The following is a 72,089-nucleotide window of genomic DNA, read 5'->3' on the forward strand; positions in this document are numbered from 1 at the left end:
GGACTTTAGATAACACAATATCAAGGCCAATGGATCAAAGTATAAGGAGATTCGAAGCAAAAAAATAGTTGATCAAAACCTTTGGATTATGAAGATTTGAGTCCCTTTCCTTGGTTCCTTTGGCAAAACAGAACTTCAATAGATCAAATGATGAAGATCTAGGAACTTTAGATCTGAAAATTCAACCAAATGCAATTGAATTTCAGATCTGAATTTTTGAAGAAAAATGAACTTTGTTCCTTTGGTATGGTTAGGGATTCACTCTTGCAGCATTTCAGGCGCCTTCAGGTTGGAGAATTATGAAGCATAGCACATGTATTTATAGCTGGAAAGGGCTGAGTGCATGAGTTAACTCGTGTGCATGGCAAATGGATTTTTCATTGCATGGGCTTGTGTGATCATGTGGAAGGCCCAATGAAGACTGAAATGACCTGCTGGGTTCATGTGAAATGCAAATGGACGTGTATATTAAGTGTAATCAGCTCATGCATGGCAATTGAATTGAATTTCACAAAATACACTTAATTCTTCATGCCTTCAAAAATGGTGCTTCCAAACTCCAAATGCAACCTTGTGAGAAATGGTTAGAAAGCTTGTTGCATAAGGAATAAATGATATGTTGATAAAAATTCCAATTGGGCCTTGGAAATTAGTGAAATTTGAGCTTAAAGTGTAGGGTGCAAAACATGCATAAGTGAAGTTTCCAAATTTGGCCAATGTTCAAGCCCTTCTGTCTCAATGATGCAAGCTCTAAATGATAAAACCTTCAACATCAAAGTTGTATATCTTTTCCAGATAATCAATTTGGACTTAAATTTTGAATCATTTGGATTTTTAATGAAGAAGTTATGGGCACTTGAAGTTGGACTTTTTTCCATTTCAATGCATTTGGCCCAAAGTGACCTATAATGTTTTGCATTATCACATGTATTTATTTTGAGATTTTTAAATTTTTCTCAACATAAAATTTGAAGTAGACACAATAAGATTTCCAATTCATTTGGTTCCACCTTAAAATCATAAACAATGAATGAGTTATGTTCTTGGGAAGTTGACCCAAAATTAGGGTTTTAGTCAAAATGACCTATAATGTCTTGGAATGGATAATGATCTTCCAAGCTTCAAATAAATTTTTGATGAACATGAAAGTTGTTCATATTTTCCTTAAGAACATTGTTTCTTTTGGGATCATCTTCATTTGACCAACACATAAAACGTTAGGTCTCAGTGCATTTCAAAATAGATAGATGAATTGACTGATCAACTTCTCAAGTCCACCACTCATATATTGATGAATTGATGATTGAGGGCACTCAAATAAGTTCAAATATGCATGGAATGATGAATTAAAGAACTTCCCTTGATGGTATTTGACCATGGGCTGAGGTTGCTTCATGAGCAAGGCATAGTTGATGAACAGATGAATTAGGGTTTCCTTGGGAGACAAACCTCAAACCCCTTGACTTGCTTTGATCAAAAAGGATGAATTGAAATGCTAGGGAGGCATATTTGATGGATGAGAGCTTTGGGAATCATTTCCATGCTTTCTTTCATCTTCTCTTGACCTTTTCATTGCACAAAGGATCTCCTAGAAGCCTTTAGACCTTGTGATTGCTCAAGCTACAAACAAGAAATGTTAATGACATATTTTTGTGCTTTTGGTTAGTAAATAAAATGAGAAAAGCAATGATATAAAATTCAAGCATGCTTAGTAATCTCAAACCACTCACAAGAAGTCCCCACCCAAAGGCAAAGGGAACCAAGATGCTCATGATCCTTGAGGCTTTGTAAATGCAATGTTATGATGCCATGAGGGATCTTAGGGTCAAAATTGGGGTCTTACAGGTGGCCAATATTGTGCATGTTCCTAAGAAAGATGGAAAAGTATGCATGTGTGTTGATTATAGAGATTTGAATAAAGCTAGTCTAAAAGATGATTTTCCTTTGCCGCACATTGATATGTTGGTAGACAATACAGCTAAATTCAAAGTCTTTTCATTTATGGACGGATTTTCCAGTTATAATCAAATCAAAATGGCACCTGAAGATATATAGAAGACCACATTCATTACACCCTGGGGAACATTCTATTATAGAGTGTGTCGCGGCGCAATTTTTCACGAGATTAAGTATTGATTGAACTTAACCCGTTTGAAAAATATTTTAAATGCAAGAGTCGCCACCGTCTTTTATTTTATCCAAAAAGAGGAAGGGAAAAATAACGATAAATCCCTTTAGAGTTACGGGTTCGGGGGTTGGTTATGCAAAGGGAAGGTATTAGCACCCTCTACATCTGTGGTACTCCACAGGAACCTTTTTGCTTATGTTTATGTGAATGCTTTGCTTTTTTCGCTTTGATCGTTTGATTGGGGAGATGAGAAAAGAACTTGATTTTATTGTTTTTGGACTCGATAAAGTCGTAGACTTCATGCCTACGTATCTCCAAGGCGCAATGGAGAAATCAGAATCCACGTAGTTCTCCCAAAAGAAAAGGGGAAAGTCTGTTTTGTTGATTTTAGATTGGCGTGTCTTGCCATCTCTTGCTCGACCTAGGCGGGAGGCTTCGAGACTGACACGTCCTTTTGAAAATGTTTTTAAACGGAAAAGCCAAAGCTGGCAAAAGATTTGAATGAGCCTAAACCCTGAAACAATACATAAATGGGCTCATTATAAGGAAGCCCAAGAGTAAGCTTGTGAGTGTGTGAAAAGGGTTTCTTAAACGGCGACCGTCGGAATCGCATCGGGTTTCTCTTTTTTAGATTTTCTGATTTTTTAACATAAAACGTGAACAATACGATTAAACACATAATACAAAACATAAAAAATGCGAGAAAGTAAATTATTACAACACAGTTAGTTATGAATAGTTAGTATTACGAATAGTTAGTGGAGTTAATCGAGCTGAAACTGAAACGAAACGGTTAGTAACAACATAAACAAATATAAAAAAAACAATATAAACATTTACTTTAGACAAAATAAACATTTGATATAAATAAACATTTAATTAAAATAAACATTTAAACAAATAATTAATTTAACTAACATTTAAATAAAACATATATGCAAAATAATAATAAAAGATAAACAATATTTAGTAAACAAAAGTAATATATATATATATATATATATATATATATATATATATATATATATATATATATATATATATATATATATATATATATATATATATATATATATATATATATATATATATATATATATATATATATATATATATATTAGACAATAAATATATAGTAGACAAAAATAATATATATGTACATTTAAACAAATAATATATAATAGACAAAAATAAAATATATATATATATATATATATATATATATATATATATATATATATATATATATAGACAAATAATATATAATAGACAAAGATAATATATATATATATATATATATATATATATATATATATATATATATATATATATATATATATATATATAATAGACAAAAATAATATATATATATATATATATATATATATATATATATATATATATAGATAAATAATATATTAAAACACATGTCGGCAAGCCGGAACTTTGCCGATTTCAGAGATAAGTGAAGAATATTACCTTGTGTGAAGAGGATGAACTTCTGATCGTCCAAATGATCGACCGAAAGCTGGAAACCGTCACCGACGCAGTGCTGGCTACCTTCGTGAGTACCTGACTTCAACGTCGCTTTTGATCGGTGAAACGACGCCGGAATGAAATGAACCTTGGATATTTGTGACCTGGACTCAACGAACTTCAAAGATATGAAATCGGTTTTGTGTTTCGGTGAATAATCGGGACAATTTTGGGTTACCGAAAATGAAGAACAAGTGAAATACGGTAATGCTTTTGAAAAAATATTTCTTTTCAATTCTCTGTTTCTCTCACCACACGTTTTTTCCTTACTGATCCACCTCCTCTTTTTCTTTTTTCTTACGAACCACATCTATATATATATATATTTAGATTACTTAAACAATAAGAAACCTAAACATATCTAACATAAATTAATAATATATATTTAGATTACTTAAACAATAAGAAACCTAAAAAATATCTAACATAAATTAATAATATATATTTAGATTACTTAAACAATAAGAAACCTAAAAAATATCTAACATAAATTAATAATATATATTTAGATTACTTAAACAATAAGAAACCTAAAAAATATCTAACATAAATTAATAATATATATTTATATATTATATAATAATAATAATAATAATAAACTAATATAATATTAATACTAATTAAATAAACTAATTAACAACTAAACACAATTAATATTAAGCACAAATAATATTAAACGGCACACGATTAAAATACGATAAAATCGAGCGACACGAACGCGATAAAAACGATGACAATTTGCACAGCAAAACAGACAAATTGATAAAACCAATAAACCAGTAAACCGGTAAACCAGTAAAATCAACAACACGACTCAAACAGACTCGATTAAATCACACGGCACAACACGTAATTAAATAAACAACCCTAGGCAATAATAAAATCAACATGACATCACGAAAACGCTGACAAACACAATCACAAATAATCGGACAATACGAAAACTCTAATATATTCGAAATACAGTCAAAATACCGACAAACAAACAATTAAAAAAACGCACAAAACCTAATCGAAGCGATGCCACGCACAAAAGAGGTAAGCGAGATAAATACGAGGCAACGATATCGGCCAGGTTTTGCTAAAACAACGAAATACAACGCGGTAAGCAACGAAAACACACAAAACCTAATCAAACCAGTTGTCATGCGAAGTTTAAGAAATTGAGATGAATACGAGACAACGAGATTAATCAGGATATGGTCAACAAAGCCAAAGTCAAATTTTGGGGTGCGACAGATGCCCCTATTTAATTAACTTAGGCCAGATAGCCGGAGGCTATCGAATGGCGTAAGGTAATTAAATATGACAAACGCCATAAAATTTGACCGCAAATGCATGTATGCATGATGCAAAAGACAGACAGACACAGAGGCGCAGTAGTGCAAACTCTACTGGGGAAGGACATACACCGACTCAATGCATGAAGGTAAACACTGAGAATACTCAGCTGGGGAAGATTCACTACCTATTCATAGATGGAAAATAGGAGGAAAAGAGATATCGACTCAATGTTGACGATACATCACTATCTCATAGATAAAAGTGGGAAAAGATCAATATAACAAGAGTACTGATGTGACAGTACATTACCAACTCAAAGATGGAGGTAACAGAAAAGATGAATACCAACTCAAGGATGAAGGTATAACAAGGGCATAATAAGAATCGAACTGCGTTAACTCATGGTTGACAGCTCACTACCCACTCATTGATGAGGTAAACAGGACATGCCAACTCAAAGTTGAAGGCAAGCTTCAAAAGATTGATAATAACACTGCTAGGGAAATCAAATTCCAACTCATTGATGATGGTGTAGATGAAAAATCAGATCTAAGGATCATTGTGCAGACTAACAGTTGAATGCACACTACCAACTCATTGATGAGGTAGACAGAGAAATGCCGACTCAAAGTTGAAGGCAACCACTGATTCATTGACAAAGGTGTTTAAAAGAATTTAGAACATATTCTCCTGGAGATGTTTATCATTACCGACTCAAAGATGACGGTGGAAGGACAAAATGTACCTAACTCATAGATGAAGGTACTCCATCAACTCAAAGACAAAGATGGAATCAGAAGTTATCTGTGCAGACTCAAAGATGAAAGCACACTATCAGTTCAACAAGGATCAAACATACCCTACTCATAGATGAAGGTACTCCATCAACTCAAAGACGAAGATGGAATCACAGGAAAATGTGCGAACTCAAAGATGAATGCATACTACCAGCTCATAGATGAGGGCTCACTATGTACCTAAATCATAGATGAAGGTACTCCATCAACTCAAAGACGGAGATGGAAACATAAGAAAATTGTGCTGACTCAAAGACGAAAGCAGGTTACCAGCTCAAAGATGAAGGTAACAGGATAAAGTGTACCTAACTCATAGATGAAGGCATTCCATCAACTCAAAGACGAAGATGGAATCAAAAGAAACCTGTGCAAGCTCAAAGATGAATGCACACTACCAGCTCATAGATGACGGTACTTCACCAACTCAAAGACGAAGGTGGAATCAAAAGAAATCTTGCTAACTCAAAGATGAATGCATATTACCAGCTCAAAGTTGCAGGTACTTCACCAACTAAAAGACGAAGGTGGAATCAAAAGGAATCTGTGCTAAACTCAAAGACGAAAACACGCTACCAACTCAAAGTTGCAGGTAGAACCATGGAACTTTCTGTGAGGATGTTATCAACTCATAGATGGAGATAGTGATTAATTTATCCGAGGGATAACAAAGGTTACCACTCATGGATGTAGGTAACTCAAGTTTTTAACGGGTACCAACTCAAAGATGAAGGTATAAAGGACTTGGACACAATATCTGTCATGTCTGTTTTACTGAATGAGAGTCACAAAGACTATATTGTTGCATTCTTTTACTGGCAATTTCTGAGCTTTATCTGGAGACACGAGGTTCAAACTAGGATAGAACTAGAATGAAACGGTCAAACAAGACTTCAACTGAAAAGGAATGAACTCATCAGGATTTACAACTGAAACAACCATCTTCCACGAGGCATAGATCTCTGTGGGGAACATGACCAATAAAAGGTATTTTGCTGCTTATGAGGATACTCTATATGGAGAGATTGACTCAACCCACAATATAAACAAGGAAACAAGGTGCATATGAATGCAAGCATGATATGTCATAGATATGCATGAATATTTAGTAATGAATGCATGATGGACAGACAAAACTAGGAATAACTAAAAATGTTAACAGCTGCATAAGGACTTGCTGGAGATTTGCACTGAGACTCGCTAGGGAGTAGTACAAAGACTTGTTGGGGAATTGGTACAAGAGCACCATATCCAGGTTTCTTTAAAAGTCTGTCTCTGCTGAGGATTCCGTAGAAGAATGGAGATGCCTTCTACTTCAAAAATGCAGGAGATTCCCTGTGGTTCTTGAATTTGTGAGGTATATGAGGATTGGACCTTTCTGAGGACTCCGCTGGGGATACAAGGTGTTATCCTCTGGAAATAAGATGATATTGTAAGAGAAGTCCTGCAATTCTTGAATTTGCTGATAATGCAGAAGGGATTATTCTTCTGGAAGACTCTGCTGGGGATAAAGTCCGATGGGGATAGGTGGTATCTTTCCAGGGAATAAGAATATAGGGGAAATCTATCCTTGATTTTTTTGCTTTAATTATCATGGAGACTTTCTGTATCTGAAGACTCTGCAGGGGATTATGGTGTCTGATATCTGGTTACGAGATCTTTCCTCTAGGAGACTCTGCCGGGGAACAGTGATGTCTGACCTTTGAATATAAATGAGAATTCAGGAGAAATCCTGCAATTCTTGAATTTGCTTAAAATGCATAACACACTCTTCTTTTACTACAAAACATTACTGAGGCGGAGACATATCCTTCTATTGAATGGACAGAGAACAACAGGAGATTCCCTGTAGTTTCTGAATATCAACTTTCTTCACTCGCTGAGGGATGGAGACCTCTGTATTACTCCTGCTCAGGGAAATCAAATCTTCCTTCTCATCCTCTGCTGGGGACATTGCTGATCCCGCCTTAATAAATTACTGGGGAAATACCTGTAGTAATCCCATAGGCAAAATCTGTAACTTAAAACCTGGATCAAAGTCTTCATGATCAATTAACCGGGGAGTCTTCATGATCAATTAAACTGGGGAGTCTTCATGATCAATTAACTGGGGAGTCTTCATGCCCCAAGTGAAGGGAACAATCTTCTTGAAATATTTCTTGCATGATCTCTTGAGGAAAACTAGGAAGCAAAACTGGGGATATCCAGAATCACAACCTCTGCTGGAGAAATATTACTGCCAAGACACCTGTGGAGATCTTTTCATCATATACATATGAGGATAGTAACATGAACATGTCTAGTTGGAATCACATGATTTTAGAATTACTAGGACCACATGTCTCAATCCTTTTATTGATGTCCACAAATCAAAATAAATAATCTTTATATTTTTCAAAAACTGTTTTAAATTCAAAACTTTTGTTTCAAAACATATCTGTCAAAGTAAAAGAACTTTCGTAAATTGAAATGAAAATTAAGAGTGCCAAGAAATATAGAAAGGCTCAAATTGATTTGATAGGATGGTAATCAGCCAACAGCGTGATTCCATAGATCTTTACAAATTGAAAAATGGTAATTTCGTGGAAAAAGGGTACGTTGAACTACAATGACATCATTCTCTCTTCCACTTTTGACCTGTATTGCAGCCTTGAGAAAGTTGGAGAACTATTGAAAATATTCTGATACTTCAATGATCTTATCTCTGTTATGCAGTTACTTGCCTGAAATCCCTAACTTTTTCCTAGATTTCCCTTTCGGGTTTTCAATCTACCGGGATAATATTTTCTTTGTTTTTTATGTCTCTAATTTTTGCCTGGACCGCCCTTTCAGGTTTTCAGTCCACCGAGACGCTCATTTTTGCCTAAGCCGCCCTTTCGGGTTTTCAACTTAGCGAGTTGTTCTTTTCATTTTTTAGGCGAAGTATTTCTTGACTGCATCTGTATTCACGGGATGTGGAAGCTCTTCACCATCCATGTTTGTAAGAATTAAAGCACCGCCTGAGAAGGCTTTCTTGACAACATAGGGTCCTTCATAGTTAGGAGTCCACTTGCCCCTAGAATCATTGTGAAATAGTATCATCTTCTTGAGTACAAGGTCACCCTCTTTGAATTCTCTCGGCTTAACCTTCCTATCAAATGCCTGCTTCATTCTCTTTTGATATAACTGTCCATGGCACAAGGCAGTCATTCTTTTTTCTTCAATCAAATTCAACTGATCGTATCTGCTTTGACACCATTCAGCCTCTGACAACTGAGTTTCCATTAGTATCCTCATTGATGGAATTTCAACCTCTATCGGTAACACAGCTTCCATACCGTATACAAGTGAAAATGGGGTTGCCCCAGTTGAAGTACGGACTGATGTTCTATATCCGTGTAGTGCAAAAGGCAGCATTTCATGCCAATCTTTGTAGGTAACAACCATCTTTTGAATGATCTTCTTGATATTCTTATTTGCAGCTTCAACTGCCTCATTCATCTTGGGACGGTAAGGAGAAGAGTTGTGATGCTCGATCCTGAAACTTTCACATAATTCATCCATCATTTTGTTGTTCAGATTGGAGCCATTGTCAGTGATGATCTTGTTTGGAATGCCATATCGGCAAATGAGATTATTTTTGATGAATCTGACCACCACTTGCTTTGTCACCTTTGCATACGAAGCTGCTTCCACCCATTTGGTGAAGTAATCAATTGCCACGAGAATGAAACGGTGTCCGTTGGAAGCTTTGGGTTCAATCATACCGATCATGTCAATGCCCCACATTGAGAATGGCCAAGGAGCATAAATCACATTCAAAAAGGTTGGTGGTACATGAACCTTATCAGCGTAGATCTGACATTTGTGACACTTCTTTACAAATTTGCAGCAATCTGATTCCATGGTCAACCAGTAGTAACCAGCTCTCAACATCTTTCTTGACATAGAGTGGTCGTTTGCATGAGTACCAAAGGACCCTTCGTGAACTTCTTTCATCAACATTTCTGCTTCCTTTTTGTCAACACATCTGAGTAAGACCATGTCATAATTCCTCTTATAGAGCACATTCTGATTAAGGAAGAAACTGCCTGACAATCTTCTCAAAGTCTTTTTATCTTTTTCTGTTGCTCCAAGAGGATACTCCTGAGTCTGAAGGAAATGCTTGATATCGTGGTACCATGGTTTATCATCAAAACTGGCCTCAGCTGTAAACATATGTGCTGGTCTATCAAGTCGCTTGATCACAATTCTGGGTACTTCGTTTGGAAAACCCACTTGATACATTGAAGACAACGTAGCTAGAGCATCCGCCATATGATTCTCATCTCGAGGAATGTGATGCAATTCAACCTTGGTGAAGAAAGTCAACAATCTTCTTGCATAGTCTTTGTATGGGATCAAGCCAGGGTGGCGTGTTTCCCATTCTCCTTTGATCTGATTGATAACTAACGCTGAGTCACCATAAACAGTAAGATTTTTGATGCGGAGGTCAATGGCTTCTTCAAGACCCATGATACAGGCTTCATATTCAGCAATGTTGTTTGTACATTCAAAGCAAATTCTTGCCGTGAAAGGAATATGAGAACCTTTTGGAGTGATAATGACTGCACCTACTCCATGTCCATAAATGTTGGAAGCTCCATCAAATACTAAACCCCATTGAGAATCTGGTTCAGGTCCTTCTTCAGGAAGTGGCTCTTCACAATCTCTGGATTTTAGGAACATGACATCTTCATCAGGAAACTCATCCTCATTATCATTGTGATCTTCAACGGGTTGGTGAGCAAGGTACTCGGCTAACACACTGATCTTGATAGCTTTCTGGGTATGATACTCAATGTCGTATTCTGATAACAGCATCTGCCATCTGGCAATCTTACCAGTGAGTGCAGGCTTCTCAAAAATGTACTTGATTGGATCCATTTTGGATATCAACCAAGTGGTGTGACTTAACATATACTGCCTCAATCTCTTAGCAGCCCAAGCCAATGCACAACATGTCTTCTCGAGTAAGGAGTATCGTGATTCACAGTCAGTAAATTTCTTGCTTAAGTAGTAAATGGCATGCTCTTTCTTTCCAGTTTCGTCTTGTTGACCCAGAATACAGCCCATAGAATTCTCAAGCACTGTCAAATACATAACCAACGGTCTTCCAGCAACAGGTGGTAACAAGATAGGAGGATCCATGAGGTACTCTTTTATACTGTCAAATGCTTTCTGATAATCCTCTGTCCAAACACAATTCTGACTCTTTCTCAGCAATTTGAAGATAGGTTCACAAGTGGCAGTCATGTGAGAAATAAACCGGGATATGTAATTCAATCGTCCTAGAAAACCTCTCACTTGCCTTTCTGTTTTTGGTGCGGGCATCTCTTGGATAGCTTTTACTTTATCTGGATCAACTTCAATGCCTTTTTGGCCGACAATGAAGCCCAAGAGTTTACCTAACCTGACGCCAAATGTGCATTTGTTCGGATTGAGGCGAAGACGGAACTTCCTCAATCGTTGAAACAGCTTCAATAGATCTACTAAGTGACCTTCTTCTGAACGAGACTTCGCGATCATGTCATCCACATAAACCTCAATCTCTTTGTGCATCATGTCGTGAAAGAGCGTTGTCATGGCTCGTTGGTAAGTAGCACCTGCGTTCTTCAACCCAAACGGTATCACTTGATAACAGAATGTTCCCCATGGTGTTATGAATGTAGTTTTTTCCATGTCTTCGGGAGCCATTTTGATCTGGTTATACCCAGAGAATCCGTCCATGAAGGAGAATATGTCAAACTTTGTTGTATTGTCTACCAACATGTCAATGTGAGGCAGGGGGAAATCATCCTTTGGGCTTGCTCTATTTAAGTCACGATAGTCGACACACATTCGTACCTTCCCGTCCTTCTTAGGAACTGGCACAATATTTGCTATCCACTCTGGATACACTGAAGTGGCAAGAAAACCCGCATCTATTTTCTTCAGAACTTCTTCTTTAATTTTGACGGCCATATCTGGATGTGTTCTTCTTAATTTCTGTTTGACCGGTGGACATTCTGGCTTCAAAGGTAGCTTGTGCTCTACGATGTCAGTGTCGAGACCAGGCATATCTTGATAAGACCAAGCAAACACATCTACATACTCTTTCAACAGGCTGATCAATTGCTCCTTGACCTGTGGGGATAACAATGCTCCAAATTTGACTTCTTTCACATTTTCTTCCGAACCCAAGTTGACTGTTTCCAAAGGCTCCTTGTATGGCTGAATAGTGTCTTCTTCATTTTCAAGCTGGCGGGCGACCTCTTCTGGAATCTCATCCCACTCTTCCTCTTCAGCTTTGAATACAGAATGTTCAAAGTTGGGAGAGGGCATGATGTCATTGTGTTCAACGGGTTTAAGTAACCTGTACAAACAATTGTTTTTAGAGGACTGACCATGACATGCAAAAATGTGTTCTTTTTAAGGTTTTTTGTGTTACCATTTTCCGAAAAAAGCTGAAAAGATAAAAGGACACAAGTGTATAGGAACACAAAAGATCTTTTTCATGGATAGTACGTTTTTGACAAAAGTGCCCATTTTACAAAATTAATGCTTCGCGCTTTGGGCTAAAGCGGAAGATTTTTGAAAACTGAAAAGCTTAATTACTTTGATATGTGGACACAATGTGGGATGTCAACTGCGGTCCAGTTCTTCATAACTACTCCAGTTGCCATTCTGTCTTTCCCTCGAAGAGCTTTTATCTCTTTTTGTAATTCCGCAAACTGATCCTGGAATTCATCCATTCTATCATTGAGACCAGGATCCTCACTTGGGGTAGGGCCGTGATAGACAGGTTCTCCTAGGTGAGGAGTATAGTGAACAACGGGAGGCACATTAGTGAAGACAGGAGCATTTGGTGGAACGAACTCTTGTTGATATCTATCTTGATTAAGATCCCTGGGTATTTCCCAAGGACGGGATGCTGTGATGGTAACAGAAGTGACTGGGACAGCGTTGATTTCTGAAGCGATGACTGTAGTGACGGGTGCTGCTGTTGTCTGATTCTGAATTTGAGGTTGATTCTGTGCCGAAGTCTGTCCTGAATTATGAACTTGAGCCCTAGCCTGGGCTTCCTCTGCTTGTAGACGGGCGATTAACATTTGGTTGCGCATCTCTGCTGCCTGTGCTTGCGCCTGGATCTGTGCATCTTGTGCTTCGGCAACCTGAGCTTGTGCTGTTTGAAGTTGAGCAGCTTGGGCTGCTTGGTTTTCTATCAATGTCTCGACCATAGCAGAAAGGCGGTCAACCTGAGCTTTCAATTCTCGGTTCTCGTTATCTGTTATCTCCATTCTTCTTTTGTAGTTGGCTCTGGCGTTGTAATTATGTGTCAGCTTGAAATGGATCTTGGTGGCGGGAAGCAACTGTTAGAAGACTGGACCAAGACAGACAACCCGTATGCACGTGATGCATGGATATGCAAAATGAATGATTTTCCAAGGAACTCTAAGTGAAGGAAAAGATAGAATTGCAAACATTTTTGATAACAAAACAAAAATTTTCATTTTAAGCATTTTTATCAAAATATACAAAGTTATCAACCCAAAATACAACCAAGAAAACCATTTAAGGACATGTGTCATCAGGACGAGCATAAACAAGTAGGAGTTGTCCTTCAAGTCTCTCAATTCTTTCTTCATAGGCCTTCTACATAAAAGCTTTCTCCTTCACCAAACTGTCTACAAGACCTTTCCATGCACCTGAGGACTGTGGAATCTGGGAGTAATCTGTTGTGCCTGAGGAAAATAAATCCTCTTGCACCCTTGGACGTTTACCTGCACGATCTTCTCCACTCTGCTCCTTTAACTGTCTCTGAAGTTCTTCATTTTCCATTTCGAGCACCTGGGCCTTATCCTTCCAAGCGTCTCTCTCCTTCTTGACCCTCTCCAAGGTGGCTTGGAGTTCTTCTTTGTCATCTAGCGGAAGGTAGGGGGTCTTCAACGGAGCGGGTTTGATAGGATCATGATGTGGGTATGGCATTTTCAACTGTATAGCTCTGGCTCTGATCCACTGGAGGTATGGCTCATAGGAGGTACAATCTTTCTTACCCAATTCAAGTCTCCCTTTGCGACAAACACGATGCCAAGCTCTTACTACTCTCTCTTTCATGGTAGGGTCCTCCTCGTTATCCCTCAAGAAAATACCTTCTAAAAGAATGTTAGGAGGCTTGTCCTTCATAGGGTAACCGAGTTGTCTCCTAGCAAGTACTGGATTATAAGAAATGATTCCCTTTGTGCCCATGAGGGGCACATTGGGGAACTCCCCGCAACTATCAATGATCTTCACATCGTCTAAAACTCTACTATACCATGCAATATCTGACTGGGTAAGAGACATAATCCTCTGTGACCACTGAAGTCCTGACTTGCGATCCCAAAAAGTAGCTGACTTAGGAAGATGAGAGACAAACCATTTGTAGAGTAACGGTATACAACAGACTATGGTTCCTCCTCCTTTCAAAGTACGGTAATGGATGGAATGATATGTGTCTCCGAGCAAAGTTGGAACAGGATTACCACTTAGGAAGATGCGTATAGCATATGAATCCACAAAACCTTCAATATTAGGAAATAGTAACAAACCGTAGATCAACCAGTTTCTTTAGTTCATCTATCTTTGGATTGATGAGATTGTACTTTTTCACACTTCTCCGTCCAAAATCCATGTTTCCTGCAATATTTGCAATCCTCACTTTAAGTTCCTTGGAAAAAGGTTGAAATGATGGGAATGAATGCATGTCATGCATGAATGCAACAAACACAAACATGGTCAAACAATACAAGGCTCAAAGTTCATCACCAGCATGGAGTTTAGGACAAAGCCCCAAGCTAAGTTCTAAGGTTCACCTGCCAAACGGGTTCTAAAAGTTCCCAAGGTTATGGATCCTTCTTCGGATAATACCGGGTTAAGCAACTGCTCGGTTTCCAATATTATTCTCAAAAGAAATCTCGCTTGAGTGTGATATCGCGTATCAACCAAACCAGACTTTTGGTCCGAAGTGGTCACCGCATCACATCCTAAGTAAGGCCAAGATGGGGTAAAGGTAAACTAAGGTCCTTGGCTTCACGGGCCCGTCAAAAGCAACAATGCCTCACAAATGACTTGTTTCAGCACTATCACCCTCAAAGAGGCCTCCACCAAGCGGACAAAGGCTCAAGTCAACTCGGTAAGGATTGTCTCCTATCAAGTCAACCTGAATTATCATCCATCCTATCTCAAATGTGCCCCAAATCCGGGTATAGGATTTATCACAAGTATCCCCCAAAACCCAAAATAACAAACATTAAAAACAATACAATTTAGCAAATATTCACAAAGCAAACATATAAACAAGCAAAGATAGGCTAAACCCTCAAATAAGTTGGAGCATTGAATTCCCCAGCAGAGTCGCCATTCTGTCGCGGCGCAATTTTTCACGAGATTAAGTATTGATTGAACTTAACCCGTTTGAAAAATATTTTAAATGCAAGAGTCGCCACCGTCTTTTATTTTATCCAAAAAGAGGAAGGGAAAAATAACGATAAATCCCTTTAGAGTTACGGGTTCGGGGGTTGGTTATGCAAATGGAAGGTATTAGCACCCTCTACATCTGTGGTACTCCACAGGAACCTTTTTGCTTATGTTTATGTGAATGCTTTGCTTTTTTCGCTTTGATCGTTTGATTGGGGAGATGAGAAAAGAACTTGATTTTATTGTTTTTGGACTCGATAAAGTCGTAGACTTCATGCCTACGTATCTCCAAGGCGCAATGGAGAAATCAGAATCCACGTAGTTCTCCCAAAAGAAAAGGGGAAAGTCTGTTTTGTTGATTTTAGATTAGCGTGTCTTGCCATCTCTTGCTCGACCTAGGCGGGAGGCTTCGAGACTGACACGTCCTTTTGAAAATGTTTTTAAACTGAAAAGCCAAAGCTGGCAAAAGATTTGAATGAGCCTAAACCCTGAAACAATACATAAATGGGCTCATTATAAGGAAGCCCAAGAGTAAGCTTGTGAGTGTGTGAAAAGGGTTTCTTAAACGGCGACCGTTGGAATCGCATCGGGTTTCTCTTTTTTGGATTTTTTGATTTTTTAACATAAAACGTGAACAATACGATTAAACACATAATACAGAACATAAAAAATGCGAGAAAGTAAATTATTACAACACAGTTAGTTATGAATAGTTAGTATTACGAATAGTTAGTGGAGTTAATCGAGCTGAAACTGAAACGAAACGGTTAGTAACAACATAAACAAAAATAAAAAAAACAATATAAACATTTACTTTAGACAAAATAAACATTTGATATAAATAAACATTTAATTAAAATAAACATTTAAACAAATAATTAATTTAACTAACATTTAAATAAAACATATATGCAAAATAATAATAAAAGATAAACAATATTTAGTGAACAAAAGTAATATATATATATATATATATATATATATATATATATATATATATAATATATATATATATATATAGATATATATATGTATATATATTTTAGACAATAAATATATAGTAGACAAAAATAATATATATGTACATTTAAACAAATAATATATAATAGACAAAAATAATATATATATATATATATATATATATATATATATATATATATATATATATATATATATATATATATATATATATATATATATATATATATATATATATATAGACAAATAATATATAATAGACAAAGATAATATATATATATATATATATTATATATATATATATATATATATATATATATATATATATATATATATATATATATATATATATATATATTATATATATATATATATATTTAGATAAATAATATATTAAAACACATGTCGGCAAGCCGGAACTTTGCCGATTTCAGAGATAAGTGAAGAATATTACCTTGTGTGAAGATGATGAACTTCTGATCGTCCAAATGATCGACCGAAAGCTGGAAACCGTCACCGACGCAGTGCTGGCTGCCTTCGTGAGTACCTGACTTCAACGTCGCTTTTGATCGGTGAAACGACGCCGGAATGAAATGAACCTTGGATATTTGTGACCTGGACTCAACGAACTTCAAAGATATGAAATCGGTTTTGTGTTTCGGTGAATAATCGGGACAATTTTGGATTGCCATCTCTTGCTCGACCTAGGCGGGAGGCTTCGAGACTGACACGTCCTTTTGAAAATGTTTTTAAACTGAAAAGCCCAAGCTGGCAAAAGATTTGAATGAGCCTAAACCCTGAAACAATACATAAATGGGCTCATTATAAGGAAGCCCAAGAGTAAGCTTGTGAGTGTGTGAAAAGGGTTTCTTAAACGGCGACCGTTGGAATCGCATCGGGTTTCTCTTTTTTGGATTTTTTGATTTTTTAACATAAAACGTGAACAATACTATTAAACACATAATACAGAACATAAAAAATGCGAGAAAGTAAATTATTACAACACAGTTAGTTATGAATAGTTCGTATTACGAATAGTTAGTGGAGTTAATCGAGCTGAAATTGAAACGAAACGGTTAGTAACAACATAAACAAATATAAAAAAAACAATATAAACATTTACTTTAGACAAAATAAACATTTGATATAAATAAACATTTAAACAAATAATTAATTTAACTAACATTTAAATAAAACATATATGCAAAATAATAATAAAAGAGTAAAAAAGTATATATATATATATATATATATATATATATATATATATATATATATATATATATATATATATATATATATATATATATATATATATATATATTTATATTTTAGACAATAAATATATAGTAGACAAAAATAATATATATGTACATTTAAACAAATAATATATAATAGACAAAAATAAATATATATATATATAGACAAATAATATATAATAGACAAAGATATTTATATATATATATATATATATATATATATATATATTATATATATATATATATATATATAATATATATATATATATATAATATATATATATATATATATATATAATAGACAAAAATAATATATATATATATATATATATATATATATATATATATATATATATATATATTTAGATAAATAATATATTAAAACACATGTCGGCAAGCCGGAACTTTGCCGATTTCAGAGATAAGGGAAGAATATTACCTTGTGTGAAGAGGATGAACTTCTGATCGTCCAAATGATCGACCGAAAGCTGGAAACCGTCACCGACGCAGTGCTGGCTGCCTTCGTGAGTACCTGACTTCAACGTCGCTTTTGATCGGTGAAACGACGCCGGAATGAAATGAACCTTAGATATTTGTGACCTGGACTCAACGAACTTCAAAGATATGAAATCGGTTTTGTGTTTCGGTGAATAATCGGGACAATTTTGGGTTACCGAAAATGAAGAACAAGTGAAATACGGTAATGCTTTTGAAAAAATATTTCTTTTCAATTCTCTGTTTCTCTCACCACACGTTTTTTCCTTACTGATCCACCTCCTCTTTTTCTTTTTTCTTACTAACCACATCTATATATATATATATTTAGATTACTTAAACAATAAGAAACCTAAAAATATCTAACATAAATTAATAATATATATTTAGATTACTTAAACAATAAGAAACCTAAAAATATCTAACATAAATTAATAATATATATTTAGATTACTTAAACAATAAGAAACCTAAAAAATATCTAACATAAATTAATAATATATATTTAGATTACTTAAACAATAAGAAACCTAAAAAATATCTAACATAAATTAATAATATATATTTATATATTATATAATAATAATAATAATAAACTAATATAATATTAATCCTAATTAAATAAACTAATTAACAACTAAACACAATTAATATTAAGCACAAATAATATTAAACGGCACACGATTAAAATACGATAAAATCGAGCGACACGAACGCGATAAAAACGATGACAATTTGCACAGCAAAACAGACAAATTGATAAAACCAAAAACCAGTAAACCGGTAAACCAGTAAAATCAACAACACGACTCAAACAGACTCGATTAAATCACACGGCACAACACGTAATTAAATAAACAACCCTAGGCAATAATAAAATCAACATGACATCACGAAAACGCTGACAAACACAATCACAAATAATCGGACAATACGAAAACTCTAATATATTCGAAATACAGTCAAAATACCGACAAACAAACAATTAAAAAAACGCACAAAACCTAATCGAAGCGATGCCACGCACAAAAGAGGTAAGCGAGATAAATACGAGGCAACGATATCGGCCAGGTTTTGCTAAAACAACGAAATACAACGCGGTAAGCAACGAAAACACACAAAACCTAATCAAACCAGTTGTCATGCGAAGTTTAAGAAATTGAGATGAATACGAGACAACGAGATTAATCAGGATATGGTCAACAAAGCCAAAGTCAAATTTTGGGGTGCGACAGATGCCCCTATTTAATTAACTTAGGCCAGATAGCCGGAGGCTATCGAATGGCGTAAGGTAATTAAATATGACAAACGCCACAAAATTTGACCGCAAATGCATGTATGCATGATGCAAAAGACAGACAGACACAGAGGCGCAGTAGTGCAAACTCTACTGGGGAAGGACATACACCGACTCAATGCATGAAGGTAAACACTGAGAATACTCAGCTGGGGAAGATTCACTACCTATTCATAGATGGAAAATAGGAGGAAAAGAGATATCGACTCAATGTTGACGATACATCACTATCTCATAGATGAAAGTGGGAAAAGATCAATATAACAAGAGTACTGATGTGACAGTACATTACCAACTCAAAGATGGAGGTAACAGAAAAGATGAATACCAACTCAAGGATGAAGGTATAACAAGGGCATAATAAGAATCGAACTGCGTTAACTCATGGTTGACAGCTCACTACCCACTCATTGATGAGGTAAACAGGACATGCCAACTCAAAGTTGAAGGCAAGCTTCAAAAGATTGATAATAACACTGCTAGGGAAATCAAATTCCAACTCATTGATGATGGTGTAGATGAAGAATCAGATCTAAGGATCATTGTGCAGACTAACAGTTGAATGCACACTACCAACTCATTGATGAGGTAGACAGAGAAATGCCGACTCAAAGTTGAAGACAACCACTGATTCATTGACAAAGGTGTTTAAAAGAATTTAGAACATATTCTCCTGGAGATGTTTATCATTACCGACTCAAAGATGACGGTGGAAGGACAAAATGTACCTAACTCATAGATGAAGGTACTCCATCAACTCAAAGACAAAGATGGAATCAGAAGTTATCTGTGCAGACTCAAAGATGAAAGCACACTATCAGTTCAACAAGGATCAGACATACCCTACTCATAGATGAAGGTACTCCATCAACTCAAAGACGAAGATGGAATCACAGGAAAATGTGCGAACTCAAAGATGAATGCATACTACCAGCTCATAGATGAGGGCTCACTATGTACCTAAATCATAGATGAAGGTACTCCATCAACTCAAAGACGGAGATGGAAACATAAGAAAATTGTGCTGACTCAAAGACGAAAGCAGGTTACCAGCTCAAAGATGAGGGTAACAGGATAAAGTGTACCTAACTCATAGATGAAGGCATTCCATCAACTCAAAGACGAAGATGGAATCAAAAGAAACCTGTGCAAGCTCAAAGATGAATGCACACTACCAGCTCATAGATGACGGTACTTCACCAACTCAAAGGCGAAGGTGGAATCAAAAGAAATCTTGCTAACTCAAAGATGAATGCATATTACCAGCTCAAAGTTGCAGGTACTTCACCAACTAAAAGACGAAGGTGGAATCAAAAGGAATTTGTGCTAAACTCAAAGACGAAAGCACGCTACCAACTCAAAGTTGCAGGTAGAACCATGGAACTTTCTGTGAGGATGTTATCAACTCATAGATGGAGATAGTGATTAATTTATCCGAGGGATAACAAAGGTTACCACTCATGGATGTAGGTAACTCAAGTTTGTAACGGGTACCAACTCAAAGATGAAGGTATAAAGGACTTGGACACAATATCTGTCATGTCTGTTTTACTGAATGAGAGTCACAAAGACTATATTGTTGCATTCTTTTACTGGCAATTTCTGAGCTTTATCTGGAGACACGAGGTTCAAACTAGGATAGAACTAGAATGAAACGGTCAAACAAGACTTCAACTGAAAAGGAATGAACTCATCAGGATTTACAACTGAAACAACCATCTTCCACGAGGCATAGATCTCTGTGGGGAACATGACCAATAAAAGGTATTTTGCTGCTTATGAGGATACTCTATATGGAGAGATTGACTCAACCCACAATATAAACAAGGAAACAAGGTGCATATGAATGCAAGCATGATATGTCATAGATATGCATGAATATTTAGTAATGAATGCATGATGGACAGACAAAACTAGGAATAACTAAAAATGTTAACAGCTGCATAAGGACTTGCTGGAGATTTGCACTGAGACTCGCTAGGGAGTAGTACAAAGACTTGTTGGGGAATTGGTACAAGAGCACCATATCCAGGTTTCTTTAAAAGTCTGTCTCTGCTGAGGATTCCGTAGAAGAATGGAGATGCCTTCTACTTCAAAAATGCAGGAGATTCCCTGTGGTTCTTGAATTTGTGAGGTATATGAGGATTGGACCTTTCTGAGGACTCCGCTGGGGATACAAGGTGTTATCCTCTGGAAATAAGATGATATTGTAAGAGAAGTCCTGCAATTCTTGAATTTGCTGATAATGCAGAAGGGATTATTCTTCTGGAAGACTCTGCTGGGGATAAAGTCCGCTGGGGATAGGTGGTATCTTTCTAGGGAATAAGAATATAGGGGAAATCTATCCTTGATTTTTTTGCTTTAATTATCATGGAGACTTTCTGTATCTGAAGACTCTGCAGGGGATTATGGTGTCTGATATCTGGTTACGAGATCTTTCCTCTAGGAGACTCTGTCGGGGAACAGTGATGTCTGACCTTTGAATATAAATGAGAATTCAGGAGAAATCCTGCAATTCTTGAATTTTCTTAAAATGCATAACACACTCTTCTTTTACTACAAAACATTACTGAGGCGGAGACATATATATATATATATATATATATATATATATATATATATATATATATATATATATATATATATATATATATATATATATATATATATATATATATATATATATATATATATATATATATATATAATATATATATATATATATATATATATATATATATATATATATATATATATATATATATATATATATATATATATATATATATATATATATATATATATATATATATATATATATATATATATATTATATATATATTATAAAAATAATATATATGTACATTTAAACAATAATATATATAGACAAAAATAATATATATATATATAGACAAATAATATATAATAGACAAATATATATATATATATATATATATATATATATATATATATATATATATATATATATATATATATATATATATATTTAGATATATAATAGACAAAAATAATATATATATATATATATATATATATATATATATATATATATATATAGATAAATAATATATTAAAACACATGTCGGCAAGCCGGAACTTTGCCGATTTCAGAGATAAGTGAAGAATATTACCTTGTGTGAAGAGGATGAACTTCTGATCGTCCAAATGATCGACCGAAAGCTGGAAACCGTCACCGACGCAGTGCTGGCTGCCTTCGTGAGTACCTGACTTCAACGTCGCTTTTGATCGGTGAAACGACGCCGGAATGAAATGAACCTTGGATATTTGTGACCTGGACTCAACGAACTTCAAAGATATGAAATCGGTTTTGTGTTTCGGTGAATAATCGGGACGATTTTGGGTTACCGAAAATGAAGAACAAGTGAAATACGGTAATGCTTTTGGAAAAATATTTCTTTTCAATTCTCTGTTTCTCTCACCACACGTTTTTTCCTTACTGATCCACCTCCTCTTTTTCTTTTTTCTTACTAACCACATCTATATATATATATTTAGATTACTTAAACAATAAGAAACCTAAAAAATATCTAACATAAATTAATAATATATATTTAGATTACTTAAACAATAAGAAACCTAAAAAATATCTAACATAAATTAATAATATATATTTATATATTATATAATAATAATAATAATAATAATAAACTAATATAATATTAATCCTAATTAAATAAACTAATTAACAACTAAACACAATTAATATTAAGCACAAATAATATTAAACGGCACACGATTAAAATACGATAAAATCGAGTGACACGAACGCGATAAAAACGATGACAATTTGCACAGCAAAACAGAAAAATTGATAAAACCAATAAACCAGTAAACCGGTAAACCAGTAAAATCAACAACACGACTCAAACAGACTCAATTAAATCACACGACACAACACGTAATTAAATAAACAACCCTAGGCAATAATAAAATCAACATGACATCACGAAAACGCTGACAAACACAATCACAAATTATCGAACAATACGAAAACTCTAATATATTCGAAATACAGTCAAAATACCGACAAACAAACAATTAAAAAAATGCACAAAACCTAATCGAAGCGATGCCACGCACAAAAGAGGTAAGCGAGATAAATACGAGGCAACGATATCGGCCAGGTTTTGCTAAAACAACGAAATACAACGCGGTAAGCAACGAAAACACACAAAACCTAATCAAACCAGTTGTCATGCGAAGTTTAAGAAATTGAGATGAATACGAGACAACGAGATTAATCAGGATATGGTCAACAAAGCCAAAGTCAAATTTTGGGGTGCGACAGAGTGATGCCTTTCGGTTTAAAGAATGTTGGTGCAACGTACCAGAGAGCTATGACCACTCTTTTCATGATATGATGCATAAAGAGATTGAAGTATATTTTGATGATATGATTGCCAAATCAAGTGATGGAGAAGAACATGTTGAGCATTTGTTGAAGTTATTCCATTGTTTGAGGAAGTATAAACTCCACTTGAATCCCAATAAGTGTACTTTTGGTGTTCGTTCTGGTAAGTTGTTGGGCTTTATTGTCAGTGAGAAGGGTATTGAAGTTGATCCTGCCAAGGTCAAAGCAATACAAGATATGCCTGCGCCCAAAACTGAGAAGCAAGTCAGAGGTTTTCTCGGGCGCTTGAACTATATATCAAGATTCATATTGCATATGACTGCCACATGTGCGCCAATTTTCAAGCTTCTTGGAAAGATCAATCTTGTGATTGGACCAAAGACTGCCAAAAAGCTTTTGATAGTATCAAGGAGTATCTGCTTGAGCCTCCGATTCTGTCTCTTCCTGTTAAAGAAATACCCTTGATCATGTATTTAATTATGCTTGATGATAGTATGGGTTGTGTTCTGGGTCAGCAAGATGAATCTGGAAAGAAAGAGTGTGCAATTTACTACCTCGGTAAAAAGTTCACCAATTGTGAGACTCGGTATTCGATGCTTGAGAAGACATGTTACGCATTGGCTTGGGATGCTAAGCTTCTGCGCCAGTATATGTTGAATCATACCACTTGGTTGATATCCAAAATGGATTCAATCAAGTATATTTTTGAGAAACCTACTTTAACTTGGAGGATTTCCCGTTGGCAGATGTTGTTATCAGAGTACGATATTTAATACCGATCTCAAAAAGCTATCAAAGGTAGTGTCTTGGCTGACTATTTGGCTCACTAACCGATCGAAGATTATCAATCAGTACAGTATGATTTTCCTAATGAAGATATTTTGTACTAGAATATGAAAGATTGTGATGAACCATTGCTTGAGGAAGGGCCAGAACCTGGTTCCCGTTGGGGCATGGTATTTGATGGAGTTGTTAATTCATATGGTAATGGCATTGGGGTAATGATTATTATGCCTCAAGGCACTCATTTTCCATTTACATCCAGATTGACATTCAAGTGTACAAACAACATGGTTGAGTACGAAGCTTGCATTATGGGGCTTGAAGAGGCCATTGATCTTAGAATAAAGTATCTTGACATTTATGGAGATTCGCCTTTGGTTGTGAATCAAATCAAAGGGAAGTGGGAGACAAATCAACCCGGTTTGATACCATATTGAGATTATGCGAGGAGGATTTCAACTTTTTTTACAAAGGTTGAGTTACATCATATCCCTCGAGATGAAAACCGGATGGCAGATGCTCTTGCAACGTTGGATTTAATGATTGTGGTGAAATTCTGGAATGAAGTTCCCAATTTGACTGTGATGCGTCTTGATATGCCAACTCATGTGTTTGTTGTTGAAGAGATAAAAGATGAAAAGCCATGGTATTTTGATATCAAGTGTTTCCTCCAAAGTCTGACTTACCCGCCTGGGGCATCTTTGAAAGATGAGAAGACTTTGAGAAGATTAGCTGGAAACTTCTACCTGAATGGTGATGTGCTTAACAAGAGAAACTTCGATATGGTTTTGCTCATATGTATGGATAGACACGAAGCATACATGTTGATGACAGAAGTCCATGAAGGTTCCTTTGGTACCCATTCCAATGGACATGCTATGGCAAAGAAGATGTTGAGAGCAGGTTACTGTTGGTTGACAATGGAATCTAAATGTTGCAAGTTTGTTAAGAAATGCCACAAGTGTCAAATTTATGCAGATAAGATTCATGTTCCTCCGACATTGTTGAATGTCATTTCCTCTCTATGGCCCTTCTCCATGTGGGGAATTGATATGATTGGTATGATTGAGACCAAAGCTTATAATGGACATCATTTCATTTTGGTGGCTATTGACTACTTCACAAAGTGGGTTGAAGCAGCATCATATGAAAATATGACCAAGCAAGTTGTTGTAAGGTTTATCAAGAATTAGATTATATGTCGTTATGGTGTGCCAAGTAAGATCATTACTGATAATGGATCAAACTTGAACAATAATATGGTGGAAGCTCTTTATAAAGACTTCAAGATTGCACACCATAATTCTTCTCCCTACAGACCCAAGATGAATGGGGTTGTTGAAGCTTCAAATAAGAACATCAAGAAGATCATTCAGAAGATGGTTGTGACATACAAAGATTGGCATGAGATACTCTTGTTTGCTTTACACAAGTACTATACATCCATCCTCACTTCAACAGGGGAAACCCCATTCTCTCTTGTTTATGGCATGGAAGTTGTGCTCCCCGTGGAGGTTGAGATCTCGTCACTACGTGTGCTAATGGAAGCCAAGTTGACAGAAGCTGAATGGTGCCAGACCAGATATGACCAGTTGAATTTGATTGAAGAGAAAAGATTGACTGCCATGTGTCATGGTCAGTTATATCAATAGAGAATGAAGAAAGCTTTGGATAAGAGGGTCAGATCTCGTGTGTTTAGATAAGGTGACCTCATGCTCAAGAAGATTCTATCCTTCAAACGTGATGATATGGGCAAATGGACTCCTAATTATGAAGGTCATATGTTGTGAAGAGAGCCTTTTCAGGAAGTGCTTTGATTCTTATAACTATGGATGGTGAAGAGTTCACTCGCCCTATGAATGTCGATGCAGTCAAGAAATACTTCGCCTAAAAAGAAAAGAACAGCTCACTAAGTTGAAAACCCAAAAGGGTGGCTTAGGCAAAAATGAGCGTCTCGGTGGATTGAAAACCCGAAAGGGCGATCCAGGCAAAAATTAGAGGCATAAAATAGAAAACTTATCCCAGTAGATTAAACACCCCACCTTGGGGCAATCTAGGCAATAATCAGGGATTATGGCAAGTAACTGCATTTGGTTGATCCTAATCCTGGGAGGCAGTTTTGAGAAAATCATTTATTTCTGGTTCATCATTCTCAACCAAGGACAAGCACAATGGATATTGAAGTTGGTAGGGAGAGTAGTGATCATTGTATTCAATGTAGCCCTTTTCCATGTAAATTACCATTTTCAACTTTGTAAAGATCTATGGAGTCTCGTCTTTTACGGACTACCATTCTATTAAATAAAGTTGAGCTTTCATCCAATTGCTTTTATTCTTATTTACTTCTGCTAAATAAAATTGAATTTTTATGATGATAATTTTAAAATAAATTAATGAATAATAATTGTTTTTCTTAAATAATAAAAACAATCACTGTAAGACTAATCGATTTCAGTAAGGAATGTCAACAGCGATCAGTGAACAGGTAAGTCTTGAAGTGTGAAGCATTGTTGGTCTTCCTCAAAGCAATTGGTTTGATAAATACCTTTTTTGCCAACAGTTCTTCATTTATCCCCAGCTTGGTTGATGAGTTTCCTCCTGAATATTTGGCCATCCCTAGTAGTTGAGTTGATGATCAATTCCCTTTGCAAATCCATGTTCCCTAGCCGAGGTGCTCATGTTTGCATCCCCCGATTTGTGATCTATGATTAGGCCCTGGAGATCTTGAACCCTTATTTGATTTCCACTAGCATAATTGTGTGGCATAACTTCGGCAGTTTCTCCTTTGTGTGAACCAGATCTGGTTATCTTTTCCTGGGAATTGGTTTATTTCGCAATTTCCAAGAAAGAATTCGACGATTATTGAGGAACATGACGATCTAGGTCATAGCGCCCCCATTAACTTGCGTAACTCCTCATGTGGAGTTTTATCTCTTGTATTCCCGGTGGAGTTCATCTTCTGATATGAAGATCCCTTGTTCTCAGTAATGTTGGATTATGAGCAGTTTGTTTTAGTCCCCTGCAAGGTTGTATCCCATTCGATATGGTGTTTACCTAAAATTCCCCGCAATGTTGACAATGTCTTCCCTCAATAATATTCTCTTCTCCTCATGGAGTTTGTCGTAGCAAATTGGAAGCATGTTCTCCATGCCTTTCCCCAGCCAGAGTTGATTGATTCAGGGCTAGATGATTTATTTTCATCCTTAGCATTTTCTCCAATTGGTGTTTCCATCCTGTTGAGATTAGTCGGGTATTGTAGTGATAATTCAAATCTTCGTTATCCTTTGTGTTGTTTTTGTCAGCATAATCATAATCACATACATGCATATTCACGCATATAATACAATATCAGATATTTCATTGTGCATTTTATCGCATTGATTTTCTTCTGATCTCCTACCTTGGTGATTGTATCTTCCCATGCAGATTTGGTGTGTATGTCCTCCTTCAATTGTAGAGTGTCATCCCCTTAAGTAGAAAGAGTTTAACCTTTCTCATTCCCCATTAAGTTATTTCCTCATAGATGATTAGTATTTCAGTTTCCTCCCCAGCTAATTATCTGGATGGAACCACTCCCCATGAGTTATATCCTCATTGGGTTGAGTCTTTGATTGACCATTTCTTTCTAGTTATTACCTAGATATATATTTTGGTCCCCTGAGAGTTTATTACCCAGTGACTGGTAATATCCTTCTCGATTGTTGAGTACATTACTTTTGCCTGATACCCGGTAAAATGTAACCTACTTCCTTTGTTTTCCCCAGCGGATTCGTTCCCACGTTTCCCCATGTGGTTTATCCTAGATATGTTCATCCTAACTGATGACAGATATACTTCCTTCTTTGGTTTTCTACCCAATAAAAAGGTAGTTGTGTAAGACCCCAATTTTGTCCCTAAGATCCCTCATGGCATCATATCATAACATTGCATTGCCTCAAGGATCATTGGACACCTTGCTTCCTTCCCTGTAGGTGGGATCTTTCTTGAGAGTGGTTCTTGATCACCAAGCATTGCTTTCATTTGTATATCATTGCTTTTCTTTTTATCACTAACCAAAAATGTACAAAAATGTGTCATCTAACATTTGTCTTGCAGCTTAAGCAGTCAACAAGTCAAGGCATCAGGTGAATTCATGGTACAAAGAGAAGATGGTATTTTATTGAAATATGGATCATGTGATCATCATATGGAGATTATGTGAGCTATAGGTTCATTTTGGAGCAAATTCCCAAGAGGTTGAGGCCCCAAATTCATCAGAACAATTTCAGGTCATCTAAGGGCCAATGCAGTCAACTGAAAAGTCAACTGTGGGTTTTGAGTGTGGGAATTGAGTTTCTTCATCCCATTCATGTCCAAATCATGCTTATTCATCATACCAAAGATCAAGGTTGAAGAATTTGAGGTCAAGTCAAAAGTTTCCAAAAATGGAAAGTGACCTATAATTTCAAGTTTCCAAAAATGGAAAGTTTTTGATTCAACTTCAACTCAACTTTCCAACATCAAAAAAGCTTCAAATGAATTTTTGTCCAACATGAAAGTTGAAGATCTCTCTCTCCCATTTCCAAAAAGTCCAAGATCATGAGCATCTGATGAATGGTTGAGGAGATATGGTCCAATCATTGCCAAGTATACATGGAACTTCAAATGGCCATAACTTTTGATTCATAGCTCCAAATTTGGTGCCTCTTTTTCTAAATTGCTTGTCATGACATGAAGCTTCCAAAACATCCATCACATTGCATGAATTTCCATCATATGATCATTTGTGCATTCAAGTCAATTTTGGAGGGAAATTCAAAAATTTAAAAATGGTGCATCATGAGAACTTTCTACCATTGCCAATGTGTTTAAAAATGATTTTTAGTGAAATTTATCATGATCATGTTACTGTTCACGTATGCATTACTCCATGCACCACCAATTTTCAGATTTTGCCAAAACACCTCATTTTCACTAATCACAAGTTAATCATGTTTAATTTTAATTAGGATTGGATTAGGACAGAGTACAAATACAAAACCCTAACAGAATTTCAGGAGGTTAATCATTTTTCACCATTTCTAGATCCAAATTCTCTCTCCCTCCAAAATTTTCTCTCAAGCATAATTCAAATTTTCTTCAAATAACATTGCTATTTCTTTCCATATTCTTGTTCTCTGGCTTTGATATAGTGCAGATCAAGCTTTGGATTGTGGAATTCGTGCAAGAATCAAGTGTAGCAAGCTCATGAAGGTGAAGATGGAAATTCTGATTTGAGCTAGATCCAGCACCTGCCAAGCTTCAATTTCTTCATCAAACATCATTACAAGTGTTATAGAGTGGATTGGATCGTTCATTGCAAGGAACTGCTCTTCAAGAGGTTCAGTTTTCGAATCTCTTAATTCTCAAATTCATTAGCATGTTCTTGTAGATCTAATCTTGCTGATGATTCTGGTGAAAATTTCATGAAAAATGATGCATTATTGACTGAGATATGTGTGATTGAAGTTTTGCATTCATAAATGTTTTTCATCGATTCTCTTTGATCATGTTGAATTAGGCTTAGTTGTTAGTTGATCTGCATTCTCCATTGAAAGAGCTTCATGATGATGTATGATTTTGGAATTTCTGGAAAATTTGTTCATGAACCTTCACTGTTCATCTTCGTCTTCATGAGGAAGACGAAGTAGCGTCGGCTTTGTGACGGTTTAGCGTCCATTCTGGTTTGGCAAGGGTTTTACTCAAAACGGCATCGTTTCACATGCAGCGCGCGCTCATTTTGAATTGTTACTGACTTCGATTCCCGGCGCAAGCAAATTTTCAAATCCATTCATCTTTTATGCATTTCCCTCCAAATCATGTACATATGTTCATTTTGATTTCAATTTTTTTTGTTAACTTAGAAAAATCATAACAGATTGAAAAATGACTCAAATAATTCCAAATTTTTTGTAGCATGATCCTCTATTTGTCTAGTTTTTTATGATGATAATTGCTGAAGTTGTGCATGGTTGGATTTTGAATTGTGATAGAATATGTGATCATGTGTACATTTGTGACCTTGCTCCATTCATCTTATTGTGAAATGCTTAATATTGATCCAAAGGCTTTGAAATTTTGCGTGATTGTTCCTAACATGTTAATGGATTAAGGATTGGTTTGGTATTTTTCCCATTTTCCATTTTTGTTTTATACACATGTTTGCATGGTGTGACAATTTGTGTCACACTATTTGATGATCAACTTGTGCAATTTTATTTCCATATCAAATGACTTCTGTTGATTCTGATTTTTTGTATAATGATCATGTTGGATGTGTTGAATGCTCATGAATTTTTCCAGAATTATTTGAATCATTTCTATTTTGATTTGGAATTTTCATTCTCAATGTCCAAATGTGAGCTTTGAAATTGTCTTTGACTTCCCTTGCACATGAAATGCCTTTGATTGTTGATTTTGTTTTGGTCCTTTTTAGGACATGTTAATATGTGTTTGAAGTTGCATTGTGTTGAATATTAGCCCCTGTTTTGAATTTTTTCTTCACCTTTGACCCTAGGCTTTGACCTAGTGGTTTGTACTTACATGTGAGTTTTGAATTTCAGGACCAAGCACTCAATTTCCATGGTTGATGTTGCTTCATCATTTGAATGTTGATGTTTGCTATTGATTACTAACATTTGATTTTTTTGTAGGTTGATGATAATTCACTTGAGTTTTCCTTATGGCTTATTTGTTGTACATTGGGATTGTCTGTTTGTTGTTGACTATTGTCTGTTTGTCTGAACACTGTACTGATTTGTTTAGTTGTTTACACAGGTACCTAAGTTGCTTTAAGTTCATTTGAACTTTGCTTTGATTTGCTTGTGGTTGGCATACCACTTAGGTATAATCCCTATTCTTCATGTAGTCTGGAAGACCTGCTGTTATTGGCAGGCACCTGTCTGAAGTCCTCCTTAAGAGGCCATGTTTTTGTTTGTTTAATTTTGTGCCAAGCAGGTTAAGTCCTCTTAGGAGGCAATTGGCAGATAAAAGGGATGTATAATCCATCCCCTGCTATTCAGTTGTGTCTTTCATCTTGCTCACACCATGTGTTGATGCAATTTGAATAAAAAACCCAAAATCTTGTATATAGAGTCAGTCATTTGTGGAGAAGAGTTCCTTCATTATGAACTCCCACACCTTCATTGATTCAAGCTCTCCCAGGCCAGGGATAAGAGCTATGAGGCATAACCCTCATCTCCATTTCATCTGCTTCACCCTAACTTTCAATGTTAGGGTTAAGAGCTCAAAATACCTATTTCCAGTTGGCTTGTTTTTCAAGGTTGATGTGACCCCTTGATTAAAGCCTAACCTTGCTTGAGCCTATTGATTGTGTATAGTGTGTGATAATTGACTGCTTGTTTGCTTATTTGCCTATTTGTGCATAATTGTTTGTGCCTTTGTGCATTTGCTTCCATCTTTGAGCATTAATTTTACATCATTTCATGATTATTGTTCATACTTTGTGACATTTTATTTTGTCCATTGAGGAGTCAATTATAAGTCCATTTATTGGCAGTTGTTTCCTGTGATCTGGTAGGAGTTGGGACTAAGACCATTGATTGGAATTCCATTTCCTTGGAGTCGAGTGTAAGACCATTTATTGGCAACTTGTTTCCTCTTGCTTATTGCATTTGTTTTCTTTGCTTTGTGAGACTAGTGTAAGTCCATTGATTGGCATCTGGTATCCATCTTTGTTTTGTGAGACTAGTGTAAGTCCATTGATTGGCATCTGGTATCCGTGTTTTATTTTGTGGAGTCAGGTATAAGACCATTGATTGGCAATCTGTTTCCTATTTCATTTGTTTTCGGAGTTGGATGTAAGACCACTTATTGGCATTCCATTTCCAGTTTTGTTCTTTTTGAACCCTGCTTATTTGCTTTGCTTTGTGCTTGTTTCCTTTTTCCAAAGGAATCACTTGAATCATCTACATATGATCTCAAGAGGTGAACTCTTAAGAAGTTTTACTCCTCACCTCCCACCCTTTTTGTTCTTTAAACCTCCATTTTGCATGTTAACCCAAAACCAGAAAACTTTGTGCAAACATTTTCACCTGTTTTCAAATTAGAAACCTAGGCCTTAAGCCTTTGCTTTTCAAACTTCATTTTCACAATACTTCTTCTGAATTGAATTCTAATCATACTTTGACCATTTTTGTGAATACTCTAATTGGTTAATTTCACTCATTCAATTGTTTTTGTGGCTTTGTCCATTCTTGATAAGTTTTCATACATTAGCCATAGATCTCAATTATCTTAGTGGTTGATGTAAATCTCACCTTTTGTCCTTAGTGATTGAATTGTAAGACTTCCTTGCTTATTATAGGGCATGGTCCCTCACTAGCAAGTTGAAGCTTTTCTCACATGGTGGACTTGTGGTTGTATAGGTTGAGTTTTCTCCCGTGGATAATGAAAGACCTTAGGGCTTTTGTTTAAAATCAATCCACTTACTTTTTGGAAATCTTTTAGCCGAACTACGAGGTTTTGATCCTGTAAAGGTACGTAGGCAATGGATCTTTCCATCCAAACACAAAAATAATAAAAATTGTATATTCTTTTCTCATCCTCCCAATCAATGTTTGCACAATAAATATTTTCATAAACAATATCTTTTGTAACAATTTGTGAAAAGGGTTCCCTAGAAGTACCTAGGATGCTTTGGGTGCCTAACACCTTCCCTTTGCATAATTACCCCCTTACCCAGATCTCTGACCTTTCATTAGTTTTCTATGTGTAAAACTTCTTAGGCTTTTGTTTGCTTTTTAGTCATTCCTTCGGATAAATAAAAGTGCGGTGGCGACTCTATCTTTGTATGTTTTGCTTTTGATTTAATCAATAAATCATAAAGTGATGAATACACCGCTACAGAAAAGTGGCGATTCTACTGGGGATACAAATAGTTTCCTAGTGGGTTTGCCTACTTTTCACAATTGTTGTGATATATTGTTTATGACATATTTTTGTACAATTTGGGATTACTGTATTGATTGTAATGATTGATTTGCTTGATATACATTGCTTGCTTGTTTGGTGATCTGTGAGATGAGTTCTATACCCGAACTCGAGTGCACCCTATGATAGGAGAATGGCATAGTCTCGTCGACTTGTGTGGAGTTATTCCTTAGCAAGTTGACTTGCGAGCCCATTCACTTGGTGGAGGTCATGTTGGATTGATAATGTCACACAAGTTATTTGTGGTTAGGCATTATTCTTCCGATATGTGCCGTAGAAGCCAAGGACCTTAGTTTACCAAGCCCATCTTGGCCTATTTTTAGGATGTAGTGCGAAGGTCGTTCAAATGTCAGATTTGATGCGATTGTTACGCGATACTACACTCATAAGAGTCTCTCTTGAGAATATTTTTGGAATACGAGTATTCGTTCCTCCGATAATATTCAAAAGATGGGATGATGACTATGGGAACCTCTGGTAGAACATGTTCGGCAGGTTTAAACCATAGTACATTCCCTTTGGGTGGTTCTTAACCGAGACTCCGTGCTCGTGACTCACAACAAACCCGTGATTCATGGTTGAGTCGTTCAAACATCCTTAGTATCAATGGAACTTGGGTGTTGATAAGGTGCAAACCATAATCCACCAAAATGGATGATTGATATTAAGGATGGTTGAACCGTTCGTATATCGTTAATATCAATGGAACTTGGGTGTTGATAAGGTGAAAACCATAATCCACCAAAATGGATGATTGATATTAGGGATAATATGAACTATCCCATGACCTTTGTCTGGTGTGCTTTGCTTGATCCTTGAGTGTGATTGTTGCATTCATGCATTCATGCATTCATCTGCATCCATATCATCAGGAAAAAAAGAAAATTTTCAAGGAACTTAAGGGGTTTATTTGCAAAAATTTTAGATATGGAAAGAACAAAAAGGCATACAAAGAAGTACAACTTTCGACAACCCGATCTGAAAGAGTTAAGGAATCTGACATCTTATGTATTAGATCCCTTGGGTTTCAAACCTCGTTATGGGAAGCTTCTGCCTCTGCTGACTACTCAGGTTGACGAAGGGTTGATGAGTACTTTGGCGCAGTTCTATGATCCTCTGTATCACTGCTTCTCTTTTCCAGACTTTCAGCTATTGCCTACCCTTGAGGAGTATGCTCATCTTGTGGCTATTCCGATTCTGGATCAGGTGCCGTTCAGTGGCTTGGAGAGTATTCCTACTTCTCGAGAGATAGCTAACATGTTGCACATAGATGAATCCTTGGTTAAAGCTCATATGACTACCAAAGGTGGAATTCAAGGTTGTAGCGGTGTATTCGTCGCTATATGATCTATCGATTAAATCATAAGCTATGAGATACATTGAAATTTCGAGTCGCCACCGCAATTTTATTTATCCAAAGGACTGGCTAAAAAGCGAACAAAAGCCTAAGAAGTTTTACACGTAGAAAACTAATAAAAAGATCAGAGAGTCTGGGTAAGGGGTAAATTACGCAATGGGAAGGTGTTAGGCACCCACTACGTCCTAGGTACTCCTAGGGAGCCCTTTTCACACTTGTTATGCAAAATTATTATTTGTTATGACATAAAGATTGTGCAAACATGATTGGGATGATGAGAAAAGAATGTACAATTTTATTGGGTTATTGGGTTTTATTTATTTTTGTGTTCGAACGGATGAACCCGCTGCCTACGTACCTTCCATCAAAGGTAAGGATCAAAACGCCGTAGTTCGGCTAAAAGATTTCCAAAAGTTGGTGGATTCAGTTTTAAACACAAGCACTGAGGCTTTTCATTATCAATGGGAGAACACTCGACCAAAAACAACATCCACCATGCGAGGATAGCTTCGACGTACTTGAGGGGTTAGCCCTGTTTTCAGTACGGAAGTCTTACTGTCGACTCACTAAGGATAGGCAAGATTTACATCAACCACAAAGATAATTGAAGCCTATGGCTAATGCATGAAAAGATTAATGGACAAAGCCAAAACAAGTGAATGAGTGAAGTTAATTGATTGTGATTGTGAAAATGAAGTCAAAGTATGATTAAGATTGATTCAAAGAAGTATTATGAAATGAAGTTTGAAAAAAGTCAAGGACTTGAGTCCAGGTTTTTAATTTGAAAACATGAAGATGTTTGCACAACACTTATGTCAAATTTGAAAGATAAAGTGTGAAAAGGTTCTAAGACGTAATGAGGGATGAATGAATGTGGATGGAATAGTAAAACTTCTTAGAAGGTTCACTTCTTGAAATCATATGGGAAATGATTCAAGTGTGTCCTTTGGAATAGCAATGGATAATAACAAACAAACAAGAAAGAAAAGCGGATATCGGGTGCCAATCAATGGTCTTATACCAATCTCCTAAAACAAAATGGGATATCAGAGGCCACTCAATGGTCTTACACTAATCTCCACAGGCAAAAAAATGAAAAGCGGATACCGGATACCAATAGATGGATTTACACCAGTCTCCTAAAACAGAAATGGATATCGGATGCCACTCAATGGACTTACACCAATCTCCTCAAAAGAAAAACAGAGATGAGAAATGGAAGTTAACTGCCAATCTGTCTGGATTTAGGTTAACTCCACAGTATGGTCCTAGGAAATCCAATGCCACATTACAAGGACTTACAATGGATCCTCACATACAAGAACAAAAGCAACAATATGATCACAGGAATGCAAATGCCAACTTGCCGGGACTTACAGTTGCAACCTCACATAAACAGAGAAAGCAAATCATGGATGTTAGATGCCAATCTGTCTGGACTTACTCTAACATACACAGTATGATCCTAGGAATACAAATGCCAACTTGCAGGGACTTACAGTCGTATCCTCACATACAAACAAACAAACCAACATGTGATCATAGGAGAGCAAATGCCAACTTGCAGGGACTTACAGTTGCTTCCTCACATACAATCAAGTAAATGTATCAGGCAAAGATAAGATGAGTGGCCAAGGTGATGGTCTTATACTCACTTCCATATCATAGGAGCAATGGCCAATGAATGGTCTTACAATTGTCCTCAATGGGTAAACAGCAAATGACAAGTCATAAAGACAAATGATATGATCATGCACTAATGGCAATTGATGATGATGAGTGCACAAAGCATGAGAGCAAACATGTGTATATGAAGCAATCAATCAATCAATCAATATCAGACAGCACACTCTATAGCCAAACAAAGGGGGGCTCACACAAGAGGGTTTGACTATGAAAGTCCACTGTAGTAGGTAAAGGTCGCTCTTAACCTTGCCATTGAGAGGCTAAGGTGAAGCAGATGAATAGGAGATGAGGGGTGTGCCTCATTGCTTCTATCTCAGATCAGAGAGAGCATCAGAGAAAGTGTGGGAGTTCAGAAAGTAGGAACTCTCTCCACATTATTGACTCGATTAGATCTTGGGTATTTATCTCAATGCTTCAAACATGTAATGGGAGCAGAGAGAGGACACACTGAATAGTGGGGGATAGATTGCTTATCCCTACCTTCCACCAATTGCCTTACTTGAAGGACTTTTCCTGCTTGGGACAAATATAAACAAACACAGGCATTGCCTCTTAAGGAGGACTTCAGACAGTTTGCCCGGTCAAATAACAGACCGGGTCTCCAGACTACATGAAGAAGAAGGGTTTATACCTCAAAGCAAATGCTAAAAAGCAAAGCAAGCAAGTTCAAAGAACTTAGGCAACTAAAGTACCTGAAAAAGTCAAACTCATTAGTAAACAAGTCAACAGTCAAAATCAAAAGGAAATAACCCAATAGTCAGCCACAGAGGGACCAATTGTGCAAGGCACAAAGACTCAAGCATATGAGTCAACCTACAAAACAAGTGTTAGCACATGATAAACAAACCAACTCAATCAAAATTGAAAGATCTTTGGGGCATTGGTGCTCAACCTGAAACAGATGAACTCAACATAAGCTTAGAAGACCACTAGGACTAGCCTAGGGTCAAAGATGAAAGCAAAAAGTCAAGACAGCAAGGAAAAAATCAACCCAAACCAAACCTAAACATTCAAGAAGCATTCTCAATTGGATTCATAATTAAATCATGCATCATGGTCATTTCATATGCAAAAGGATGCAAAGCATGGCAAGAGAAGCATACAAAAGTCAACAGCAAAGACTTCATTCAAAAGTCAACTTAAACAATCTCAAAAATTATGAAATAAATCACACTCAATCCTAACATCTAACACGGCAAGCATGTCAAATTTCATTGCATTTGGATGAGAGGAAGGCAGTCAAGTAAAATCATGAAGTCAAGCCAAATTCAAGTAAGCATGGTGAAAGTCAACAAGCATGGGTCAACTTCAAAAAATCATATCAATTTGAAAACAGAATAGAAATGAATGAGATTAACACCAATGCAAAGCTTGGGATGTCTAGTTATCACATATGAAATTTCAAAGGCATACAATAAGATTTGAGAATTTCACAAAAGATTTGGCAAGGCATAGCACAAAAAGTCAACAAATGACTAAGCATGGAAGAAAATTCATAATCAAATGGAAAACAGCATCATTAATTCCAAGAAAATTCATACATGAACTAGACATGTGGAGGATGGTTCATGCAAAATTTGGGGTCAATTGGATAAGAGGAAGCATGTGAACAATAATTGGGAAAATACATGATCATTCATATAGCAACAAATGTAACACATAACTTCAGAAAATCATAATTCCCAATCCACAAATGATAAATGCACAAACTTTATATGGAAATGAAGATCAATGTGTCTAGCTTCACCACAAAAAATTTCAAGCTCATTGGATGCAACATGAGTATTTCACAAAAGGAATGGCACAATGTATCATTTATGCACACATGTTGGAAAAATAATTATCATTTAAAATCCAGAACATGGAAAAATAATTAAAATTCATAATAAAATTCTAGACACATTCATGAGTATGAGGAAAAAATTTCACAATTTTTGGATGAAGTGTGAAAGAGAAATTAATTTGCAAAGTTAAGTGAAATAATTGATGAAACATGAAACAATAGGCATGGCAAATGGAGTCAACAAGGAGTCAACGATGGCAATTTTGTAATTTGGCAACTCACTAATTGAAACGCACAGCATAAGGCAAAGGTGATGAAATGTTCTGATTGGCCACTAGCCAATAGAACAGTAGCTCGACCAATCCATGTTCATATTTTCTGAGTTTCTAAAACCCTAGGGGTTTCCAACACAGCAAGGCATTTGCAAGCAATCAGCATCCATTTTCAAACAACAACATTCATGGACATGGACAAAACATATCAGCATCAAACAATCGAGCATGGCCATGAACATTAACAGCAAAACAACATAATCATGGGAGTTTATCTGGATAGAACAACAGGTTTAAACAGCAGCAAAATGCATTCATCATTCAAACTCATGGTTCATTGACAACATGCCAAACTCGAATAACATGGTAGACAAATGGCAAAGGTAATGATCATTCAACAAACAACAACAGCATTCAACATGGCAAGGAAACAACTGTCATCATTAAGCAATATTAACTAACAACAAACCAACAAAGTCATGAGAAAAAATTCTGTACAGGGCATAAGTTTGGACAGCAGTATAATTCATTCATCATCATGTTCATTCGACCAAACAAAGCAAAACAAACAACAGCACATAGCAGCATAGCATTTTCATCATCAACAGTGTTCATCACAAACAGCAGGGCACATTCAACAACAGCAATGGTCATGGTATCATGTTCTCATAGCAAGCAAACCAACAATATATAACACAAAACATATGGTTCTTCTCCTGGGAATTTTCGAGGATTTCAAACAGCATGGCAAACTTCATCATGGCAGCACATGTTTATCACAACAGCATACACATATGTGACAAATAGCAAACAAAACAACATGAACTGGAGTTCTGGAAAAAAAACATGAGGGTTTATCACAACAGCAGGGCATAGCATCATGTTCATCATATCAAACAGAACAACAGCACACGACAGCATATAAACAGCAAGCAGTATTTCATTATCAATGTTCATCATCACACAGACACTTCAAGCAGGCACAATCAACAACAGCAAACAGCATCATTTTTCTCAAAATCGACATGAACAAATGTGCCCAGAAGTTAACACCATGCACAACAATAGCTTCAGCAAGCCAAAAACAAGCACAATCCACTAACCAAATTCATTTACTCGAGCACATGACAGAGAAATACACAAAAACAAGTTTGAGCGTAAAACTTCAAAACCATATTTCTCTTAACACAATGGATCATTTCAAGCAAGCAAATGCTCATTGGAAACAGCATGAAGTGGACTATCACAAGCAGGTCATCATTTTGAGAAAAGGGTGGGTCGAAAATCCTACCTGATTTGAAGAAACTGATGATACAGTGTTGCTTTGGTCGATTCAAACTCAGACAGACCTTCCTCGTGCTCTACAATGATAGATCCTTGAAGTTTGTTAGCTCAGCAACTCTTGTTTTTCTTCGAAACTTGATTCACCATTGGAAGTGGCTTGAGGAAAACAGAACCAAGGCAAGCTTTACAGCAAGGAAATGATGGTGAAAATGGACTCAAAATGCTGTTCAAGTGGTGAAGGAAACAAGAACTTGTTGTGGTTTGTGATGGTTTGCTCAGAATATCACCTTTTGCAAAAAATGCACAATGAGGGAATGAAAGGATTTTCGTGTGGCTGCAGCTCTAAACTAGGGTTGGTTTGGACAGAAAAACATTTATATATCACCTGTTTAACATCACTTAATTAAATGGTAAGCTGGTTTTGTGTGTAATGATGCATTTTGCAAATTGCTAAGTGTGAGCAAATGGAAGTGGAGGTGTGTTTTTGCTGCGAATGGGCCTTGGTACAGACTGCTAGTGGCTTGCACAATTGCTGTTTGTTGGTTGTACATGTACTGCTGTACTGATTTTGCTTTATGAAGCTTCTTGCCAATTTTCAAGTTTTAGCATTTGGTCCAAAAATGATGGCATAAGGGTGAAATGAACATGGTTTAGGAATTGGAACAAGTCACAAATGTGATTTAGAACATTTTCCAATTGGCAAAAATGAGAAAAAGTCCAAGAAACAAAAAGTCAAAGTTTGGTCAAACTTTGATTTTAAATGCAAAAGGTCCAAAAATGCCATTTTGAATGGTAAGGTTTTAGGTCATGAAATTTATATTTTTGGAAAGAGGATGAAAAATGTGGCTTGTAGGAAAAAACCCCACCAAATTTGGCCTTATGGTTTGAGAGATATGGCTTTGTTGAAGTTCAAAAATTGGTGAAAATGATTTGATCATATCTTGACAACCACACATGGGATTTTGATGTTCTTGGACTTTTTGAAAATGGGAGAACAAGATCTTCAACTTTCATGTTGGGCAAAAATTCATTTGAAGCTTGTATCATGATGTAAGTTTAAGATCAAGAAGTTTCCATTTTTGGCAGTTGAAATTACAGGTCCACTTGCTATTTCTGGAAAATTTCTGATTTGACTTGATTTTCTTCCATGATGAGGTTTGGCATGATAGATGAGGTTTATATAAGCATGGATGAACTCCTTCAGATCAATTTTATCCATCAAATCACTGATTAAATCCACAGTTGACCAAGTTTGACTGTCTGTTGACTTTTCTAGGGTTTTGGATGACTGGAGCATTTCTGATGAATTCCAAACCCTAATTCCTTGAGAACTTGACTTCAATTGATGTCTCAAGTTGTATGAACCTTTGATTATTGATCATGGTGCCCAAATTCTGCAAGAATGGCCACCATCCATTGCTTTGACTGACCAATGACTGACTTTGACCTAATTGCTGATGATTGCTTCAACTGCAAGCAACAAGGTTAGACTGACAATATTTTTGTACTTTTTGAATGATAAACATGTGAAAGCAAAGATATACAAATGCAAAGTATGCTTGGTGATCAAGAAATCAACCCACAAGGCAATCTACCCACTAGGAGGGAAACTAGGGCATGCAATGATCCTTGAGGTTATGATATGAATGATATGGGCCATGAGGGATCTTAGGGCCCAAAATTGGGGTCTTACAGATGCCCCTATTTAAGGTCATTCTAGCCGGAGAAGTGAAGTTTAGAAATCTTCATCTCGACGCGGTAGAATGGGCTTAAATAACAGTAATGAGACAAATTTTGGTCCCTAAGAGACCTCATGATGCAAATGTATGTATGCAAAAGACGCAAATTCTGTGGGGAATATGATTCACACAGAAGAAAAGACGATCCATCGGAGTAGTGCACTCACCAGGAACAGAGACTCTGACAAGACTCTATGGGGATAATAAAGGAAAAAGAAATGTGTGCACAAAACACGACTCCCAACTGGGGAAGATAAAACTGACACAGCGTGAACAAGACACGACTCTGATTAGGAAAACAGAAAACAGACTGGAGAACTCACTGGGGGGTGAAGGACTCACACTGGGAAAAGAATTCCAAAGGAAAGTAAATCCATTGGAGAGACACAAGCTGACTCCTGAGGAGAAGCAAAAGAAAATTCCACTAAGGGAAGCAACAAAGAAAATGAGATGTTACCAGGCATACGGGTAACAAACTCAGGAAAAATCTGACTCCACAGGGGGACCGAAGTCATAATAGGGAGCAGAAAGGAGGGAACACCAAGGATACCGGTTACTGGGTATATAATAGGTGACCGACCAAAGACGTGAATTGGTGTGTGTTCCAAAACACTCATCATCCTGAAGAGAGCGAAAGCGAACTTGTTTATAGGATGGATATTCAATTCCACAAGGGATATGAATCTTACTCTGAGGGGGAAACAATCAAAAGATTGACTCAAGAGTGAACGAGATATAATATCCATTACCGTCAGAACGTGGATAGAATACTCAGATGAGATATATTATTCATTACCGGCAGACCGTGAATAATATACTCGAAAGGAAAAATTATCCTGAACCGGTTACTGGGTTGTTTATAGGATAATATCCGAAGACGTGAATTGGTTTTCACTTCCAAAACACTCATCATCCGAAAGGAGGGCTTGAAAAAGCAGATCGACTTACAGGATGGACATTCGAATTCACAACGGGAAAACGAATCTTACTCAAATGGGGACACAAACCCAAAGAGTGCATGAGATATAATATCCATTACCGGCAGACCGTGGATAAGATACTCGCATGAGATATATTATCTATTACCGTCAGAACGTAGATAATAAACTCGCATGGTAAGAAACACCAGAGATACCGGTTACTGGGTATATAATAGGTGATCTACCGAAAACGTGAATTGGATTTCACTTCCAAAACACTCATCATCCAAAACGCAAACTGGTTAAAGGATGGCTATTCGATTCTACAAAGAATACGAATCTTGCTCAGTTGGGGAAAATCAACAAAGGATTCCAACTAAAGAGCGCATGAGATATATTATTCATTACCGGCAGACCGTGAATAATACACTCGAAAGGAAAAGACACCAGAGATACCGGTTACTGGGTATATAATAGGTGACTAACCAAAAAGAGAGACAATCGATACCAAGCATACGGGTAAACGAAAGACAACTCAAAGGGATAAATTGCAAGCATCCGGCAATTATCCGACAACAAAGAAATATTCAACTCCGCAAAGGGAAATAACGAATCTTACTCGACCGGGGAAACGCAAAAGGCTTCGACTGAAGAGTGCATGAGATATATTATTCATTACCGGCAGACCGTGAATAATATACTCGCATGGAAGATTATCCGCAACCGGTTACTGGGTTAATAAAGGATAAATCAACCGAACAGAAAGGCATCGGGATACCAAACTAGGTATATAATTACGACCAATCAAAAGGAGCAACAGACATTACCAACAAAAGGGCAAATGAAAGGCAAACTGCTGAGGATAAATTGCGAGCATCCGGCAATTATCCAAAGAAGACTAGCTGGGGATGCATTGATAAAGAATCAATGATCCGGGGAACAAATCACTAGCATACGGTGAAAAGACCCACTGGGGATAAAATTGCTAGCATACGGCAATTATCCACAAAAGACTTGCTGAGTATATAAGTGCTGATCTGAGCAACTTATCCAAGCAAAGGAAAATCAATCATCAAGTACTAGATGAAGATAACCACAAAATTAGGGTTTACATCTACCGAATACGGGATAGAAGACCAAAAACTCCGCGTGGGGATAGCACAAATCACAAATCCGCACGGGAAACCAAAATAGGGGTTTATAACAAACCACAAACTGCTGGAGAGCAGGAAAAAAGGGTTTACAACTACCGGGTACGGGTAGAAAACCAAAAACTCTGGCTGGAGAATAAAAGGTGTATAACCACAAATTCTATTAAGAAAGCCAGGAAAATAGGACTTATAACTACCAGTTATGAGGGTAGAGGCCCAAAACTACTCCGCTGGGGAACAACCCGCTGGGAAACACAAGACATTTGACAAATAGCCAATTCGGGAATAATCCGAAAAGACGGACTGAACCAAGACATGTCCTAATGAGGATATAACTCAAATAGGAAAATCCATCCCAATATATGTGTTGGGAGGAAACGGAAGAAACCGTCATCCACGAGGATAATCTCAGTGGGGAACTGCAGAAGGAAAGACAGACACATTTTCTGCTTATGGGGTTGACTCTATATGGAGAGATTTTTAAACACCCGACATCTGCTTGGGGAGATCTGTAAAGAGATCTATATCACCATAGCAGGAGACACGACGAATCAAGAGATATATGGCAAGAAATGCAACATGAATATCTGGATGTTTAATGAGTATGCATGGATATGCGTGATTTATGTTTGATGAATGCTGACAAAACAGACAATTCTAACACAAACAGGTTCAGGAACCAAACGTCCGGTATTATACTTCCAGGGGAAAAACCAGCTGGAGAGCCAATCTGCGGAGATCTTCATATGCTGAAAAGCAAAGATCTGCAGGCACTGCTGGAGAAGCAGAGAATCAGAGATATCAGGAAACAACCCAATCAGGGTACAGAAAGTCACAACGGGCAAGACAGCCACCAAGACAAATCTGTAGGGGAACAAGAGAAATCCCAAAGATATCTGCAGGGGATCCCAGTGTCAACTGAGAAACAAAGGGGTGCATAAGCACGAACTGCTGTAGAAGCAAATCCACACAACTCCACTGGGGAACAACCCACTGAGGGAGGGTGAAATCATCCAAATAGAATCTGACTGCATAAGCAACTCTATTGGGGAAAACTGTCGGCTACTCTCTTGGGAACAAACCACTGAGGGAGGCCAGATCAAACCAGTAGATTCTACAACGAACCACTCCACTCGGGGAGAATATACAGCAAATTGATCACAACAAGTAGATTCTGCAATATAAGCCACTCTACTAGGGATCACAAACAGTCAGGAAATCAATCCGTTCACTGGAGGCTAGAGCCATCATCCAACCATACTGGGGATTGAAAGAGTATTCAACAGGCGAAACAGCCACAACAAACATCCTGCAGACTAAACTGAGGAAAAGATGGTTGCAAATACCGGGATGTCAACCCGAATCAACCACTGAAATAGGAAAATAAATCCTACTCTGCTGGAGAGAATAACTCTGATGGAGAGATAGCAACAATTCCACAGACGACTTCGCCGGGGAAAAGGTAAAGTACCGGGTATCAAACCACTGACTTACCGAATCTTCAAAGAGAAAGCGATCGTGCTGAGGAAACAGACAAATCCTGCTGGCACACTGCATGGGGAAAAGCGGTAACAACTCCACTTGCAACCCTGGTGGGGATATCAATAACAGCTCTACTCGCGACTCCGAGGGGAGTATCAATCAATGGCTATACTCATGGCTGTGCTGAGGAGACAAATAAAGTCTGGGGGTATACGACCCACTGGAGAAAGTGACGGGGCACCAAGATGACAAACCATCAACCGCCGAAACTTCACAATAAAACACCCATGCTGGGGGGAAACTGCTGCTGGAGAAACAAAGTCTTCAACAACCAATCACTTGCGACTGTACTGGGGAACAGCCCCAACAACAACTCTGTTTGAGGAACAGCCTCAACAAAGATCTGAGGAAAGAAGATACCACCAAACCAGGAATATGAACGAATGTCTTACCTGTTGGGAATCATGCCACCCTCGGGAGAGCACTGAGATATTCTTGAGTATCCTTTCAATCTTGTGAATGTTCACTTTGTTTAAACAATATATTTTGAAAAATTTGATTTGTTTAAACAATGACATTTTATCAATTTAAAACATGCAAAACATTTGTTGAATTGAAACAAATAAGAGTGCAAATAAATTGGATAAAAAACTCAAATTGACTTGATAGAATGGTAGTCTGCAAATGGCAAGACTCCATAGATCTGTACAAATTTGAAATCAGTGATATATATTGGAAGAGGGCTACATTGAACATAATGATCCTTTCTCTACCAATTTGAATCCCGATGTATCCGAAGCTTCAGTTGACGACGAATCGAGAATCTTCTGACGAAACGACGACTGATGAACCAGAAAGTCTTGTCAGGATGCAGTTACTTGCCAAAATCCCCTAATTTTTGCCTAGATTGCCCCAGGGTGAGGTACTCAATCTAGCGGGTATGCAAATATACTCTCTTTTTTCAAGTCTCTAATTTTTGCCTGGATTACCCTTGCGGGTTCTCCACCGAGACGCTCATTTTTGCCTAAGCCGCCCTTTCGGGTTTTCAACTTAGCGAGCTATTCTGTTTTTTTTTTTTTTTTTTTTTTCATTTGCATATACTCTTTTTTTTTTAGGCAAAGTATCTCTTAACTGCATCTGAATTCACAGGACGAGTGAAATCCTCTCTATCCATTGTTGTAAGCATCAAAGCACCGCCTGAAAAGGCTCTCTTAACAACATATGGACCCTCGTAGTTTGGAGTCCACTTGCCCCTGGAATCGGGCGCGAAAGACAAAACTTTCTTGAGCACAAGGTCACCTTCTCGGAACACGCGAGGCTTGACCTTCTTATCGAATGCTTTCTTCATTCTCTGCTGATATAACTGACCATGACACATGGCAGTTAAACGCTTCTCTTCGATCAAATTCAGTTGGTCATAACGACTCTGAATCCATTCAGCATCAGTCAACTAGGGACTTGAGGGTATAATTTTTCTTTTTTCCTTTGGAAAAATTTTGAAAAAAAAAAATTTCCTGATTTTTGATTTTTTCATTCTTTTTCACCCTCTTTTTTTTTTTTTTTTTTTTTTTTATATCCCCCAGTTTGACTGTTTTGCTGATTTTTGTGATACAGTTGAATGAGCTTCTTTGGTGCTCAAGAAGGCGGGTAATCTCGTCAGGAATCCCCTTCAACATCATCTTCCTCTGCCTCAGATACAAGGACTTCAAATTTGGGAGATGGCGTTGGATCATTATGTTCAATGGGTTTAGAAATCCCTGCATAATGATTCTGGATAATGAAAAGCTTTTGAATTTAAACAAGCAAATCATTTATGCAGATGAAAAAGCTGTTTTCTTGTTTTTCATGGTTTTTTGTGATCACTGATTTCATTACGAAAAGCAAAAAGTGAAAACAAAGGAAAAACAAATGTTTGACAATGCATTAATTGAATGAAAACATCATTGTATTAAATGCTGCCAACAATGTCATCACTTCTCCTTTTGGCATGGGGGAAGGGTTTCAAACAAAGTGAACAAATCATGCTGACTTATGAATGACCGTAGGAACATCCACAGCGACCCAACAGTGGCAGACACCACCAGGTATGATGAAACTGTTCAGATCTTCTGCATATACTTCCAAGAAAGTAGCAGCTTCTTCGGGTTGATTGGCATGGGTGAATCCTCCACTTGCGAACAAACCTTGCTCATTAAGTGCCCCAGAACAGTAGCCAATGCCAGCCCGGGATCGATTGACCAGGAATAAATCCATCAACAGGAATAAATCCATCAACAGCACTAAGGCTGGCAAATCCTCTCTGAATTCACAATTCTCTTGCTCAGGATGATCCATCAATCTGGCAGAAATGGCTTTGGTATAATACCGGCGAGATGCGTCTTCAAAATAAATGAAGATCGCAGGGTCAGACCACAGGACGGGAGACCGGAACAAAACATCTGCTTATGCAAATGATGCATGAAGTGTTTATGCATATGCTTGTTTTTATATCAAAGGAACCCGAGGGTTTTGTTTGCAAACTTTGAAATATTGAAGCATTTTGATCATACATGAGAATATCTCATCAAATATATCAGGTGAAAAAATTTTCCCGGTTTTTTCATGTTTTTGAAAATTTTTGCAAATAAACTCCTTTGAGTTCCTTGAAAATTTTCTTTTTCTGATGACATGAATGCGGATGAATGCGTGAATGTATGAATGCAACAAACACACTCAAGGATCAAGCAAAGCACGCCAAACAAAGGTCGTGGGAAAGCTCTTTGTATCCCTAATATCAATCATCCATTTTGGTGGATTTAGGTTTTCACCTTATCAACACCCAAGTTCCATTGATATTAACGGTACATGAACCGGTTCAGACATTCTTAATATCAACCAGCCGCTTTGGTGGATTTTAGGTTTTACACCTGATCCGGGATCCATTGATATTAACAATGTTTGAACGACTCAACCACGAATCACGGGTTTGTTGAGAGTCACGAGCATGGAGTCTTGGTTAAGAACCACCCAAAGGGAGTGCACTAGGGTTTAGACCTGCCAGACATGTTCTATCAGAGGTTCCCATAATCATCGTTCCATCTTTCGAATATTATCGGAGGAACGAATACTCGTATTCCAAGAATATTCTCAAGAGAAACTCTTATGAGTGTAGTATCGCGTAACAATCGTATCAGAACTGACATCTGAACGACCTCCGCACTACGGTCCTAAAAATAGGCCGAGATGGGTTTGGTAAACTAAGGTCCTTGGCTTCTGCGGAACATGATTGAAAGAATAATGCCTAACCACAAATAACTTGTGTGACATTATTAGTTCAACATGACCTCCACCAAGTGAATGGACTCGCAAGTCAACTGGCTAAGGACTACTCCACACCAGTCAACAAGACTATGCCATTCTCCTATCCTAGAGTGCACTCGAGTTCGGGTACAGAACTCATCTCACAGATCACCAAAGCAAACAGCAAATGTATATCAAGCAATTCACACATTACAATCAATACAGTGATCCCAAATTGTACAAAAATATGTCAGATAAAGAATAACAATATATCATACAACAATGGTGAAAAGTAGGCAATACCACCAGGGAAGGTCTAATGTTTTCCCCAGCAGAGTCGCCACTTTTCTGTGACGGTGTATTCGTCGCTATATGATCTATCGATTAAACCATAAGCAAGAGATACATTGAAATTTCGAGTCGCCACCGCACTTTTATTTATCCAAAGGATTGGCTAAAAAGCGAACAAAAGCCTAAGAAGTTTTACACGTAGAAAACTAATAAAAAGATCAGAGATTCTGGGTAAGGGGTAAATTACGCAATGGGAAGGTGTTAGGCACCCACTACGTCCTAGGTACTCCTAGGGAGCCCTTTTCACACTTGTTATGCAAAATTATTATTTGTTATGACATAAAGATTGTGCAAACATGATTGGGATGATGAGAAAAGAATGTACAATTTTATTGGGTTATTGGGTTTTATTTATTTTTGTGTTCGAACGGATGAACCCGCTGCCTACGTACCTTCCATCAAAGGTAAGGATCAAAACGCCGTAGTTCGGCTAAAAGATTTCCAAAAGTTGGTGGATTCAGTTTTAAACACAAGCACTGAGGCTTTTCATTATCAATGGGAGAACACTCGACCAAAAACAACATCCACCATGCGAGGATAGCTTCGACGTACTTGAGGGGTTAGCCCTGTTTTCAGTACGGAAGTCTTACTGTCGACTCACTAAGGATAGGCAAGATTTACATCAACCACAAAGATAATTGAAGCCTATGGCTAATGCATGAAAAGATTAATGGACAAAGCCAAAACAAGTGAATGAGTGAAGTTAATTGATTGTGATTGTGAAAATGAAGTCAAAGTATGATTAAGATTGATTCAAAGAAGTATTATGAAATGAAGTTTGAAAAAAGTCAAGGACTTGAGTCCAGGTTTTTAATTTGAAAACATGAAGATGTTTGCACAACACTTATGTCAAATTTGAAAGATAAAGTGTGAAAAGGTTCTAAGACGTAATGAGGGATGAATGAATGTGGATGGAATAGTAAAACTTCTTAGAAGGTTCACTTCTTGAAATCATATGGGAAATGATTCAAGTGTGTCCTTTGGAATAGCAATGGATAATAACAAACAAACAAGAAAGAAAAGCGGATATCGGGTGCCAATCAATGGTCTTATACCAATCTCCTAAAACAAAATGGGATATCAGAGGCCACTCAATGGTCTTACACTAATCTCCACAGGCAAAAAAATGAAAAGCGGATACCGGATACCAATAGATGGATTTACACCAGTCTCCTAAAACAGAAATGGATATCGGATGCCACTCAATGGACTTACACCAATCTCCTCAAAAGAAAAACAGAGATGAGAAATGGAAGTTAACTGCCAATCTGTCTGGATTTAGGTTAACTCCACAGTATGGTCCTAGGAAATCCAATGCCACATTACAGGGACTTACAATGGATCCTCACATACAAGAACAAAAGCAACAATATGATCACAGGAATGCAAATGCCAACTTGCCGGGACTTACAGTTGCAACCTCACATAAACAGAGAAAGCAAATCATGGATGTTAGATGCCAATCTGTCTGGACTTACTCTAACATACACAGTATGATCCTAGGAATACAAATGCCAACTTGCAGGGACTTACAGTCGTATCCTCACATACAAACAAACAAACCAACATGTGATCATAGGAGAGCAAATGCCAACTTGCAGGGACTTACAGTTGCTTCCTCACATACAATCAAGTAAATGTATCAGGCAAAGATAAGATGAGTGGCCAAGGTGATGGTCTTATACTCACTTCCATATCATAGGAGCAATGGCCAATGAATGGTCTTACAATTGTCCTCAATGGGTAAACAGCAAATGACAAGTCATAAAGACAAATGATATGATCATGCACTAATGGCAATTGATGATGATGAGTGCACAAAGCATGAGAGCAAACATGTGTATATGAAGCAATCAATCAATCAATCAATATCAGACAGCACACTCTATAGCCAAACAAAGGGGGGCTCACACAAGAGGGTTTGACTATGAAAGTCCACTGTAGTAGGTAAAGGTCGCTCTTAACCTTGCCATTGAGAGGCTAAGGTGAAGCAGATGAATAGGAGATGAGGGGTGTGCCTCATTGCTTCTATCTCAGATCAGAGAGAGCATCAGAGAAAGTGTGGGAGTTCAGAAAGTAGGAACTCTCTCCACATTATTGACTCGATTAGATCTTGGGTATTTATCTCAATGCTTCAAACATGTAATGGGAGCAGAGAGAGGACACACTGAATAGTGGGGGATAGATTGCTTATCCCTACCTTCCACCAATTGCCTTACTTGAAGGACTTTTCCTGCTTGGGACAAATATAAACAAACACAGGCATTGCCTCTTAAGGAGGACTTCAGACAGTTTGCCCGGTCAAATAACAGACCGGGTCTCCAGACTACATGAAGAAGAAGGGTTTATACCTCAAAGCAAATGCTAAAAAGCAAAGCAAGCAAGTTCAAAGAACTTAGGCAACTAAAGTACCTGAAAAAGTCAAACTCATTAGTAAACAAGTCAACAGTCAAAATCAAAAGGAAATAACCCAATAGTCAGCCACAGAGGGACCAATTGTGCAAGGCACAAAGACTCAAGCATATGAGTCAACCTACAAAACAAGTGTTAGCACATGATAAACAAACCAACTCAATCAAAATTGAAAGATCTTTGGGGCATTGGTGCTCAACCTGAAACAGATGAACTCAACATAAGCTTAGAAGACCACTAGGACTAGCCTAGGGTCAAAGATGAAAGCAAAAAGTCAAGACAGCAAGGAAAAAATCAACCCAAACCAAACCTAAACATTCAAGAAGCATTCTCAATTGGATTCATAATTAAATCATGCATCATGGTCATTTCATATGCAAAAGGATGCAAAGCATGGCAAGAGAAGCATACAAAAGTCAACAGCAAAGACTTCATTCAAAAGTCAACTTAAACAATCTCAAAAATTATGAAATAAATCACACTCAATCCTAACATCTAACACGGCAAGCATGTCAAATTTCATTGCATTTGGATGAGAGGAAGGCAGTCAAGTAAAATCATGAAGTCAAGCCAAATTCAAGTAAGCATGGTGAAAGTCAACAAGCATGGGTCAACTTCAAAAAATCATATCAATTTGAAAACAGAATAGAAATGAATGAGATTAACACCAATGCAAAGCTTGGGATGTCTAGTTATCACATATGAAATTTCAAAGGCATACAATAAGATTTGAGAATTTCACAAAAGATTTGGCAAGGCATAGCACAAAAAGTCAACAAATGACTAAGCATGGAAGAAAATTCATAATCAAATGGAAAACAGCATCATTAATTCCAAGAAAATTCATACATGAACTAGACATGTGGAGGATGGTTCATGCAAAATTTGGGGTCAATTGGATAAGAGGAAGCATGTGAACAATAATTGGGAAAATACATGATCATTCATATAGCAACAAATGTAACACATAACTTCAGAAAATCATAATTCCCAATCCACAAATGATAAATGCACAAACTTTATATGGAAATGAAGATCAATGTGTCTAGCTTCACCACAAAAAATTTCAAGCTCATTGGATGCAACATGAGTATTTCACAAAAGGAATGGCACAATGTATCATTTATGCACACATGTTGGAAAAATAATTATCATTTAAAATCCAGAACATGGAAAAATAATTAAAATTCATAATAAAATTCTAGACACATTCATGAGTATGAGGAAAAAATTTCACAATTTTTGGATGAAGTGTGAAAGAGAAATTAATTTGCAAAGTTAAGTGAAATAATTGATGAAACATGAAACAATAGGCATGGCAAATGGAGTCAACAAGGAGTCAACGATGGCAATTTTGTAATTTGGCAACTCACTAATTGAAACGCACAGCATAAGGCAAAGGTGATGAAATGTTCTGATTGGCCACTAGCCAATAGAACAGTAGCTCGACCAATCCATGTTCATATTTTCTGAGTTTCTAAAACCCTAGGGGTTTCCAACACAGCAAGGCATTTGCAAGCAATCAGCATCCATTTTCAAACAACAACATTCATGGACATGGACAAAACATATCAGCATCAAACAATCGAGCATGGCCATGAACATTAACAGCAAAACAACATAATCATGGGAGTTTATCTGGATAGAACAACAGGTTTAAACAGCAGCAAAATGCATTCATCATTCAAACTCATGGTTCATTGACAACATGCCAAACTCGAATAACATGGTAGACAAATGGCAAAGGTAATGATCATTCAACAAACAACAACAGCATTCAACATGGCAAGGAAACAACTGTCATCATTAAGCAATATTAACTAACAACAAACCAACAAAGTCATGAGAAAAAATTCTGTACAGGGCATAAGTTTGGACAGCAGTATAATTCATTCATCATCATGTTCATTCGACCAAACAAAGCAAAACAAACAACAGCACATAGCAGCATAGCATTTTCATCATCAACAGTGTTCATCACAAACAGCAGGGCACATTCAACAACAGCAATGGTCATGGTATCATGTTCTCATAGCAAGCAAACCAACAATATATAACACAAAACATATGGTTCTTCTCCTGGGAATTTTCGAGGATTTCAAACAGCATGGCAAACTTCATCATGGCAGCACATGTTTATCACAACAGCATACACATATGTGACAAATAGCAAACAAAACAACATGAACTGGAGTTCTGGAAAAAAAACATGAGGGTTTATCACAACAGCAGGGCATAGCATCATGTTCATCATATCAAACAGAACAACAGCACACGACAGCATATAAACAGCAAGCAGTATTTCATTATCAATGTTCATCATCACACAGACACTTCAAGCAGGCACAATCAACAACAGCAAACAGCATCATTTTTCTCAAAATCGACATGAACAAATGTGCCCAGAAGTTAACACCATGCACAACAATAGCTTCAGCAAGCCAAAAACAAGCACAATCCACTAACCAAATTCATTTACTCGAGCACATGACAGAGAAATACACAAAAACAAGTTTGAGCGTAAAACTTCAAAACCATATTTCTCTTAACACAATGGATCATTTCAAGCAAGCAAATGCTCATTGGAAACAGCATGAAGTGGACTATCACAAGCAGGTCATCATTTTGAGAAAAGGGTGGGTCGAAAATCCTACCTGATTTGAAGAAACTGATGATACAGTGTTGCTTTGGTCGATTCAAACTCAGACAGACCTTCCTCGTGCTCTACAATGATAGATCCTTGAAGTTTGTTAGCTCAGCAACTCTTGTTTTTCTTCGAAACTTGATTCACCATTGGAAGTGGCTTGAGGAAAACAGAACCAAGGCAAGCTTTACAGCAAGGAAATGATGGTGAAAATGGACTCAAAATGCTGTTCAAGTGGTGAAGGAAACAAGAACTTGTTGTGGTTTGTGATGGTTTGCTCAGAATATCACCTTTTGCAAAAAATGCACAATGAGGGAATGAAAGGATTTTCGTGTGGCTGCAGCTCTAAACTAGGGTTGGTTTGGACAGAAAAACATTTATATATCACCTGTTTAACATCACTTAATTAAATGGTAAGCTGGTTTTGTGTGTAATGATGCATTTTGCAAATTGCTAAGTGTGAGCAAATGGAAGTGGAGGTGTGTTTTTGCTGCGAATGGGCCTTGGTACAGACTGCTAGTGGCTTGCACAATTGCTGTTTGTTGGTTGTACATGTACTGCTGTACTGATTTTGCTTTATGAAGCTTCTTGCCAATTTTCAAGTTTTAGCATTTGGTCCAAAAATGATGGCATAAGGGTGAAATGAACATGGTTTAGGAATTGGAACAAGTCACAAATGTGATTTAGAACATTTTCCAATTGGCAAAAATGAGAAAAAGTCCAAGAAACAAAAAGTCAAAGTTTGGTCAAACTTTGATTTTAAATGCAAAAGGTCCAAAAATGCCATTTTGAATGGTAAGGTTTTAGGTCATGAAATTTATATTTTTGGAAAGAGGATGAAAAATGTGGCTTGTAGGAAAAAACCCCACCAAATTTGGCCTTATGGTTTGAGAGATATGGCTTTGTTGAAGTTCAAAAATTGGTGAAAATGATTTGATCATATCTTGACAACCACACATGGGATTTTGATGTTCTTGGACTTTTTGAAAATGGGAGAACAAGATCTTCAACTTTCATGTTGGGCAAAAATTCATTTGAAGCTTGTATCATGATGTAAGTTTAAGATCAAGAAGTTTCCATTTTTGGCAGTTGAAATTACAGGTCCACTTGCTATTTCTGGAAAATTTCTGATTTGACTTGATTTTCTTCCATGATGAGGTTTGGCATGATAGATGAGGTTTATATAAGCATGGATGAACTCCTTCAGATCAATTCTATCCATCAAATCACTGATTAAATCCACAGTTGACCAAGTTTGACTGTCTGTTGACTTTTCTAGGGTTTTGGATGACTGGAGCATTTCTGATGAATTCCAAACCCTAATTCCTTGAGAACTTGACTTCAATTGATGTCTCAAGTTGTATGAACCTTTGATTATTGATCATGGTGCCCAAATTCTGCAAGAATGGCCACCATCCATTGCTTTGACTGACCAATGACTGACTTTGACCTAATTGCTGATGATTGCTTCAACTGCAAGCAACAAGGTTAGACTAACAATATTTTTGTACTTTTTGAATGATAAACATGTGAAAGCAAAGATATACAAATGCAAAGTATGCTTGGTGATCAAGAAATCAACCCACAAGGCAATCTACCCACTAGGAGGGAAACTAGGGCATGCAATGATCCTTGAGGTTATGATATGAATGATATGGGCCATGAGGGATCTTAGGGCCCAAAATTGGGGTCTTACAAAGGTCTCCCTTCTGAGTTCCTCATCGCTCAAGCTACTGTTTATGGGAAGGCCATGAGTGAGGATGCCTTTGAGGCCATATTTGTGCTTCTCATCTATGGACTGGTATTATTCCCCAACATCGACAAATTTATGGATGTGAACGCCATTAGGATCTTTTCTGTTCTTAATCCCGTTCCGACTCTGTTGGGTGATGCTTATGTCTATTTGCACTTGAGGAATACAAAGGGTGGTGGCGTTATTGTGTGTTGTTTGCCTCTGTTGTATAAGTGGTTTATTTCTCACTTACCTCAGACGGTCGCTTTCAAGGAGAATAAGGGATGTCTACGGTGGTTTACGAGACTCATGTCTCTCACTAATGATGATATCTCTTGGTATGATCGTGCATATGATGGTGTCCAGATCATTGATTCTTGTGGTGAATTCTCCAATGTGCCTCTTATTGGTACATGTGGTGGGATTAGCTACAACCCTGTGTTAGCACGACGTCAGCTTGGGTTCCCCCTAAAGGATAAACCTAATAACATTCTGTTAGAAGGTGTGTTCTTTCAGGAGGGTAAAGATCCCCAAGGCTTGAAAGCTAGGATGGTCCGCGCTTGGCGCAAGATTCACAAGAAGGGTAGAAGTGAATTGGGCCCGAAGAACTGCATAGCTTTGGAGCCTTATACGACTTGGGTAAGGAAGAGAGCATCTGAGTATCTCATGCCTTATGATTATCCGAGACCTACGCCTTTGGTTGTGGCTGGGCCTTCAACCCTCCCTAACCAAGGCGTAGAGGAGTTGAGAGAAGAAGACCTTTCACGTGCTTGGATCCGTGAAAGAGAAGAGTTGCTTCAACAGCTGAAGGAGAAGGATGCTCTGATCGAGTTCCTCGAGCATCAGGTCATTGACGATCTGAATGATGCATGGACTTCTTTACTTCCTCAGTCTTCCAAGTTCTGGAAAAGGAGGTATGACAGACTCGCCAAAGATAAGGCGGATATGGAAGCAGCATATGAGAGAGAGATTAAGAGGCTTCGTGCAGCTTATCTTCCGGCATCCCGAGCTTCTAGGGATCCATAGGATGTTTATTTTCCTTTTCTCTTGTAATAATTGACAATGTTGTACTTCTTTGTTCAAATATATTTGATGAGATATTTTCCATATGCGATTAAAATGATTAATATTCTAAATTGCAAATAATGCCCTAAAAGTTCCTTCGAAAATAAAAACAAGGCATGTGCACGAGCATTGCATGCATCATTTTGCATAAGCAGGTGTTGTTCCGGTCTTCTTGTCTGTGGCCTAACTCTGTGCTCTTCATTTATTTTGAAGACAAGCTGACTCATCGGTACTACACCAGAGCCAACTCTTCCAGATTGATGGATCATCTCGAGCAAGAGAATCGTGAGCTGAAGGACGAAGTTGCCAGACTCACTGCTTTGATGGAGCAATTCTTAGCTGCTCAGAACCAACCGTCTCCACCACCTGCAACTCCTCCCCAGAGGACTGTTATATTTGAGGTTGTGTCTGCGACAGTGCCAGCTGCTAGTGCCCATTTTGTGCCAACAGCCATGCCGCCCGGGTTTCCGTGGGGAATGCGTCCTGGTTATATGCCTGACATTCCAGCTCCAACATTTGCTTCCATGTCGGCATCTAGCCCGGTCCTTGCTATGCCTCCTCCTGTCGTGCATACCGTTCCCAGGGTAGACGACACCATCTATCATTCTGAGCCGTCTGAGGGCCCAGATGTTAATGAGAAGATGGACGCTATGAATGACCAATTTCTTGAACTCCGCAAGGAATTGAAGACCCTTCGAGGAAAGGACTTGTTCGGCAAATCTGCTGCTGAACTCTGTTTGGTTCCCGGTGTGAAAATACCTGTCAAATTCAAAGTCCCAGACTTTGAGAAGTATAAGGAGAACACCTTCCCTCTCAGCCACCTGGTTATGTATGCCAGGAAAATGTCTACCCAAACGGATAATGATCAGCTGCTGATTCATTATTTCCAGGACAGTCTGTCCGGTGCTGCACTGAGATGGTATATGAGTCTGGACAGTGCAAATATCCGTTCCTTCAATGATCTTGGCGAAGCTTTCGTCAAGCAGTACAAATACAACGTGGATATGGCTCCCGATCGGGATCAGCTTAGAGCCATGTCCCAGAAGGACAAAGAGACATTTAAAGAGTACGCCCAGAGGTGGCGAGAGCTGGAAGCTCAGATTACTCCTCCGCTGGAAGAGAAGGAAATGACTAAAATCTTTTTGAAGACTCTTAGTTCATTCTATTATGAGCGGATGATCGCTAGTGCTCCCTCTGATTTCACCGAGATGGTGAATATGGGGATGCGATTGGAGGAAGGAGTCCGGGAAGGACGGTTATCCAAAGATGAAGGCTCTTCAAGCAAGCGATATGGGGCATTTGCTAAGAAGAAAGATGGGGAGGCACATGTTGTGCAATCCCATGTCAAACCCAGAAGACCCTCTATTAAGAGGAAGCCTTTGCGTCATGCCAGCAATCAGCACCAAGTGGCTCATATAGCACCTGTCTTCAGAGACAATTAGCAATATCAGCACAATAATCAACAGCAATCTCAACAATATCAGCAACAGCATCGCCCTCAGCAACAGGCTTATCAGCCTCGCAATAGTAATCCAGCTGGTCTGAGTTATGAAAGGAAAAAGATCACCTTCGATCCGATTCCTGTATCATATGCAGAGTTGTATCCCTCTTTGATAGAGCGGAAATTGATTACTCCAAGGGATCCTCCGGCTGTACCTGCTAACCCGCAGTGGTGGTATAAGCCTGATCAGCATTGTGTTTATCACTCCGGTGCTCCGGGTCATAATATGGAAAATTGCTATCCATTGAAGACTAAGGTTCAAGACCTTATGAGATGCGGTATATTGAGCTTTGAGGACTCAGGCCCTAATGTTACGAAGAACCCATTGCCCGAGCATGGGAAGTCGGTTAACATGGTCCAAGGTTGCCCTGGCAAATACAAAGTCAAATATGTAAGCCATATTCGACAGTCATTGGTTGAGTTGCATCGTCTACTGTGTGATTACAGTCATATGGAGCACGACCATGATAAATGTCGTATCTGCTCTGTCAATCGTTTGGGTTGTCGCCAAGTGCATAGAGAGCTGCAGGAGCTGTTAGATGATGGGATTATTGAGATTCTTCAGAACAGGAATGTTGATGAAGACGAACCAGAGGTGAATGTGATTTCTCCTGTGTTCAAGATACCTGAGCCTGTTGTTATCCGATATGATGGTAGTAAACAGAAGTCTTCTCCTGCTCTTGTTATCAAGCCTGCAGGCCCTGTGCCTTATTCATCTGACAAAGCAGTTCCATTCCGCTATAATCATGTCGCTGTTGAAGATGGGAAAGAAGTGTCGTTGCCTTCATCCTCTGTTGTGAATATAGCTGATGTGAGCGGGTTGACCCGTAGCGGTCGTGTGTTTTCTGCATCCCCGAAGCCTCAGGCTAAGGCTGATTGTGTTGTTCGTCCGGTTGGGAATGCTGTTAATTCTCTGAACCCGACACCTGTTGTAAAACCCTCCTCTGTACAAAAGACTCCTACTTCTTCTGTTGGCCCTAGTGGCACTGTAAATGAAGACTGTGATGAGATGTTGAGGCTCATCAAGAAGAGTGAGTACAGCGTTGTAGACCAGCTTCTACAAATGCCGTCCAAAATCTCCGTGTTATCTTTGCTTCTGAATTCAGAAACCCATAGAGAGGCTCTGCAGAAAGTCTTGGACTTGGCTTATGTTGATCATGATGTCACTATTGAACAGTTTGACAGTATTGTTGCAAACATTACTGCTTGCAACACTTTGAGTTTCTGTGACGCTGATCTCCCTGAGGAGGGAAGAGACCACAACATGGCTTTACACATATCCATGAATTGCAAGAGTGACGCCATGTCCAACGTGCTGGTGGACACTGGGTCATCTCTGAATGTATTGCCGAAGACCACTCTTTCGAGATTGTCATATCAAGGGCCTCCCATGAGGCAGAGTGGTGTTGTTGTGAAAGCTTTTGATGGGTCGCGTAAGACCGTGATTGGGGAAGTTGATCTCCCAATCAAGATTGGACCAAGTGATTTCCAGGTCACCTTTCAGGTTATGGATATCCACCCATCTTATAGCTGTCTCCTTGGTAGACCATGGATTCACGAGGCTGGCGCCGTGACATCCACCCTACACCAGAAGCTGAAATTCATTAAGAATAAGAAACTGGTTGTGGTAGGGGGAGAAAAGGCTCTCCTGGTTAGCCACTTGTCTTCTTTCTCATATATTGATGCTGAGGATGAAGTTGGAACGCCTTTCCAAGCTTTGTCTATTGCTGAGCCAATTGAGAAGAAGTCTCCTTCATTTGCTTCCTATCGAGATGCGAAATTGGCCATTGAATGTGGTGCAGTTGCTGGTTTAGGGAAGATGATTGAGCTTGAAGATAATAAATCATGGGCTGGCATTGGCTTTTCTTCTGGGGTCTTCAACGACAGAGGGCTATTCAAGAGTGGAGGTTTCATCCACGCCGATCAAGCTGACGAAGCTGCTGCTATTCTGGAAGAGGATGCAGAGGATACTGACAATTTTGTCATCCCTGGCGGGATCTGCCACAATTGGGTTGCTGTAGATGTTCCTACAATCACTCATAGATCAAAGTAAAGCTTCACTTTGTTTAAAAACCCTTCTCCCATGCCAAAAGGAGGAGTGATGACATTGTTGGCATCATATATACAATGATATTTTCATTCAATAAACACATGTTAAACATTTGTTTTTCCATTTGTTTTCACTTTTTGCTTTTTGCATGAAATTGGTGATCACAAAAAACCCTAAAAAACAAGAATAAAAGCAATCTTTTCATCTGCATAATGATTTGTTTGTTTAAATTCTAAAGTTTTTTCATTATCCAAAATCATTATGCAGGTTGATTCTAAAACCCATTGAACATAATGATCCAACGCCATCTCCCAATTTTGAATTCCCTGTATTTGAAGCGGAGGAAGGTGATGTTGAAGGGATTCCTGATGAGATTACCCGTCTTCTTGAGCACGAGGAGAAGATCATTCAGCCGCACCTTGAGAATCTGGAAACAGTCAACTTGGGGTCTGAAGATTGTGTTCGAATGGTGAAGATTGGGGCACTTCTTGAAGATTCTGTCAAGAAGGGGTTGATCAGTTTGCTACGAGAATATTCCGATATCTTTGCTTGGTCGTATGAAGACATGCCGGGTCTAGATACAGATATTGTGCAACATTTCCTGCCTTTGAAGCCTGAGTGCGTGCCTGTGAAGCAGAAGCTCAGAAGAACTCATCCAGATATGGCAGTGAAGATCAAAGAGGAAGTTCGGAAGCAAATTGATGCGGGGTTTCTGGTGACTTCTACATATCCTCAATGGGTGGCCAATATTGTGCTTGTGCCTAAGAAAGACGGAAAAGTCCGTATGTGTGTTGATTACAGAGATTTGAATAAAGCTAGTCCTAAAGATGATTTCCCTCTACCACACATTGATATGTTGGTAGACAATACAGCTAAATTCAAAGTCTTTTTGTTTATGGACGGATTTTCCAGATATAATCAAATCAAGATGGCACCCGAGGATATGGAGAAGACAACATTCATCACACCTTAGGGAACATTCTGTTATCGAGTGATGCTTTTCGGTTTGAAGAACGCCGGAGCCACGTATCAACGAGCTATGACTACCTTGTTTCATGATATGATGCACAAGGAGATAAAGGTCTATGTCGATGATATGATTGCTAAGTCACGAACGGAAGTTGAACATATTGAGCATTTGTTGAAGCTTTTTCAGCGTCTGAGGAAGTTTAGGCTTTGTCTAAATCCGAACAAATGTACATTTGGAGTCCGTTCTGGCAAGTTATTGGGTTTTGTTGTCAGCGAAAGAGGTATTGAGGTTGATCCTGCAAAGGTCAAAGCAATACAAGGGATGCCTGCGCCCAAAACTGAAAAGCAAGTCCGAGGTTTTCTTGGCCGCTTGAATTATATTTCCAGATTTATATCCCACATGACTGCCACATGTGCGCCGATATTCAAGCTCCTCCGGAAAGATCAATCCCATGATTGGATCGAGGATTGTCAGAAAGCTTTCGACAGTATCAAAGAATATCTGTCTGAACCTCCGATCTTGTCTCCGCCTGTGGAAGGAAGACCTCTGATCATGTATCTGACTGTTCTTGAAGACTCGATGGGTTGTGTACTCGGTCAGCAAGACGAATCAGGAAAGAAAGAATCTGCTATCTACTACCTGAGTAAGAAGTTCACTGATTGTGAGTCTCGATACTCAATGCTTGAGAAGACGTGATATGCTTTGGCTTGGGCTGCTAAGCGTCTACGCCAGTACATGATAAATCATGCAACTTGGTTGATATCCAGAATGGATCCGATCAAGTATATCTTCGAGAAGCCTGCTTTAACCGGGAGGATTGCCCGTTGGCAGATGTTGTTGTCTGAGTATGATATCGAGTATCGAGCTCAGAAAGCTATCAAAGGTAGTATCTTGGCTGACCATTTAGCACACCAGCCGATTGAAGATCATCAGTCTGTTCAGTACGATTTCCCAGACGAGGAGATTCTGTATTTGAAAATGAAAGATTGCGATGAGCCTACACTTGATGAAGGTCTGGAATCTGGTTCTAGATGGACGATGGTGTTTGATGGTGCTGTAAATCAGTATGGAAATGGTATTGGGGCAGTAATCATTACTTCTCAGGGCACACATATTCCATTTACAGCAAGGCTAACTTTCAAATGCACGAATAATATGGCTGAGTATGAAGCCTGTATTATGGGATTAGAAGAATGCATTGATCTAAGGATCAAGCATCTTGATGTGTATGGTGATTCGGCCCTCGTTGTCAATCAGATCAAGGGTGAATGGGAGACGAATCAGCCTGGTCTCATTCCGTATAGAGATTATGCGAGGAGGATTTCAAAGTTCTTTACAGAAATTGACTTTCATCATATTCCTCGAGAGGATAATCAAATGGTAGATGCTCTTGCTACGCTTGCTTCAATGATTGTAGTCAAGTATTGGAATGAAGTTCCCAACATCACCGTGATGCGCTTGGATAGACCAGCTCACGTGTTTGCAGTTGAAGAAGTGAATGATGACAAGCCTTGGTATTTTGATATCAAGAATTTCCTCCAGAACCAGGTCTACCCGCTTGGGGCATCTGTGAAAGATAGGAAAACTCTGAGAAGGTTGTCAGGCAGTTTCTACCTCAGTGGTGAAGTGCTTTACAAGAGTAATTTTGACATGGTTTTGCTCAGATGCATGGATAGACACGAAGCAGACCTGTTAATGACTGAGGTCCATGAGGGTTCATTTGGTACTCATTCCAATGGACATACCATGGCTAGAAAGATGCTGAGAGCTGGCTACTATTGGCTGACAATGGAGTCTGACTGTTACAAATATGTGAAGAAATGCCACAAGTGTCAGATTTACGCGGATAAGATTCATATTCCTCCGACACTTTTGAATGTGATTTCATCACCATGGCCTTTCTCTATGTGGGGAATCGACATGATCGGCATGATTGAACCGAAAGCGTCCAATGGACACAGGTTTATTCTCGTAGCAATTGACTACTTCACCAAATGGGTTGAAGCTGCATCATATGTGAATGTGACCAGGCAGATGGTCGTGAAGTTTATCAAGAATCAGCTGATATGCCGTTATGGTGTGCCAGATAAGATCATAACTGATAATGGATCTAATCTGAACAACAAGATGATGGAAGAGTTGTGCGCTGAGTTCAAGATTGCACACCATAATTCCTCTCCTTACAGACCCAAGATGAATGGGGCTGTTGAAGCTGCTAATAAGAATATCAAGAAGATTATCCAGAAGATGACAGTCACGTACAAGGATTGGCATGAGATGCTGCCATTTGCTTTGCATGGATATCGTACATCTGTCCGCACTTCAACAGGGGCAACCTCTTTTTCTCTTGTTTACGGCATAGAGGCTGTTCTCCCAGTAGAGGTGAAGATCCCATCAATGAGAGTCTTGATGGAGGCCAAGTTGACTGATGCTGAATGGATTCAGAGTCGTTATGACCAACTGAATTTGATTGAAGAGAAGCGATTGACTGCCATGTGCCATGGTCAGTTATATCAGCAGAGAATGAAGAAAGCATTCGATAAGAAGGTCAAGCCTCGTGTGTTCCGAGAAGGTGACCTCGTGCTCAAGAAAGTCTTATCTTTCGCGCCCGATTCCAGGGGCAAGTGGACTCCAAACTATGAAGGTCCATATGTTGTCAAGAGAGCCTTTTCAGGCGGAGCTTTGATGCTCACAACTATGGATGGGGAGGATTTCACTCGTCCTGTGAATTCAGATGCAGTCAAGAAATACTTCGCCTAAAAGAAAAACAGAATAGCTCGCTAAGCTGAAAACCTGAAAGGGCGGCTTAGGCAAAAATGAGCGTCTCGGTGGATAACCCGAAAGGGCGATCCAGGCAAAAATTAGAGACATGAAAAAAATGTATTTGCATCCCGCTAGATTGAGTACCTCACCATGGGGCAATCTAGGCAAAAATTAGGGATTTGGCAAGTAACTGCATCCTGACAAGACTTTCTGTTTCACAACTGTCTTTTCGTCAGAGATTCTCGCTCAGTCATCATCAACTGAAGCTTCAAATACATCGGATTCAAATTGGTAGAGAAATGGTCATTATGTTCAATGTAGCCCTCTTCCAATATATATCACCGATTTCAAATTTGTACAGATCTATGGAGTCTTGCCATTCGCAGGCTACCATTCCATCAAATAAATTTGAGCTTTTATTCAATTATTTGCGCTCTTATTTGTTTCATTTCAACAAATGTTTTGCATGTTTTAATTGATAAAATGTCATTGTTTTAAACAAACAAATTTTTCAAAATTGTTTTTAAACAAAGTGAACATTCACAATGATAAAAGGATACTTAAGAATTTCTCAGTGCTCTCCCAAGGGTGGCATGATTTCCAACAGGGTAAGACATTTGTTCATACTCTCCTGGTTTGGTTGTATCCTCTTTCTCCAGATTGTTGTTGGGGTTGCTCCCCAAGCAGAGCTTCTGTTGAGATTTTGTCCCCTAAGTAGGGTGTTGTTGGGATTTTCTCCCTAACAGATTTTGTTAGGCAGAGCATTTGTTATGACTCCTCCTCACTCAGAGTAATTGTTGAAGACTTCAATTTTCTTCTCCAGCAATATTCTCTCCCCAGCATGGGTGCTTTCCTCTTGGAACGGTAGTTGGTGGGTTGACATCCCAGTACTTCATCTTTTTCCTCAGTGAAGTCGCCAGCAGAATTGTTGGTATGATGTACTTCATCTATGCTATCTCCCCCCATCAGGGTGTTTTGTTGAGGTTTTCACCTCTCCTCCCTTCAGCAGAGCAGTGATTCTTTCCTCCTCAGCAGTTGTGGTTTCCTTTTGGAAGGTTTGGTATTTGGTGGTTGATCCCCAGTTCTCCTTCTCTGTCTCAGATAAATCCCCAGTAGATTTGTGATGGATTGTATCTGTGATGACCCCATCATGCATAGATTTGGTGATTTCCTGATGTTTCTGATCCCCAGTAGAGTGGCGTATGTGGCAGAATTTACTTGTGTGATCTTTACTCCCTCGGTGGGTTTTTCCCCAGTGGAGTTGTTTGGAGTTGGTTTCGTGGCAGTTTTCGCAGGTGCAGTGAGCTCCTTTTCTCAGTTGAGACTGATGATCCCCCTGCAGAAATCTCGTGATTTCTCCACTTCCCCAACAGAGTTGCTTTCGTGGCAGTTTCTGCCTGCCGTGAACTTCTGATCCCCAGTTAGGCTGATTGATGATCCATCACTCAGAGATTTTGTGATTTCTTGATATCTCTGGATTTTTCCCAGCAGATCTTTTCTTTTTAGCATTCAGATCTCCAGCAGATTGGCTTTCCAGTTGGATTTCTTGGTTTTTTCCTCTGGAAATGTAGTACCGGGCATTTGGTTCCTGGATCTGTTTGTGTTATATATGTCTGTTTTGTCAGCATTCATCAAACATAAATCACGCATATTCATGCATGCTTGCAACATTCAGATATTCATGTTGCATTTTTGCCATATATCTTTTGTTTGTTGTCTCCTGCTAATTGGTGATATAGATCTCCCCAGTAGATCTTCCCAAGCATATGTCGGGTGTTTAATCTCTCAATATAGAGTCAGCCCCATAAGCAGAAAGTGTCTGTCATTTCTTCTGCAGTTCCCCACTGAGATATATCCTCGTGGATGACGGTTATTTCCGTTCCCTCCCAACACATATATTGGGATGGGTTTTCCCTATTGAGTTATATCCTCATTAGGACGAGTCTTGATTTAGTTTGCCTTTTTGGTTTGATCCTGAATTGGCCCTTTTTCAACTGTCTCTTGTGATTCCCTGTGGAATAAATGAATAAATTGCCCAGTAATTGGCAATAGTTCATTTTATCCCCAGCGGAGTTTGGGCCTTCTACCCAGTAACCGGTAGTTGTAAGTCCTATCTTTGCGGTTTTCTACCCAGTAACTGGTAGTTGTAAATCCTATGTATACCTTTTTTCCCTTTTGTGGAATCTGTGGTTGTGAACTTGTTGTTCCTTAGCAAGTGTTTGTGGTTTTCTACCCAGTATTCGGTGGTCGTAAATCCTATTTTCTTGCTCTTCAGCAGAGTTTGTGGTTTTCTACCCAGTAACTAGTAGCTATCAACCCTATTTTGTTTTCCCCATGCGGAGTTGTGATCCTTTCACTCCCCACGCAGAGGTTTTGGTTTTCTACCCCGTATTCGGTAGTCGTAAACCCTACTTTTGTATCCTCATCAGAGTTGTGGCCCTCTACCCAGTAACCGGTAGTTGTAAATCCTATATGTTGTTGTCTCCCTAGCGGAGTCTGTGCTTTCTTGTGGATAATTGTCGTATGCTAGCAATTTTATCCTCAACTGAGTTGGTTTTCTACCCAGTAGTCGGTAGTGGTAAACCTCTTGTTTCCTCAGCCAGAGTCTTTGGTCTTCTACCCAATATTCGGTAGTTGTAAATCCTTTGTTCTCCCCTTTGCAGACTTAACCTTGTTGTTCATCCTAACCGATGATGGTTACTCTTTGTTGGTTATCCTCATCCAGTATTCGATGTTGATATTCCCTTGTCTGGGTAATTGCTCTGAGTAAGCAATTGTATCCCCAGCATGTTTTTGTGGATAATTGTCGTATGCTAGCAATTTTATCCTCAGCGGGTCCTTTCACCGTATGGCAGTGATTTATTCCCCGAATCATTGATTTTTATCAATGCATCCCCGGTGATTCCTCTTTCATTTACCCTTTTGATTGGTAATGATCGTTGCTCCCTTTGATTGGTCATCATTATATACCTAGTTTGGTATCCCGATGCCTTTCTTTTCGGATGATTTATCCTTTATTAACCCAGTAGCCGATTGTGGATAATCTTCCATGCGAGTATACTATCCATGTTCTGACGGTAATGGATAATATATTTCATGCACTCTTCAGTCGAAGCCTGTTGTGTTTCCCCAGTTGAGTAAGATTCGTGTTCCTTTACGGAATCGAATATCCTCTTTTTTTAGTGTATCTCCCAGTAACCGGTGATATGTCTCCCGGATAAATGCCGTATGCTTGCAATTTATCCCCGACGAGTTATCTTTCGTCTACCCTGTTGTTGTTAGTAACGATTGTTTTTCTGTTCAATCGGTCACCTATTATATGCCCAGTAACCGGTATCCCTGGTGTTCCTTCCATGCGAGTATATTATCTATGTTTTGACGGTAATAGATAATGTATCTCATGCGAGTAACTATCCACGTTCTGACGGTAATGGATAATATATCTCATGCACTCTTTGGTTGAAGCCTTTTGTCCTTCCCCATTTGAGTAAGATTCGTTTTCCCGTTGTGGAGTCGAATGTCCATCCTGTAAGTCGATTTGCTTTTTCAAGCCCTCCTTTCGGATGATGAGTGTTTTGGCAGTAAAAACCAATTCACGTTTTGGTTGGTCACCTATTGTATACCCAGTAACCGGTATCCCTGGTGTTCCTTCCTTTCTGCTCCCTATTATGACCTTGGTCCCCTGTGGAGTCAGATTTTCCTGAGTTGATATACCTTTTGCAGGTCTTTCTCAGATGTTTGGTTGATTGATATCTCTCACCCTTATACTGGTCTTAGATATTCATTCTTCCTGAGCTTGTTGTTCTTTCACCCAGTAACCGGTGTTTAGATCACGTGTCTCTTTGAGTTTGTTACCCAGTAACCGGTAACACCTCATTCGTTGCTTCCCCTAGAGAGTCTTTGTTAGACATTTCCCCAGTGGAGTTTCTGTTGTGATTTACCCTTTTGCTGTATTGGTGTTTTCCCTAATATATGCAGTTTTCCCCGACAGGGAGGTTCTGTGTGAATCTTTTCCCCAGTCTGAGTCCGGATTTTTATCCGAAGTATCCTTTGTGGATAGTCTTGCTGTATTGGCGTTTTCCCCAATACACGCATCTTTGAGTCAGTTTGAGTCTTTCCAATGGATTTGTTCCCTTTGGAAATTTCTTTTCCCCAGTTTGAGTCCTTTACTCCCCAGTAAAGTCTCCAATCCAGTCCTGTACTGCTCACGCAGTGTCAGTACTTTTTTTTTCCCTAATTCAGAGTCGTGTCCTGCTCACGCATTTCTTTTCTTATCCCCATAAGAGTCCTGTTAGAGTCTCTGTTCCTGGTGAGTGTATTACTCCGATGGATCGTTCTTTTCTACTTTGTGGACCCATATTCACCACAGAGTTTGTCTCTTTTGCATTCATACATTTGCATCATGAGGTCTCTTAGGGACCAAAATTTGTCTCATTACTGTTATTTAAGCCCATTCTACCGCGTCGAGATGAAGATTTTAACCTTCACTTCTCCGGCTAGAATGACCTTAAATAGGGGCATCTGTAAGACCCCAATTTTGTCCCTAAGATCCCTCATGGCATCATATCATAACATTGCATTGCCTCAAGGATCATTGGACACCTTGCTTCCTTCCCTGTGGGTGGGATCTTTCTTGAGAGTGGTTCTTGATCACCAAGCATTGCTTGCATTTGTATATCATTGCTTTTCTTTTTATCACTAACCAAAAATGTACAAAAATGTGTCATCTAACATTTGTCTTACAGCTTAAGCAGTCAACAAGTCAAGGCATCAGGTGAATTCATGGTACAAAGAGCAGATGGTATTTTCTTGAAATATGGATCATGTGATCATCATATGAAGATTATGTGAGCTATAGGTTCATTTTGGAGCAAATTCCCAAGAGGTTGAGGCCCCGAATTCATCAGAACAATTTCAGGTCATCTAAGGGCCAATGCAGTCAACTGAAAAGTCAACTGTGGGTTTTGAGTGTGGGAGTCAAGTTTCTTCATCCCATTCATGTCCAAATTATGCTTATTCATCATACCAAAGATCAAGGTTGAAGAATTTGAGGTCAAGTCAAAAGTTTCCAAAAATGGAAAGTGACCTATAATTTCAAGTTTCCAAAAATGGAAAGTTTTTTATTCAACTTCAACTCAACTTTCCAACATCAAAAAAGCTTCAAATGAATTTTTATCCAACATGAAAGTTGAAGATCTCTCTCTCCCATTTCCAAAAAGTCCAAGATCATGAGCATCTGATGAATGGTTGAGGAGATATGGTCCAATCATTGCCAAGTATACATGGAACTTCAAATGGCCATAACTTTTGATTCATAACTCCAAATTTGGTGCCTCTTTTTCTAAATTTCTTGTCATGACATGAAGCTTCCAAAACATCCATCACATTGCATGAATTTCCATCATATGATCATTTGTGCATTCAAGTCAATTTTGGAGGGAAATTCAAAAATTTAAAAATGGTGCATCATGAGAACTTTCTACCATTGCCAATGTGTTTAAAAAATGATTTTTAGTGAAATTTATCATGATCATGTTACTGTTCACGTATGCATTACTCCATGCACCACCAATTTTCAGATTTTGCCAAAACATCTCATTTTCACTAATCACAAGTTAATCATGTTTAATTTTAATTAGGATTGGATTAGGACAGAGTATAAATACAAAACCCTAACAGAATTTCAGGAGGTTAATCATTTTTCACCATTTCTAGATCCAAATTCTCTCTCCCTCCAAAATTTTCTCTCAAGCATAATTCAAATTTTCTTCAAATAACATTGTTATTTCTTTCCATATTCTTGTTCTCTGGCTTTGATATAGTGCAGATCAAGCTTTGGATTGTGGAATTCGTGCAAGAATCAAGTGTAGCAAGCTCATGAAGGTGAAGATGGAAATTCTGATTTGAGCTAGATCCAGCACCTGCCAAGCTTCAATTTCTTCATCAAACATCATTACAAGTGTTATAGAGTGGATTTGGATCATTTGGAGCATTGGATCGTGCATTGCAAGGAACTGCTCTTCAAGAGGTTCAGTTTTCGAATCTCTTAATTCTCAAATTCATTAGCATGTTCTTGTAGATCTAATCTTGCTGATGATTCTGGTGAAAATTTCATGAAAAATGATGCATTATTGACTGAGATATGTGTGATTGAAGTTTTGCATTCATAAATGTTTTTCATCGATTCTCTTTGATCATGTTGAATTAGGCTTAGTTGTTAGTTGATCTGCATTCTCCATTGAAAGAGCTTCATGATGATGTATGATTTTGGAATTTCTGGAAAATTTGTTCATGAACCTTCACTGTTCATCTTCGTCTTCATGAGGAAGACGAAGTAGCGTCGGCTTTGTGACGGTTTAGCGTCCATTCTGGTTTGGCAAGGGTTTTGCTCAAAACGGCATCGTTTCACATGCAGCGCGCGCTCATTTTGAATTGTTACTGACTTCGATTCCCGGCGCAAGCAAATTTTCAAATCCATTCATCTTTTATGCATTTCCCTCCAAATCATGTACATATGTTCATTTTGATTTCAATTTTTTTTGTTAACTTAGAAAAATCATAACAGATTGAAAAATGACTCAAATAATTCCAAATTTTTTGTAGCATGATCCTCTGTTTGTCTAGTTTTTTATGATGATAATTGCTGAAGTTGTGCATGGTTGGATTTTGAATTGTGATAGAATATGTGATCATGTGTACATTTGTGACCTTGCTCCATTCATCTTATTGTGAAATGCTTAATATTGATCCAAAGGCTTTGAAATTTTGCGTGATTGTTCCTAACATGTTAATGGATTAAGGATTGGTTTGGTATTTTTCCCATTTGCCATTTTTGTTTTATACACATGTTTGCATGGTGTGACAATTTGTGTCACACTATTTGATGATCAACTTGTGCAATTTTATTTCCATATCAAATGACTTCTGTTGATTCTGATTTTTTGTATAATGATCATGTTGGATGTGTTGAATGCTCATGAATTTTTCCAGAATTATTTGAATCATTTCTGTTTTGATTTGGAATTTTCATTCTCAATGTCCAAATGTGAGCTTTGAAATTGTCTTTGACTTCCCTTGCACATGAAATGCCTTTGATTGTTGATTTTGTTTTGGTCCTTTTTAGGACATGTTAATATGTGTTTGAAGTTGCATTGTGTTGAATATTAGCCCCTGTTTTGAATTTTTTCTTCACCTTTGACCCTAGGCTTTGACCTAGTGGTTTGTACTTACATGTGAGTTTTGAATTTCAGGACCAAGCACTCAATTTCCATGGTTGATGTTGCTTCATCATTTGAATGTTGATGTTTGCTATTGATTACTAACATTTGATTTTTTTGTAGGTTGATGATAATTCACTTGAGTTTTCCTTATGGCTTATTTGTTGTACATTGGGATTGTCTGTTTGTTGTTGACTATTGTCTGTTTGTCTGAACACTGTACTGATTTGTTTAGTTGTTTACATAGGTACCTAAGTTGCTTTAAGTTCATTTGAACTTTGCTTTAATTTGCTTGTGGTTGGCATACCACTTAGGTATAATCCCTATTCTTCATGTAGTCTGGAAGACCTGTTGTTATTGGCAGGCACCTGTCTGAAGTCCTCCTTAAGAGGCCATGTTTTTGTTTGTTTAATTTTGTGCCAAGTAGGTTAAGTCCTCTTAGGAGGCAATTGGCAGATAAAAGGGATGTATAATACATCCCCTGCTATTCAGTTGTGTCTTTCATCTTGCTCACACCATGTGTTGATGCAATTTGAATAAAAAACCCAAAATCTTGTATATAGAGTCAGTCATTTGTGGAGAAGAGTTCCTTCATTCTGAACTCCCACACCTTCATTGATTCAAGCTCTCTCAGGCCAGGGATAAGAGCTATGAGGCATAACCCTCATCTCCATTTCATCTGCTTCACCCTAACTTTCAATGTTAGGGTTAAGAGCTCAAAATACCTATTTCCAGTTGGCTTGTTTTTCAAGGTTGATGTGACCCCTTGACTAAAGCCTAACCTTGCTTGAGCCTATTGATTGTGTATAGTGTGTGATAATTGACTGCTTGTTTGCTTATTTGCCTATTTGTGCATAATTGTTTGTGCCTTTGTGCATTTGCTTCCATCTTTGAGCATTAATTGTACATCATTTCATGATCATTGTTCATACTTTGTGACATTTTGTTTTGTCCATTGAGGAGTCAATTATAAGTCCATTTATTGGTAGTTGTTTCCTGTGATCTGGTAGGAGTTCGGACTAAGACCATTGATTGGCATTCCATTTCCTTGGAGTCGA

The 72,089-nt window shown here is 38.0% G+C and overlaps 1 protein-coding gene across 1 annotated transcript; it reads right to left on the bottom strand.

Moving 5' to 3' along the window:
• Positions 1-13,297: 13,297 nt before the first annotated feature.
• On the bottom strand, positions 13,298-17,272 carry LOC127135516 (uncharacterized). The gene is made up of 2 exons (XM_051062193.1): positions 16,631-17,272; positions 13,298-14,418 (listed from the first exon to the last, which is right to left on the bottom strand). The coding sequence occupies exon 2, from the start codon at positions 14,083-14,085 to the stop codon at positions 13,396-13,398; it is 690 nt and encodes a 229-aa protein (XP_050918150.1). The 5' UTR covers positions 14,086-14,418; positions 16,631-17,272; the 3' UTR covers positions 13,298-13,395.
• Positions 17,273-72,089: the final 54,817 nt, after the last annotated feature.

This window comes from Lathyrus oleraceus, chromosome 4 (assembly GCF_024323335.1).
Source record: "Lathyrus oleraceus cultivar Zhongwan6 chromosome 4, CAAS_Psat_ZW6_1.0, whole genome shotgun sequence".
Classification (NCBI taxonomy): domain Eukaryota; kingdom Viridiplantae; phylum Streptophyta; class Magnoliopsida; order Fabales; family Fabaceae; genus Lathyrus; species Lathyrus oleraceus.

What these genes read in the sequence shown, in the direction of transcription:
- LOC127135516 (XM_051062193.1), bottom strand. Translation starts at nt 14,085, where the DNA reads ATGTCTCTTACCCAGTCAGATATTGCATGGTATAGTAGAGTTTTAGAC.